We start from the raw sequence: 72,089 nt of genomic DNA on the forward strand, positions 1-72,089 counted from the left end.
TCCATACACGTATATGTCGTTGTTAATAGGTGATGCTAGTGAAGAGGTTAGTGCAAACAATGAATTTAGAAGAGAGTAGGAAATGTCGGATAAAGAGAGAGCAACTAGATACATATTTGTCAAGCTCCGCATGGATGGTACTCTTATAACAACGATAATAAATAATACATTGGTCAGGACGCTGAAACAGCCAAAGACAGGCTGCAAGACTTTGGCCAGAAGCAAGTCGTATTTGCTTCGCAAAAAAAAATTCCACAAAGAAATCAGGCCAGACTCGTGTGTTGTTTTCAGTACATGCATGGTTGTTATACCAGTTATTCATGATGCCGGCTATATTCGTTTGCGAAAATAAGATTAGAGAAAAGTCTGAAATATAAAGCCATTGAAAAATGATTTTAGGTCAACTTCAGTTATACTTTAATGTAAAGAAAGTACCGCATACAATTAATTGATATTGTTATCGCATCAAGGAGAACAAACGTAAAACGGAATCTTTTAAAGCCTTAATGTACCATTTCCTTCAAATTTTAATTTTTTATTACATGCTCAAAATGCTGAAATAATACTAGTAATAATAATTATTGTCGGGAAGGGTTTCTGTCCATTTTGCTGGTTATTTTGGCCGTTTAACATGAGGTTCTATAGGAAGACATAAAGTCATAATTCTTTGAATTATGACATTATGTCGAACTTTGCTCTATTTACCTACAAACACAATATATGTGGCTGATTCCATTTAGGTGCAAGTTGGGACATGTGTAAACATTACAAATATGCCAATAAATTAGGTTTGAAAAAAATTAACCAATATTATTTCATATTTTAAGATCGTACATTATGACTTTAAGGGACCGTTCACAAACACTTGTAACTGGGGGCCTGATGAAAAGAGGGGCCCTGATATTGTTATCCCTCTGAAGGAGGCCTTTAAAAAACCAGTTTAATTTTTCTCGCATTGTACACTATTTTCTATGGAGTTGACGTACAATGTTCATGGCCAAAAGGGGGACTTGAAAATAATTTTTATTTCCGAAAGGGGGCCCTGAAAGAAAATGTAAATTTTTCATTTTACATCAGGCCCCCTAACAAGTGTTTGTGAACGGTCCCTAATAACATTTTTATTTTAAATACTAAAAATAAATAAAACATTGTATTTCCATTTTTTATTTAGAACTCATATTAAACGTAAACAATTGTTTTTTAAAATTTTTACACGGGGAAGAGACAGTTTTGACACCCTATATACAAGCTGATTGAGCAATGAATACAAACAACCAAGTGAAAATAAATAATGATAACTTACCCACAAAATAAATGTGTTGATAGATCCTTCGTATCTTGTTTACAGATCAAACTGACAATGTACGTTTGATCAGGCATATATATGGCTGAAGCAATTTGCCAAAAGGCACGTGGTGTTTTGATCAAGCTTTCTTTTACAGAAACGCCTTTTCATTAAGGTGGACATAATTATAGAAAACTACGCCTCGTGACATCTGCGGGTGTTTGGCAGTTTTACGTTTACGCAGTAAAGTGCCAATAAAGTGTTCAAGTAAAAGAGGGCTGGGCAAATATATTCAAGTTTAACATTTAATTTAACCCTCGAACTACTGAGTCGTATTTTATAACTCGGACTACGAAGGGGGGTTGTTGCACCCCTGGTCGTTTTTGATGGCCGGTTCTACCCCCAGATAAGGTGCTGGGGTAAAACTGTTATCACTAAAATGAGCGTAAAGGATGGATCTATGATTAGCTTAGGTCGTTTGGGCGTAAACACGTGCTTGTTTTTTTATGACAGATAAAAAAATCTGGGGTCATACCCCCCCCTTCGTAGTTCCAGGGTTAAATGTCGAAAATGAAGGAAATGAAGAAAATAAAAATAGAAACAATCGACGAAACAAACCTATCCGACCGTGCCGTGCAATATCAATCTTCAAAGTTATTATAAACTTTGACCCCAGATAACATAGAGAAACGGAACTTCATGTTTGATATATTAGGTTCACCTTATGAATCTGACTACAATTAACAAAAGGTTGTTTATGCAAGTATACGGTTGCTATCCCGTTTAGAGTCAACACCCTTGTTTCTGGCGGACATTTTATAATTATTTAAAGCATATACGACCGTCTAGGTCTATCTATAATTTAAAGGAAAAGGTCGCATAAATTAACTATTGCATGCTATGCCAATAAGTTTTATTAACAAAATGTGAGATATTTAGAGCGGTTACCGCACCATAGCTGAACCATGTGAGATGTAGGGGGTATACCTTCTTGAGATTTTGAGATAAGACAAGTACCCAAAATAGGAATATTGACCCGAGTCTTATGAAGAGTGTCACCCCGGAGTGGGGAAATTATTTTTATTATATTCTTCACTTTTTTCTCTTTCACTTGACACTAAAGGGAGGTCATACCTTCATGGCATTGCCTCAGATCTCATGAGGAACGTCACCCTGGTGGGGAAATTGAGTCTACTGAGAGCACCAGATAATTATACTTCAATATATATGTTCATGAGCCTCATAAGTCAAATACTATGGGCCCCAGGGCCCCAAATGTTAAAACAAAGGGCCGGTCGTTTCTCATCAAATTAAGCAGCTTCAGGGCTCAGAGTTTGTACACAGATTGCACCTGAGAATTATATTGTTACTAACACCCACACACGTAGGACTAAACAGATCCACAGAGAATAGCGTAATTATAATATAGATGACATCAACGTTAAGGCTATTCCAGTTAAATTACATACCCATTGGCTGTTCTATTTAATTTACATACCCCCTCTGAAATGGCCCCAAAATAGGCTGTTCCGTTTAATTTACATACTCCCGGTTCTGATATTATTGTTATTGTTATTATGTTTGTAGGTCAACAGCACAAATATTAATTAATGCTGAAAATTGTAACATTAAATCCCACCAGATGCACATTAACCTACAGCTATAGCCAGTGGAGTTTCTTACATTTTGCCTCATTATTTCAGCTTAAAATCGACTGAACCCATTAAACATATAACATTTTGGCAAAACAAAATTGGCAAAGGTTTCTAGAAAACTTTTAAATGTCGGATTGAAATTTTACTGCAACATATTCGAACATTATGTTTTGAAAAAATATTTTACAGAAATATTTTACAATTCATGTAAAATATTCTGACAACATTTTAATTTAATATTTATCCTGACATTTTAAATATTTTGACAACACCCAAAAAATATGTTGTAAGTTTGTTGGGTTAGTTCAACACTTTTGGTAAAGAATAACAAGTTACAATTTGATGGTAATCGTACATTAATTTTGATCACTTTCGTGTTTATTGTAACTTTGCAATAAGATGTATATGGGTAACAGCTATCCATTCACCAAGTGAATTAATTGCATCGAATGGATAACAGCTATCCATTCACCAAGTGAATTCATGCATCAAATGGATAACAGCTATCCATTCACCAAGTGAATTAATTGCATCAAATGGATAACAGCTATCGATTCACCAAGTGAATTAATTGCATCAAATGGATAAAAGCTATCCATTCACCAAGTGAATTAATTGCATCAAATGGATAACAGCTATCCATTCACCAAGTGAATTCATGCATCAAATGGATAACAGCTATCCATTCACCAAGTGAATTCATAGCATCAAATGGATAACAGCTATCTATTCACCAAGTGAATTAATTGCATCAAATGGATAACAGCTATCTATTCACCAAATGAATTCATGCATCAAATGGATAACAGCTATCCATTCACCAAGTGAATTAATTGCATCAAATGGATAACAGCTATCCATTCACCAAGTGAATTAATTGCATCAAATGGATAACAGCTATCCATTCACCAAGTGAATTAATTGCATCAAAAGGATAACAGCTATCCATTCATCAAATGAATTAATTGCATCAAATGGATAACAGCTATCTATTCACCAAATGAATTCATAGCATCAAATGGATAACAGCTATCTATTCACCAAGTGAATTCATAGCATCAAATGGATAACAGCTATCTATTCACCAAATGAATTAATTGCATCAAATGGATAACAGCTATCTATTCACCGAATGAATTAATTGCATCAAATGGATAACAGCTATCTATTCACCAAGTGAATTAATTGCATCAAATGGATAACAGCTATCTATTCACCAAATGAATTCATGCATCAAATGGATAACAGCTATCCATTCACCAAGTGAATTAATTGCATCAAATGGATAACAGCTATCTATTCACCAAGTGAATTAATTGCATCAAATGGATAACAGCTATCTATTCACCAAGTGAATTAATTGCATCAAATGGATAACAGCTATCTATTCACCAAGTGAATTCATGCATCAAATGGATAACAGCTATCCATTCACCAAGTAAATTAATTGCATCAAATGGATAACAGCTATCTATTCACCAAGTGAATTCATGCATCAAATGGATAACAGCTATCTATTCACCAACTGAATTAATTGCATCAAATGGATAACAGCTATCCATTTGATGCTATGAATTCACTTGGTATTTTTGAAACTGCATAGGCTACTCCATAACAAAATGTTCATGAGTTAAATCCGAAGCCAACCAAAGTTGCCATAGGTTTGCGTGGCTAAAGCAAAACCCGTTAATTTAGTGCCACCGGTGAGCCCAGATCGATTGTTAAGAAATAACTGCGAGTGTAAATGGATAACAGCTATCTATTCACCAAATGAATTCATGCATCAAATGGATAACAGCTATCCATTCACCAAGTGAATTTATTGCATCAAATGGATAACAGCTATCTATTCACCAAGTGAATTAATTGCATCAAATGGATAACAGCTATCCATTCACCAAGTGAATTAATTGCATCAAATGGATAACAGCTATCCATTCACCAAGTGAATTAATTGCATCAAATGGATAACAGCTATCCATTCCCCAAGTGAATTCATAGCATCAAATGGATAACAGCTATCTATTCACCAAGTGAATTAATTGCATCAAATGGATAACAGCTATCTATTCACCAAATGAATTCATGCATCAAATGGATAACAGCTATCCATTCACCAAGTGAATTAATTGCATCAAATGGATAACAGCTATCTATTCACCAAGTGAATTAATTGCATCAAATGGATAACAGCTATCCATTCACCAAGTGAATTAATTGCATCAAATGGATAACAGCTATCCATTCATCAAATGAATTAATTGCATCAAATGGATAACAGCTATCTATTCACCAAGTGAATTAATTGCATCAAATGGATAACAGCTATCTATTCACCAAATGAATTCATGCATCAAATGGATAACAGCTATCCATTCACCAAGTGAATTAATTGCATCAAATGGATAACAGCTATCTATTCACCAAGTGAATTAATTGCATCAAATGGATAACAGCTATCTATTCACCAAATGAATTAATTGCATCAAATGGATAACAGCTATCTATTCACCAAGTGAATTCATTGCATCAAATGGATAACAGCTATCCATTCACCAAGTGAATTAATTGCATCAAATGGATAACAGCTATCTATTCACCAAATGAATTCATAGCATCAAATGGATAACAGCTATCTATTCACCAAATGAATTAATTGCATCAAATGGATAACAGCTATCTATTCACCAAATGAATTAATTGCATCAAATGGATAACAGCTATCTATTCACCAAATGAATTCATAGCATCACATGGATAACAGCTATCTATTCACCAAATGAATTCATAGCATCAAATGGATAACAGCTATCTATTCACCAAGTGAATTAATTGCATCAAATGGATAACAGCTATCTATTCACCAAATGAATTCATAGCATCAAATGGATAACAGCTATCTATTCACCAAATGAATTCATAGCATCAAATGGATAACAGCTATCCATTCACCAAGTGAATTAATTGCATCAAATGGATAACAGCTATCCATTCACCAAATGAATTAATTGCATCAAATGGATAACAGCTATCTATTCACCAAATGAATTCATAGCATCAAATGGATAACAGCTATCTATTCACCAAATGAATTCATAGCATCAAATGGATAACAGCTATCCATTCACCAAGTGAATTAATTGCATCAAATGGATAACAGCTATCTATTCACCAAGTGAATTCATAGCATCAAATGGATAACAGCTATCTATTCACCAAATGAATTCATAGCATCAAATGGATAACAGCTATCTATTCACCAAATGAATTCATAGCATCAAATGGATAACAGCTATCCATTCACCAAGTGAATTAATTGCATCAAATGGATAACAGCTATCTATTCACCAAATGAATTCATAGCATCAAATGGATAACAGCTATCTATTCACCAAGTGAATTAATTGCATCAAATGGATAACAGCTATCTATTCACCAAATGAATTCATGCATCAAATGGATAACAGCTATCCATTCACCAAGTGAATTAATTGCATCAAATGGATAACAGCTATCTATTCACCAAATGAATTAATTGCATCAAATGGATAACAGCTATCTATTCACCAAATGAATTCATAGCATCACATGGATAACAGCTATCTATTCACCAAATGAATTCATAGCATCAAATGGATAACAGCTATCTATTCACCAAGTGAATTAATTGCATCAAATGGATAACAGCTATCTATTCACCAAATGAATTCATAGCATCAAATGGATAACAGCTATCTATTCACCAAATGAATTCATAGCATCAAATGGATAACAGCTATCCATTCACCAAGTGAATTAATTGCATCAAATGGATAACAGCTATCCATTCACCAAATGAATTAATTGCATCAAATGGATAACAGCTATCTATTCACCAAATGAATTCATAGCATCAAATGGATAACAGCTATCTATTCACCAAATGAATTCATAGCATCAAATGGATAACAGCTATCCATTCACCAAGTGAATTAATTGCATCAAATGGATAACAGCTATCTATTCACCAAATGAATTCATAGCATCAAATGGATAACAGCTATCTATTCACCAAGTGAATTAATTGCATCAAATGGATAACAGCTATCTATTCACCAAATGAATTCATGCATCAAATGGATAACAGCTATCCATTCACCAAGTGAATTAATTGCATCAAATGGATAACAGCTATCTATTCACCAAGTGAATTCATAGCATCAAATGGATAACAGCTATCTATTCACCAAGTGAATTAATTGCATCAAATGGATAACAGCTATCTATTCACCAAGTGAATTCATAGCATCAAATGGATAACAGCTATCTATTCACCAAGTGAATTCATAGCATCAAATGGATAACAGCTATCTATTCACCAAATGAATTCATAGCATCAAATGGATAACAGCTATCTATTCACCAAATGAATTCATAGCATCAAATGGATAACAGCTATCTATTCACCAAGTGAATTCATAGCATCAAATGGATAACAGCTATCTATTCACCAAGTGAATTCATAGCATCAAATGGATAACAGCTATCTATTCACCAAATGAATTCATGCATCAAATGGATAACAGCTATCTATTCACCAAGTGAATTAATTGCATCAAATGGATAACAGCTATCCATTCACCAAGTGAATTAATTGCATCAAATGGATAACAGCTATCCATTCAGCAAATGAATTAATTGCATCAAATGGATAACAGCTATCTATTCACCAAGTGAATTCATGCATCAAATGGATAACAGCTATCTATTCACCAACTGAATTAATTGCATCAAATGGATAACAGCTATCTATTCACCAAATGAATTCATAGCATCAAATGGATAACAGCTATCTATTCACCAAATGAATTCATGCATCAAATGGATAACAGCTATCTATTCACCAAATGAATTCATGCATCAAATGGATAACAGCTATCCATTCACCAAGTGAATTCATGCATCAAATGGATAACAGCTATCCATTCACCAAATGAATTCATAGCATCAAATGGATAACAGCTATCCATTCACCAAGTGAATTAATTGCATCAAATGGATAACAGCTATCTATTCACCAAATGAATTCATAGCATCAAATGGATAACAGCTATCTATTCACCAAGTGAATTAATTGCATCAAATGGATAACAGCTATCTATTCACCAAATGAATTCATGCATCAAATGGATAACAGCTATCCATTCACCAAGTGAATTAATTGCATCAAATGGATAACAGCTATCTATTCACCAAATGAATTAATTGCATCAAATGGATAACAGCTATCTATTCACCAAATGAATTCATAGCATCACATGGATAACAGCTATCTATTCACCAAATGAATTCATAGCATCAAATGGATAACAGCTATCTATTCACCAAGTGAATTAATTGCATCAAATGGATAACAGCTATCTATTCACCAAATGAATTCATAGCATCAAATGGATAACAGCTATCTATTCACCAAATGAATTCATAGCATCAAATGGATAACAGCTATCCATTCACCAAGTGAATTAATTGCATCAAATGGATAACAGCTATCCATTCACCAAATGACTTAATTGCATCAAATGGATAACAGCTATCTATTCACCAAATGAATTCATAGCATCAAATGGATAACAGCTATCTATTCACCAAGTGAATTCATAGCATCAAATGGATAACAGCTATCTATTCACCAAGTGAATTCATAGCATCAAATGGATAACAGCTATCTATTCACCAAATGAATTCATAGCATCAAATGGATAACAGCTATCCATTCACCAAGTGAATTAATTGCATCAAATGGATAACAGCTATCTATTCACCAAATGAATTCATAGCATCAAATGGATAACAGCTATCTATTCACCAAGTGAATTAATTGCATCAAATGGATAACAGCTATCTATTCACCAAATGAATTCATGCATCAAATGGATAACAGCTATCCATTCACCAAGTGAATTAATTGCATCAAATGGATAACAGCTATCTATTCACCAAGTGAATTCATAGCATCAAATGGATAACAGCTATCTATTCACCAAGTGAATTAATTGCATCAAATGGATAACAGCTATCTATTCACCAAGTGAATTCATAGCATCAAATGGATAACAGCTATCTATTCACCAAGTGAATTAATTGCATCAAATGGATAACAGCTATCCATTCACCAAATGACTTAATTGCATCAAATGGATAACAGCTATCTATTCACCAAATGAATTCATAGCATCAAATGGATAACAGCTATCTATTCACCAAGTGAATTCATAGCATCAAATGGATAACAGCTATCTATTCACCAAGTGAATTCATAGCATCAAATGGATAACAGCTATCTATTCACCAAGTGAATTCATAGCATCAAATGGATAACAGCTATCTATTCACCAAATGAATTCATAGCATCAAATGGATAACAGCTATCTATTCACCAAGTGAATTCATAGCATCAAATGGATAACAGCTATCTATTCACCAAGTGAATTCATAGCATCAAATGGATAACAGCTATCTATTCACCAAATGAATTCATGCATCAAATGGATAACAGCTATCTATTCACCAAGTGAATTAATTGCATCAAATGGATAACAGCTATCCATTCACCAAGTGAATTAATTGCATCAAATGGATAACAGCTATCCATTCAGCAAATGAATTAATTGCATCAAATGGATAACAGCTATCTATTCACCAAGTGAATTCATGCATCAAATGGATAACAGCTATCTATTCACCAACTGAATTAATTGCATCAAATGGATAACAGCTATCTATTCACCAAATGAATTCATAGCATCAAATGGATAACAGCTATCTATTCACCAAATGAATTCATGCATCAAATGGATAACAGCTATCTATTCACCAAATGAATTCATGCATCAAATGGATAACAGCTATCCATTCACCAAGTGAATTCATGCATCAAATGGATAACAGCTATCCATTCACCAAATGAATTCATAGCATCAAATGGATAACAGCTATCCATTCACCAAGTGAATTAATTGCATCAAATGGATAACAGCTATCTATTCACCAAGTGAATTAATTGCATCAAATGGATAACAGCTATCCATTCACCAAATGAATTCATAGCATCAAATGGATAACAGCTATCTATTCACCAAATGAATTCATAGCATCAAATGGATAACAGCTATCTATTCACCAAGTGAATTCATGCATCAAATGGATAACAGCTATCCATTCACCAAGTGAATTAATTGCATCAAATGGATAACACCTATCTATTCACCAAGTGAATTAATTGCATCAAATGGATAACAGCTATCCATTCACCAAATGAATTCATAGCATCAAATGGATAACAGCTATCTATTCACCAAATGAATTCATAGCATCAAATGGATAACAGCTATCTATTCACCAAGTGAATTCATGCATCAAATGGATAACAGCTATCCATTCACCAAGTGAATTAATTGCATCAAATGGATAACAGCTATCTATTCACCAAGTGAATTAATTGCATCAAATGGATAACAGCTATCTATTCACCAAATGAATTCATAGCATCAAATGGATAACAGCTATCCATTCACCAAGTGAATTCATAGCATCAAATGGATAACAGCTATCCATTCACCAAGTGAATTCATGCATCAAATGGATAACAGCTATCCATTCACCAAATGAATTCATAGCATCAAATGGATAACAGCTATCTATTCACCAAATGAATTAATTGCATCAAATGGATAACAGCTATCTATTCACCGAATGAATTAATTGCATCAAATGGATAACAGCTATCTATTCACCAAATGAATTAATTGCATCAAATGGATAACAGCTATCCATTCACCAAATGAATTCATAGCATCAAATGGATAACAGCTATCTATTCACCAAATGAATTCATAGCATCAAATGGATAACAGCTATCTATTCACCAAGTGAATTCATGCATCAAATGGATAACAGCTATCCATTCACCAAGTGAATTAATTGCATCAAATGGATAACAGCTATCTATTCACCAAGTGAATTAATTGCATCAAATGGATAACAGCTATCTATTCACCAAGTGAATTAATTGCATCAAATGGATAACAGCTATCTATTCACCAAATGAATTAATTGCATCAAATGGATAACAGCTATCTATTCACCAAGTGAATTAATTGCATCAAATGGATAACAGCTATCCATTCACCAAATGAATTAATTGCATCAAATGGATAACAGCTATCTATTCACCAAGTGAATTAATTGCATCAAATGGATAACAGCTATCCATTCACCAAGTGAATTCATAGCATCAAATGGATAACAGCTATCTATTCACCAAATGAATTCATAGCATCAAATGGATAACAGCTATCTATTCACCAAGTGAATTCATGCATCAAATGGATAACAGCTATCCATTCACCAAGTGAATTAATTGCATCAAATGGATAACACCTATCTATTCACCAAGTGAATTAATTGCATCAAATGGATAACAGCTATCCATTCACCAAATGAATTCATAGCATCAAATGGATAACAGCTATCTATTCACCAAATGAATTCATAGCATCAAATGGATAACAGCTATCTATTCACCAAGTGAATTCATGCATCAAATGGATAACAGCTATCCATTCACCAAGTGAATTAATTGCATCAAATGGATAACAGCTATCTATTCACCAAGTGAATTAATTGCATCAAATGGATAACAGCTATCTATTCACCAAATGAATTCATAGCATCAAATGGATAACAGCTATCCATTCACCAAGTGAATTCATAGCATCAAATGGATAACAGCTATCCATTCACCAAGTGAATTCATGCATCAAATGGATAACAGCTATCCATTCACCAAATGAATTCATAGCATCAAATGGATAACAGCTATCTATTCACCAAATGAATTAATTGCATCAAATGGATAACAGCTATCTATTCACCGAATGAATTAATTGCATCAAATGGATAACAGCTATCTATTCACCAAATGAATTAATTGCATCAAATGGATAACAGCTATCCATTCACCAAATGAATTCATAGCATCAAATGGATAACAGCTATCTATTCACCAAATGAATTCATAGCATCAAATGGATAACAGCTATCTATTCACCAAGTGAATTCATGCATCAAATGGATAACAGCTATCCATTCACCAAGTGAATTAATTGCATCAAATGGATAACAGCTATCTATTCACCAAGTGAATTAATTGCATCAAATGGATAACAGCTATCTATTCACCAAGTGAATTAATTGCATCAAATGGATAACAGCTATCTATTCACCAAATGAATTAATTGCATCAAATGGATAACAGCTATCTATTCACCAAGTGAATTAATTGCATCAAATGGATAACAGCTATCCATTCACCAAGTGAATTCATAGCATCAAATGGATAACAGCTATCCATTCACCAAGTGAATTCATAGCATCAAATGGATAACAGCTATCCATTCACCAAGTGAATTCATGCATCAAATGGATAACAGCTATCCATTCACCAAATGAATTCATAGCATCAAATGGATAACAGCTATCCATTCACCAAGTGAATTCATGCATCAAATGGATAACAGCTATCCATTCACCAAATGAATTCATAGCATCAAATTGATAACAGCTATCCATTCACCAAGTGAATTCATAGCATCAAATGGATAACAGCTATCTATTCACCAAATGAATTCATACATCAAATGGATAACAGCTATCCATTCACCAAATGAATTAATTGCATCAAATGGATAACAGCTATCTATTCACCAAGTGAATTCATGCATCAAATGGATAACAGCTATCCATTCACCAAGTGAATTAATTGCATCAAATGGATAACAGCTATCTATTCACCAAATGAATTCATAGCATCAAATGGATAACAGCTATCCATTCACCAAATGAATTAATTGCATCAAATGGATAACAGCTATCTATTCACCAAGTGAATTAATTGCATCAAATGGATAACAGCTATCCATTCACCAAGTGAATTCATAGCATCAAATGGATAACAGCTATCCATTCACCAAGTGAATTCATAGCATCAAATGGATAACAGCTATCCATTCACCAAGTGAATTCATGCATCAAATGGATAACAGCTATCCATTCACCAAATGAATTCATAGCATCAAATTGATAACAGCTATCTATTCACCAAGTGAATTAATTGCATCAAATGGATAACAGCTATCCATTCACCAAATGAATTCATGCATCAAATGGATAACAGCTATCCATTCACCAAATGAATTAATTGCATCAAATGGATAACAGCTATCCATTCACCAAGTGAATTAATTGCATCAAATGGATAACAGCTATCTATTCACCAAGTGAATTAATTGCATCAAATGGATAACAGCTATCTATTCACCAAGTGAATTAATTGCATCAAATGGATAACAGCTATCCATTCACCAAATGAATTCATGCATCAAATGGATAACAGCTATCCATTCACCAAATGAATTCATAGCATCAAATGGATAACAGCTATCTATTCACCAAGTGAATTAATTGCATCAAATGGATAACAGCTATCCATTCACCAAGTGAATTAATTGCATCAAATGGATAACAGCTATCTATTCAGCAAATGAATTCATAGCATCAAATGGATAACAGCTATCCATTCACCAAATGAATTCATAGCATCAAATGGATAACAGCTATCCATTCACCAAATGAATTCATGCATCAAATGGATAACAGCTATCTATTCACCAAATGAATTCATGCATCAAATGGATAACAGCTATCTATTCACCAAATGAATTCATGCATCAAATGGATAACAGCTATCCATTCACCAAATGAATTCATGCATCAAATTGATAACAGCTATCCATTCACCAAGTGAATTAATTGCATCAAATGGATAACAGCTATCCATTCACCAAATGAATTCATAGCATCAAATGGATAACAGCTATCTATTCACCAAATGAATTCATGCATCAAATGGATAACAGCTATCTATTCACCAAATGAATTCATACATCAAATGGATAACAGCTATCCATTCACCAAATGAATTCATGCATCAAATGGATAACAGCTATCCATTCACCAAGTGAATTAATTGCATCAAATGGATAACAGCTATCTATTCACCAAATGAATTCATAGCATCAAATGGATAACAGCTATCTATTCACCAAATGAATTCATAGCATCAAATGGATAACAGCTATCCATTCACCAAATGAATTAATTGCATCAAATGGATAACAGCTATCTATTCACCAAATGAATTCATAGCATCAAATGGATAACAGCTATCCATTCACCAAATGAATTCATAGCATCAAATGGATAACAGCTATCCATTCACCAAATGAATTAATTGCATCAAATGGATAACAGCTATCTATTCACCAAATGAATTCATAGCATCAAATGGATAACAGCTATCCATTCACCAAATGAATTCATAGCATCAAATGGATAACAGCTATCCATTCACCAAATGAATTAATTGCATCAAATGGATAACAGCTATCTATTCACCAAATGAATTCATAGCATCAAATGGATAACAGCTATCTATTCACCAAGTGAATTCATAGCATCAAATGGATAACAGCTATCTATTCACCAAATGAATTCATACATCAAATGGATAACAGCTATCCATTCACCAAATGAATTCATAGCATCAAATGGATAACAGCTATCTATTCACCAAATGAATTCATGCATCAAATGGATAACAGCTATCTATTCACCAAATGAATTCATGCATCAAATGGATAACAGCTATCCATTCACCAAATGAATTCATACATCAAATGGATAACAGCTATCCATTCACCAAGTGAATTCATGCATCAAATGGATAACAGCTATCTATTCACCAAATGAATTAATTGCATCAAATGGATAACAGCTATCCATTCACCAAGTGAATTAATTGCATCGAATGGATAACAGCTATCCATTCACCAAATGAATTCATAGCATCAAATGGATAACAGCTATCCATTCATCAAATGAATTAATTGCATCAAATGGATAACAGCTATCTATTCACCAAGTGAATTAATTGCATCAAATGGATAACAGCTATCCATTCACCAAATGACTTAATTGCATCAAATGGATAACAGCTATCTATTCACCAAATGAATTCATACATCAAATGGATAACAGCTATCCATTCACCAAATGAATTCATAGCATCAAATGGATAACAGCTATCTATTCACCAAGTGAATTCATAGCATCAAATGGATAACAGCTATCTATTCACCAAATGAATTCATAGCATCAAATGGATAACAGCTATCTATTCACCAAGTGAATTCATAGCATCAAATGGATAACAGCTATCTATTCACCAAGTGAATTCATAGCATCAAATGGATAACAGCTATCCATTCACCAAATGAATTAATTGCATCAAATGGATAACAGCTATCTATTCACCAAGTGAATTAATTGCATCAAATGGATAACAGCTATCTATTCACCAAGTGAATTAATTGCATCAAATGGATAACAGCTATCTATTCACCAAATGAATTCATAGCATGAAATGGATAACAGCTATCTATTCACCAAGTGAATTAATTGCATCAAATGGATAACAGCTATCCATTCACCAAGTGAATTAATTGCATCAAAAGGATAACAGCTATCTATTCACCAAGTGAATTAATTGCATCAAATGGATAACAGCTATCTATTCACCAAATGAATTCATAGCATCAAATGGATAACAGCTATCTATTCACCAAGTGAATTAATTGCATCAAATGGATAACAGCTATCTATTCACCAAATGAATTCATAGCATCAAATGGATAACAGCTATCTATTCACCAAGTGAATTAATTGCATCAAATGGATAACAGCTATCTATTCACCAAATGAATTCATGCATCAAATGGATAACAGCTATCCATTCACCAAATGAATTCAGAGCATCAAATGGATAACAGCTATCTATTCACCAAATGAATTCATGCATCAAATGGATAACAGCTATCTATTCACCAAGTGAATTCATGCATCAAATGGATAACAGCTATCTATTCACCAAATGAATTCATGCATCAAATTGATAACAGCTATCTATTCACCAAATGAATTCATGCATCAAATGGATAACAGCTATCCATTCACCAAGTGAATTAATTGCATCAAATTGATAACAGCTATCTATTCACCAAATGAATTCATGCATCAAATGGATAACAGCTATCTATTCACCAAGTGAATTCATGCATCAAATGGATAACAGCTATCCATTCACCAAGTGAATTAATTGCATCAAATGGATAACAGCTATCTATTCACCAAGTGAATTAATTGCATCAAATGGATAACAGCTATCTATTCACCAAGTGAATTAATTGCATCAAATGGATAACAGCTATCCATTCACCAAGTGAATTAATTGCATCAAATGAATAACAGCTATCTATTCACCGAATGAATTAATTGCATCAAATGGATAACAGCTATCTATTCACCAAGTGAATTAATTGCATCAAATGGATAACAGCTATCTATTCACCAAATGAATTCATGCATCAAATGGATAACAGCTATCCATTCACCAAGTGAATTAATTGCATCAAATGGATAACAGCTATCTATTCACCAAATGAATTAATTGCATCAAATGGATAACAGCTATCTATTCACCAAGTGAATTAATTGCATCAAATGGATAACAGCTATCCATTCACCAAATGAATTCATAGCATCAAATGGATAACAGCTATCTATTCACCAAGTGAATTCATAGCATCAAATGGATAACAGCTATCTATTCACCAAATGAATTCATAGCATCAAATGGATAACAGCTATCTATTCACGAAGTGAATTCATAGCATCAAATGGATAACAGCTATCTATTCACCAAGTGAATTCATAGCATCAAGTGGATAACAGCTATCCATTCACCAAATGAATTAATTGCATCAAATGGATAACAGCTATCTATTCACCAAATGAATTCAGAGCATCAAATGGATAACAGCTATCTATTCACCAAATGAATTCATGCATCAAATGGATAACAGCTATCTATTCACCAAGTGAATTCATGCATCAAATGGATAACAGCTATCTATTCACCAAATGAATTCATGCATCAAATTGATAACAGCTATCTATTCACCAAATGAATTCATGCATCAAATGGATAACAGCTATCCATTCACCAAGTGAATTAATTGCATCAAATTGATAACAGCTATCTATTCACCAAGTGAATTCATGCATCAAATGGATAACAGCTATCTATTCACCAAGTGAATTCATGCATCAAATGGATAACAGCTATCCATTCACCAAGTGAATTAATTGCATCAAATGGATAACAGCTATCTATTCACCAAGTGAATTAATTGCATCAAATGGATAACAGCTATCCATTCACCAAGTGAATTAATTGCATCAAATGGATAACAGCTATCCATTCACCAAGTGAATTAATTGCATCAAATGAATAACAGCTATCTATTCACCGAATGAATTAATTGCATCAAATGGATAACAGCTATCTATTCACCAAGTGAATTAATTGCATCAAATGGATAACAGCTATCTATTCACCAAATGAATTCATGCATCAAATGGATAACAGCTATCCATTCACCAAGTGAATTAATTGCATCAAATGGATAACAGCTATCTATTCACCAAATGAATTAATTGCATCAAATGGATAACAGCTATCTATTCACCAAGTGAATTAATTGCATCAAATGGATAACAGCTATCCATTCACCAAGTGAATTCATAGCATCGAATGGATAACAGCTATCCATTCACCAAGTGAATTCATAGCATCAAATGGATAACAGCTATCTATTCACCAAGTGAATTAATTGCATCAAATGGATAACAGCTATCTATTCACCAAGTGAATTAATTGCATCAAATGGATAACAGCTATCTATTCACCAAGTGAATTCATGCATCAAATGGATAACAGCTATCCATTCACCAAGTGAATTAATTGCATCAAATGGATAACAGCTATCTATTCACCAAGTGAATTAATTGCATCAAATGGATAACAGCTATCCATTCACCAAGTGAATTAATTGCATCAAATGGATAACAGCTATCTATTCACCAAGTGAATTAATTGCATCAAATGGATAACAGCTATCCATTCACCAAGTGAATTAATTGCATCAAATGGATAACAGCTATCCATTCACCAAGTGAATTAATTGCATCAAATGAATAACAGCTATCTATTCACCGAATGAATTAATTGCATCAAATGGATAACAGCTATCTATTCACCAAGTGAATTAATTGCATCAAATGGATAACAGCTATCTATTCACCAAATGAATTCATGCATCAAATGGATAACAGCTATCCATTCACCAAGTGAATTAATTGCATCAAATGGATAACAGCTATCTATTCACCAAATGAATTAATTGCATCAAATGGATAACAGCTATCTATTCACCAAGTGAATTAATTGCATCAAATGGATAACAGCTATCCATTCACCAAATGAATTCATAGCATCAAATGGATAACAGCTATCTATTCACCAAGTGAATTCATAGCATCAAATGGATAACAGCTATCTATTCACCAAATGAATTCATAGCATCAAATGGATAACAGCTATCTATTCACGAAGTGAATTCATAGCATCAAATGGATAACAGCTATCTATTCACCAAGTGAATTCATAGCATCAAGTGGATAACAGCTATCCATTCACCAAATGAATTAATTGCATCAAATGGATAACAGCTATCTATTCACCAAATGAATTCAGAGCATCAAATGGATAACAGCTATCTATTCACCAAATTAATTCATGCATCAAATGGATAACAGCTATCTATTCACCAAGTGAATTCATGCATCAAATGGATAACAGCTATCTATTCACCAAATGAATTCATGCATCAAATTGATAACAGCTATCTATTCACCAAATGAATTCATGCATCAAATGGATAACAGCTATCCATTCACCAAGTGAATTAATTGCATCAAATTGATAACAGCTATCTATTCACCAAGTGAATTCATGCATCAAATGGATAACAGCTATCTATTCACCAAGTGAATTCATGCATCAAATGGATAACAGCTATCCATTCACCAAGTGAATTAATTGCATCAAATGGATAACAGCTATCTATTCACCAAGTGAATTAATTGCATCAAATGGATAACAGCTATCCATTCACCAAGTGAATTAATTGCATCAAATGGATAACAGCTATCCATTCACCAAGTGAATTAATTGCATCAAATGAATAACAGCTATCTATTCACCGAATGAATTAATTGCATCAAATGGATAACAGCTATCTATTCACCAAGTGAATTAATTGCATCAAATGGATAACAGCTATCTATTCACCAAATGAATTCATGCATCAAATGGATAACAGCTATCCATTCACCAAGTGAATTAATTGCATCAAATGGATAACAGCTATCTATTCACCAAATGAATTAATTGCATCAAATGGATAACAGCTATCTATTCACCAAGTGAATTAATTGCATCAAATGGATAACAGCTATCCATTCACCAAGTGAATTCATAGCATCGAATGGATAACAGCTATCCATTCACCAAGTGAATTCATAGCATCAAATGGATAACAGCTATCTATTCACCAAGTGAATTAATTGCATCAAATGGATAACAGCTATCTATTCACCAAGTGAATTAATTGCATCAAATGGATAACAGCTATCTATTCACCAAGTGAATTCATGCATCAAATGGATAACAGCTATCCATTCACCAAGTGAATTAATTGCATCAAATGGATAACAGCTATCTATTCACCAAGTGAATTAATTGCATCAAATGGATAACAGCTATCTATTCACCAAGTGAATTAATTGCATCAAATGGATAACAGCTATCTATTCACCAAGTGAATTCATGCATCAAATGGATAACAGCTATCCATTCACCAAGTGAATTAATTGCATCAAATGGATAACAGCTATCTATTCACCAAGTGAATTCATGCATCAAATGGATAACAGCTATCTATTCACCAACTGAATTAATTGCATCAAATGGATAACAGCTATCCATTTGATGCTATGAATTCACTTGGTATTTTTGAAACTGCATAGGCTACTCATGATCCCGTTGCCATGAAAAACCAGTGGTTCATCACGTTTTGACCGTGACAGAGTCGTAGTATACTATGATATCATGGTGATAGTACTTATAATACACTCGGTGTGCATTGAGGTTAATTTACATGTTGGTATTTTCGTATTTGCATAATGTTAGGAGAAAATAACCCGTTCATTTGATGAAGGTATCCAAGGCTGTATTTAACAGATTGGTACTGGCGTCTGCTGCGGATTGATACTTGCATGGGATCTGTGTTTAGGGCTTAGGGGGCTCTCATTTTCTTCGGAAAGGGGGTGGGTCCCAATTATACGGAGGGGGGGGCAGGAGGTTTTAAAGAAAAACAAATTGATGACCAAAATATAGAGAGTCACAAATGACCACAGATAGTGTGTTTAATTTATTCAAAAAGACTGATTTCAATAAAATTTTAGCGTAGGGGTAAGTAGGTGTATCGGTGAGGGGGGGGGTCGCAATTTCATTGACGCTCACTTTTTGTAAATTTGGATCCCCCCCATCCAAAGAAAATTCTAGCCATAGGTGGTATAATATTTAGGCCTACTTTCGTTTGTTTGTTTAAATTGTCACAGAATTAAGCCTATGCGGTTTCCAAATTCCAAAATGATCTGGCCTGTCATTGTGTGTCAGGTAATGGATGGGGGCATTTTAAAGGTACGCGGCCCTACATGGGTTTCAGGGGGTTGGTTTTTGAGTTTAAAGGGTACATGTTGGAGTTTCGTAGATGTCATGGGGTTTAAGGGCATGTGTTGTGGTTTACAGCTACAGGTACAGGTTGGGGATTTAGGGCAGGGCCTTCATATTGGGGTTTAAGGGTAGGCCTACAGGTTGGGTTTGGGTTTTAAAGGCAAGCCTGACTTTAGGTTAGAGTTTTAAAGGTACATATGTTGGGGTTAGGCCTACGTATAGGTCTACAGTTTGGGGACAAGGGCCTACATGTTGGGGTTTAGGGAAGGGTAGGCCTACAGGTTGGGTTTGGGCTTAAAGGGCAGGTCTGACTTGTGGGAGTTTTTAAGGTACACGTACATGTTGGGGTTTAAGGGTAAATGTTGGGCTTTAAGGGTATGCCTACGTTTGGGGGTTAAGGATACGTGTCGGGGTTTAAGGGTACATGCGGTTGGGCTTTAAGGGTACATGTTTGTATGTTGGGTTTCAGGGACTGGTTGGGGTTCAAGGCAGTTCAGGTTGGGTTTAAGGATATGCCTTGGCCTACGTGTTGGGGTTTAAAGGTGCAGTTTGGGGAATAATGGTACCTACGTGTTGGGGTTTAAGGGTAGGCCTACAGGTTGGGTTTGGGTTTAAAGGGTAGGTCTGACTTGTTGGACATATAGGTACATATAGTTTGGGGACCAGGGCCTACATGTTGGGGGTTAAGGAAGGGTACAGGTAGGTTGGGTTTGGGTTTAAAGGTTAGGGCTAACTTGTTGGGAATTTTAAAGGTACATGTTTGGGTTTAAGGGTAAGTGTTGGGGTTTAAGGTTAGTCCTGCGTTTTGGAGGTTAAGGGTACGTGTTAGGGTTTAAGGGTACAAGTAGTTAGGCTTTAAGGGTACGTGTTTGTTGGGTTTAAGGGTACTGTTTGGGGTTTAAGGTAATTCAGGTTGGGTTTTTAGGGTACGGATTCTAGGTTTAATGGCATGTTGGGGATGGGCTGGGTTTTCATTTGTATCCATCAATTTTGTTTGTGGTAGTCATAGTACTTCCATTGGCCTCCAAACACCCATTATTGATCTGATATATTGCTTCCTTCTTGAATGCCTGTCTTTAACAAGTTTGGATGGTCACTTTCTCTCTGAATTTCAATTAACAATACATTCCACATTTATTTATGAAATGTTTGTAATTTAAACCAAAATTCATGACTTTTCAAGGCAGTACAGGACATGCATTATGAAAGTACAAGCCTTACGAAACTACAATGCTGAAAGTGGTTTTTGAATAACATAATTTGTGACACGATCTGCTCCATGGGGGCCAAAGGAGGCATTTTTGAAAATTGAGTTACTCTAATTATTACATTGTAGTATCATTAGGCTATCATATACTGAAAACACCAAAGGTCTAGCATACTTGGTTCTAAAGTTATGAGGTTTTGTGATGTGTATTTTCTTAATTTTATTGTTTTTTACTCCATATTTTTGCTTTTATCTCAATTTCAAATTTGCCGACTTTGGCCCCCATGGACCAGATCGTGTCACATTTTGATTTAGCAAACACATAACACATTTTATGATTTAGAATTAATTATTTGTGAAGATTTCATGATAGTGACCCAATAGTGATGTCAAAAATAGACATATCACATCCAGTCTCCTCCTGAACTTTTCCATGATTTTTGTGCCTTTTTCAACAAAAAAATATGTCATGAATTTTGCCGACATATTGCAACACTGGTGAATATATTTATAACCCTGATGATAGTCATGATACCTGGTAAGAGACAGTAAAACATGCAATAATTACACTGGGTAATGTTTAATTTCTCTCTTGAACTGTTTATTATTATAGCATCATAATAGAACACTTAAAATTGAAATACTAAAAGTTACGTAATTTCTCGTTTACATACAATAATAGCAATCATGTACTTGTGCAATTATTAGAACCACTCAACCATCTGTTTTTATGCATGTCACAATATACATACACATGCAATTTACTAACAATATTTTTCTTTGTTCCCATCAATCAAATTTGGTTTGGTACACAAACTCAGTCAAGTAATAGATAACTTTATTTTTCTATAAATGATATTTAATGTAACTGGTATGTTTTCAATTGACTATGATTTATATTTTCATTTAATTTATTATATTTAAAGGACTGTGCATTCTCAGAAATGCATAATGGGCTAGTATTCCAGTTGAAATCCACAGGGGAGTATGTTTTTCAAATGTAACTGGTCAGGGTTTATCATTTTGAAACCCATACTCCTCTCTGTATTATGGCTTTACCTATATCTTCCACAGCTGGAGTGAGTATTTCAAATGAAGTTACCCAATGGTTTATTCTATTCAAAACTCATACTCCCTCTTTGAAAGACTTTAGCTAAATCTTCCACAGGGGTGGTGTGGATTTTAAATGGAATGGCCCAAAAGTTACTAATCCAAGATAAAAGTATACATTTTTGGAAAGGAAATTATCTAAATATAAATACAAATTTGGGGTGAAAAGAACAATTTTGAAGAAAATAAGAAAAAACCTCATGATTTTGCCTAAAATTGTTTGGAACACACTATAGGAAGGAAAATCCAAAATTTGGATTTTGTGTTTTTTGTGTAACCTAGAATCGAGAATAGGCCTAATTTTGAATTATTGACCAAATAAGACGAAAATTCAAAAATAAGACTAATATCCAAATCATGAAAAACTGTTCCATGAATGGAGTGTCTAATTACAAAAAAAAACCCATGAAATCCAAATTTGGGTACAGTGTGTTCCAAATAATTTAAGGCAAAACAATGTGCTTTTTGAAGTTTCTTCAAAAAATACTTTTGCATAACAAAAATATATACTTGCATTAAATTTTGTTTAATTTAAAGTTACAGCACTTTTAATTAATGCATTTCTGAGAATACACAGTCCCTTAATATGACACTTTGAATAAAACTTACTTTTAATCATATATGGCAGATTTATCCAAGATTCTCACTCTGACTTGATGCTCATTCATTTGAAACAAAAAATGTTGGGGGAGGGGGCTCAAATTAAATTTTAACAGGGGTGTGCTGATGGCAATCTGAAACCCCTGCCCATCTTAAGGGATTTTTTTACCTAAAAACTGCTGATTTGACAATTTTTTTTAAATCAGGTCATATTGTAACATTTGCTGAGGAGAACAACCTCATGTTTTTCAAAACTTAACACACAATGTTCACAATACTCTCCATACAATGCGTGCGGGACCGACACCAGTCACATTTGAAGGAGTGGCTCACATTGGCGGCTTATGTGCTGGTATTATACAGTGATTTTCTTTTTATTGCATCATTTGCTCAGGCCAAATTTAAAAGAGGACATATCTGACAGTGAAAACTAACATTTTGTGGAAAAGAAGTTAAATTCTATCTCTAATGGAAATGTTATAATGTTGCAATGTGGGTAGCTGTAAGGGCTATCTAGAAACACATTACATTTAACTTTTTGCTAATTTCAATCTGCATAATTTTCAATTATGACTAATTTTTTGGACAAGTCAAAATCAGCTCTAATTAATTATGCAGATTGAAATGTGCAAAACTTTTAAAGAAGTTCCTTACTGTTACCTAGCAAATTAAATTAATATACAGGGTGTTCCAGAAAAAGATTACAAGGTGAATGAATTTTGACATAAGCTGACAAATAAGCATCCAAATCCAAAACATAAAAAACAGCATGTAGCCCTCTTATTCTGCATCTTACACACTTGAATCGGTTGACTGATTGCAAAGATATGAGCGATTACATAACATACATCTCAATTCATTTCATTAAGTTTGAAAGAAAGATCATTCAACACAATGCACACTAATGCTTATCAATTGACTTTGTGTTTTGTTTGGTGAAATTCTTTTTATTCTTCTTACACAATCTGTGTTTTGCTAAATATGTAATAAACTTTTGTTAAAATGTGAAAATACTGTGTGATATTAAAGCTTGAATCTAAAATGGTGCTTGGTACTTGTAAATATATTTTTTCGTTAATAAAATTAATATAATTATTGCATAAAGAATTATTGTATAAAGAATTCCAGCTGACAAAAAAAGTTTTCTCACACAATAATTAATGTTTTGGAATTTTCCAAGAAATGGCTATGTAAAATGTAAATCTTTTGAAAGTTTAACATATTGCGTAAAGAATTAAATCTGTTAATTGTATAGCTATCCAATTTCTGCAACCCATGTTAAGTTTCTGACAATTCAGGCACTGTGTATCAAAGTAAAGGCAGATCAAATGTTATATTCACTCACGTTTTTCACCTTCAGTGCAAGCATGATTAACATAATACCATCGTATAAAATAGATCAGAGGACTGAATTGAATGAGATACACAAACTTTACGAAGGGGTGAGCAAGTGTGACAAAAGTGCCTGTTAATCAAACTTGGAATGAGTTGTTGATGTGTGCATTGTGTGATCAATCACTCATTTCTTTGCATCCAGCCAACCGAATTAAAATAAAATTTGTGTATAATGTGCACAATGAGCTACCCACTGCTTTTAAAATATTGTGATGATATTGTCTATTTCTGGAGATGTTTTCTGGGACACCCTGTACTGTGAGAATATAATTATAATAATTTGCATCCCTTTCAGTGTTTGACTTTGCTAATTCCAGCCTAATTGGAGTTAGCTGAAAGTTATGAAAGTTCCATGTCTGAATTTCATTGCTGTGTTCATGAAAATTGATCAAGAAACCTTTACATTCAAACCAATTTTTTACCCAAATTATTTTTGGCAACAACAAAAACATTCTTCAGTAAAAATTTTTATTTTAAAAAAACTAGATATCGCTGGCGAATTACGTAATTAATCGGATTAACTACCATAGCAATAGGTGCAAACAATTTTGAATATACCGCGCTGCACTACAAGCAGGTTGCACTCATCACCTGTCGTCAATCATATAGTAGATTGAATACAATACCGCTCTTTTCAAAGAGACTAATCTTACAGGTGCAAGTGATTAGCATTTCTTTGACATCTATGGTTCAATGCAGAGGTACCGCATGAACGTAGTAGTGCAGCGCGATATAATCAAAAATTGTTTGTACCTATTGCTATGGTAGTTAATCCGATTATTACGTAACTTCGCCAGCGTATAGATATCTAGGACCATTTACTTTTTAAAATTTTGATCAACTTCACCAAAAAAAATGAAAATTGAGCGAAAAATCAGGCTTTTTTTCATGTTTTTTTTTCGCAAAATTGAGCATTTTTCAACCAGTTTTGGTAAAAATTTCTCAAAGTTGGTCAAAATTTTTAAAATGAATAAAAAATAGGTTTTTAAAAATTAATTTTGTAAAGAATTTTTTTGGTACAATGCCCATGAAAATTTGGGTAAAATTGTTTTTTAATTTTCTCCATAACTGAGCACTTTTGCCCAAATTTGACCTCGCATATGAATTCATCAAGTCTTTGTCATTTTAAAAGACCAAAAATTTAGCAGTTATGAGGCCCATAATTCCCTGAGGGTTAAGACCAACCTTAAGAATTAATTTTTTTACTGTTATGTGACTATATAGTAATACCAGTTATATTCACCAGATAGCCAGCTCACATAAAAATCATCACTTCAAATCACAGATGTTCCAATATCTGTGTTCAAATACAATGTTAACATGTCCTCCTAGCAATCATGCTAGAGAATGATTTGACCACTCGCCTAGCATCATACTAGAGAGTGAGTAACCACTCCCCTTTAAAATCTAGACGACAAAGCCTGTCACAAGTATCCATGATTGGCTCTGTTACATGTATGTCATTCACCATAATATTATACACTTGTCAATCAAGAAACCTCTCTATATGTTACGGTGATGACATTCAGTTATACAGATATTTTAATGTATCTTATCCAAACTCCATGAAAACAGCCTCATCTAGCATCACTGAATAAAACACTGGATGACCATAAAATCTCTGGAAGCTAAATGATGAGGAGATAGAGTTTTCTATTGGCGCATCAAATTATCATACACATAGCTTATCTCCTGGTATGCTAACAGTTGGCGATGATTCCATCAATCCAGCTCTGCAATCCAGTATGCAACCTCTGTGTTATATTTGATACACAGATGACAGTGGCTGCACATATCATATACATTGTATCCCTGTAATCTATTATAAATTAGCAACTACATAAAATATCAATTGGTTTCAAGGACCATGGCATCTACTATCTGGTGGTTTGTGCCTTGATCTTGTCCCAAATGGACTATGGCAATGGATTGTTATTAAGTTCCAATAATGACATCCAAAGACTTCAGGGCAGTTCTTATTTGCTGCATTCTTGATTCTCTATACTCTTTTGTTCTTTGTGTTGTTGCCTGTTAAAAGGCTGCTTCAATCTGCAAACTATTGAAGGAATCCTTACTCCTTAGACAGTGCTAGTGCCTGCAGAAAAGTTATTAATGAGAATAACATGAATATTAATAATAATTAACACAACATTTTCAGACCTTCCTTTTATTTAAGAAATAAAGGGTAATGCATTATCCTTACACCCAAATAATGTGTCCTCACCCATTATTTAAACGTTTTTACTGCCAAGGACACATTATTTGCGTGTAAAGGATAATGCTGCACCCTTTATTTCTATTCTATTACCAGAAAATAGTGCGATTTAAAGAGAAAATATCATTTTTTGGCACAAATATTTTCAGTTGTTTACTTCAAGGTGGAGCGTGTATCGCGGAAATATTGCACAGCGTACAATGCTGTGCGTAGAGTGTGTTACGGCGCTTGACCCATTATTGCAGAATAATGGGCTCTCATGTGACGTGTTTTAACAAATCACAGTGCGCGATTTTTAATAATGGGTCGTAAGAGTAATAGAATTATAAATAAGTCACAGAATTTTTAAAAATTATATACGGTAGATATTTAAGGTGGCAAACTTAACTATGGTGTTGTGCACAGAATTGCTTTAAAATTATCGTACAGGATGTGATTTTTCAAAACAGCTTTTTGACTTATGCAAATTCACAAAATCCCATTTAAACACTTTTCTTTGCTGATTTAAGTTAAATGAACATAATGGATTTGACATAGCTAGCTATTGTATCTGTAAGGTGTAGTATTTGAGTTAGCTATCTGAAAATACAAATAAAGACAAAATGCCACCTAAAATGGTCAATATGTTCTATATACGTCTTTCATAAGGCGAGTTAGAAGGTAGCATGAACTAGCAGCATTTGCATTCGAATATTGAGACAAGTAAAGCTGACACACATGAGGAATGGTATTGGTTTTATTAAGGAAATCCCAATGATTGATATAAGTAGTGTCATTTCCACCCCATTTGCATGATGTTTTTTGGGAGGGTTAAAATGGCAAAACTATTGCTTAGATATATTAAAAAACAAATCAAGAAATATCAAGAAATAATTGCAAATTTTCATTTATAAAACTTGCAAATCTAAGCTAAACTTATTTAACATTCGGCCGACAATTCTGCCCAAAACATATAGTGTAAACCTTAACTCACCTCTAGGAAGATCAATTGCAAAACATCAGATGCCCTGACACCCAAACTCGCAGCCAATGGCTTCACATGTTCATTTACTTCATGAAGTTTGCACCATTCTTTAAAATATAAAGCACAAAAAACATAAATGTTACATGTGGGTAAAATATAGAAGATTAAAATTGTGCTTTACAAGATACCCATGAATACCGCAACTTTGTCACAGGTGGGATAGGATAGTAAAGATGATTTGATTTAAACAATACAACATTCCTTTGTATACCACAACTTTGTCACGGGTGGGAAGGGACACCTAAATCATAATTTTAATTGTGCTATACAACATTCCCTTGTATACCACAACTTTGTCACAGGAGGGACAGGACACTACAAATAATTTACATTATAGCACAATAGTTAGTGTCCTGTTCCACCCATGATAAAGTTGTAGTATACATGGGAGTGTTGTATAGCTCAATGGAAATCATCTTTGTGCTCTGTTCCACCCATGATAAAGTTGCATTATACATGGGAGTGTTGTATAGCTCAATGGAAATCATCTACAGTACTCTGTTCCACCCATGATAAAGTTGTAGTATACATGGGAGTGTTGTATAGCTCAATGGAAATCATCTTTGTGCTCTGTTCCACCCATGATAAAGTTGTAGTATACATGGGAGTGTTGTATAGCTCAATGGAAATCATCTTTGTGCTCTGTTCCACCCATGATAAAGTTGTAGTATACATGGGAGTGTTGTATAGCTCAATGGAAATCATCTTTGTACTCTGTTCCACCCATGATAAAGTTGTAGTATACATGGGAGTGTTGTATAGCTCAATGGAAATCATCTTTGTACTCTGTTCCACCCATGATAAAGTTGTAGTATACATGGGAGTGTTGTATAGCTCAATGGAAATCATCTTTGTGCTCTGTTCCACCCATGATAAAGTTGTAGCATACATGGGAGTGTTGTATAGCTCAATGGAAATCATCTATAGTACTCTGTTCCACCCATGATAAAGTAGTAGCATACATGGGAGTGGTGTATAGCTCAATGGAAATCATCTATAGTACTCTGTTCCACCCATGATAAAGTTGTAGTATACATGGGGAGTGTTGTATAGCTCAATGGAAATCATCTTTGTGCTCTGTTCCACCCATGATAAAGTTGTAGTATACATGGGAGTGTTGTATAGCTCAATGGAAATCATCTTTGTACTCTGTTCCACCCATGATAAAGTTGTAGTATACATGGGAGTGTTGTATAGCTCAATGGAAATCATCTTTGTACTCTGTTCCACCCATGATAAAGTTGTAGTATACATGGGAGTGTTGTATAGCTCAATGGAAATCATCTTTGTGCTCTGTTCCACCCATGATAAAGTTGTAGCATACATGGGAGTGTTGTATAGCTCAATGGAAATCATCTATAGTACTCTGTTCCACCCATGATAAAGTTGTAGTATACATGGGAGTGTTGTATAGCTCAATGGAAATCATCTTTGTGCTCTGTTCCACCCATGATAAAGTTGTAGTATACATGGGAGTGTTGTATAGCTCAATGGAAATCATCTTTGTGCTCTGTTCCACCCATGATAAAGTTGTAGTATACATGGGAGTGTTGTATAGCTCAATGGAAATCATCTTTGTACTCTGTTCCACCCATGATAAAGTTGTAGTATACATGGGAGTGTTGTATAGCTCAATGGAAATCATCTTTGTACTCTGTTCCACCCATGATAAAGTTGTAGTATACATGGGAGTGTTGTATAGCTCAATGGAAATCATCTTTGTGCTCTGTTCCACCCATGATAAAGTTGTAGCATACATGGGAGTGTTGTATAGCTCAATGGAAATCATCTATAGTACTCTGTTCCACCCATGATAAAGTTGTAGTATACATGGGAGTGTTGTATAGCTCAATGGAAATCATCTATAGTACTCTGTTCCACCCATGATAAAGTTGTAGTATACATGGGAGTGTTGTATAGCTCAATAGAAATCATCTTTGTGCTCTGTTCCACCCATGATAAAGTTGTAGTATACATGGGAGTGTTGTATAGCTCAATGGAAATCATCTATAGTACTCTGTTCCACCCATGATAAAGTTGTAGTATACATGGGAGTGTTGTATAGCTCAATGGAAATCATCTTTGTGCTCTGTTCCACCCATGATAAAGTTGTAGTATACATGGGAGGGTTGTATGATAAAGTTGTAGTATACATGGGAGTGTTGTATAGCACAATGGAAATCACCTATAGTGTTCAGTTCCACCTGTGACAAAGTTGTAGTATACATGGGAGTGTTGTATAGCACAGTGGAAATCATCAATAGTACTGTTCCACCTGTGATAAAGTTGTAGTATACATGGGAGTGTTGTGTAACACAATGGAAATCATCTATAGTGTTCAGTTCCACCTGTGACAGAGTTGTAGTATACATGGGAGTGTTGTATAGCACAATGGAAATCATCTAGAGTACTCTGTTCCACCCATGATAAAGTTGTAGTATACATGGGAGTGTTGTATAGCTCAATGGAAATCATCTTTGTGCTCTGTTCCACCCATGATAAAGTTGTAGTATACATGGGAGTGTTGTATAGCTCAATGGAAATCATCTTTGTACTCTGTTCCACCCATGATAAAGTTGTAGTATACATGGGAGTGTTGTATAGCTCAATGGAAATCATCTTTGTACTCTGTTCCACCCATGATAAAGTTGTAGTATACATGGGAGTGTTGTATAGCTCAATGGAAATCATCTTTGTGCTCTGTTCCACCCATGATAAAGTTGTAGCATACATGGGAGTGTTGTATAGCTCAATGGAAATCATCTATAGTACTCTGTTCCACCCATGATAAAGTTGTAGTATACATGGGAGTGTTGTATAGCTCAATGGAAATCATCTATAGTACTCTGTTCCACCCATGATAAAGTTGTAGTATACATGGGAGTGTTGTATAGCTCAATAGAAATCATCTTTGTGCTCTGTTCCACCCATGATAAAGTTGTAGTATACATGGGAGTGTTGTATAGCTCAATGGAAATCATCTATAGTACTCTGTTCCACCCATGATAAAGTTGTAGTATACATGGGAGTGTTGTATAGCTCAATGGAAATCATCTTTGTGCTCTGTTCCACCCATGATAAAGTTGTAGTATACATGGGAGGGTTGTATGATAAAGTTGTAGTATACATGGGAGTGTTGTATAGCACAATGGAAATCACCTATAGTGTTCAGTTCCACCTGTGACAAAGTTGTAGTATACATGGGAGTGTTGTATAGCACAGTGGAAATCATCAATAGTACTGTTCCACCTGTGATAAAGTTGTAGTATACATGGGAGTGTTGTGTAACACAATGGAAATCATCTATAGTGTTCAGTTCCACCTGTGACAGAGTTGTAGTATACATGGGAGTGTTGTATAGCACAATGGAAATCATCTAGAGTACTCTGTTCCACCCATGATAAAGTTGTAGTATACATGGGAGTGTTGTATAGCTCAATGGAAATCATCTACAGTACTCTGTTCCACCCATGATAAAGTTGTAGTATACATGGGAGTGTTGTATAGCTCAATGGAAATCATCTACAGTACTCTGTTCCATCCATGATAAAGTTGTAGTATACATGGGAGTGTTGTGTAACACAATGGAAATCATCTATAGTGTTCAGTTCCACCTGTGACAGAGTTGTAGTATACATGGGAGTGTTGTATAGCACAATGGAAATCATCTAGAGTACTCTGTTCCACCCATGATAAAGTTGTAGTATACATGGGAGTGTTGTATAGCTCAATGGAAATCATCTACAGTACTCTGTTCCACCCATGATAAAGTTGTACTATACATGGGAGTGTTGTATAGCACAATGGAAATCATCTATATTGCTCTGTTCCACCTGTGACAAAGTTGTAGTATACATTAGAGTGTTATGTAACACAATGGAAATCATCTATAGTGTTCAGTTCCACCTGTGACAAAGTTGTAGTATACATGAGAGTGTTGTATAGCACAATGGAAATCATCTATATTGCTCCGTTCCACCTGTGACAAAGTTGTAGTATACATGGGAGTGTTGTATAGCACAATGGAAATCACCTATAGTGTTCAGTTCCACCTGTGTCAAAGTTGTAGTATACATGGGAGTGTTGTATAGCACAGTGGAAATCATCAATAGTACTGTTCCACCTGTGATAAAGTTGTAGTATACATGGGAGTGTTGTATAGCACAATGGAAATCATCTATAGTGTTCAGTTCCACCTGTGATAAAGTTGTAGTATACATGGGAGTGTTGTGTAACACAATGGAAATCATCTATAGTGTTCAGTTCCACCTGTGACAGAGTTGTAGTATACATGGGAGTGTTGTATAGCACAATGGAAATCATCTAGAGTACTCTGTTCCACCCATGATAAAGTTGTAGTATACATGGGAGTGTTGTATAGCTCAATGGAAATCATCTTTGTGCTCTGTTCCACCCATGATAAAGTTGTAGTATACATGGGAGTGTTGTATAGCTCAATGGAAATCATCTTTGTACTCTGTTCCACCCATGATAAAGTTGTAGTATACATGGGAGTGTTGTATAGCTCAATGGAAATCATCTTTGTACTCTGTTCCACCCATGATAAAGTTGTAGTATACATGGGAGTGTTGTATAGCTCAATAGAAATCATCTTTGTGCTCTGTTCCACCCATGATAAAGTTGTAGTATACATGGGAGTGTTGTATAGCTCAATGGAAATCATCTATAGTACTCTGTTCCACCCATGATAAAGTTGTAGTATACATGGGAGTGTTGTATAGCTCAATGGAAATCATCTTTGTGCTCTGTTCCACCCATGATAAAGTTGTAGTATACATGGGAGGGTTGTATGATAAAGTTGTAGTATACATGGGAGTGTTGTATAGCACAATGGAAATCACCTATAGTGTTCAGTTCCACCTGTGACAAAGTTGTAGTATACATGGGAGTGTTGTATAGCACAGTGGAAATCATCAATAGTACTGTTCCACCTGTGATAAAGTTGTAGTATACATGGGAGTGTTGTGTAACACAATGGAAATCATCTATAGTGTTCAGTTCCACCTGTGACAGAGTTGTAGTATACATGGGAGTGTTGTATAGCACAATGGAAATCATCTAGAGTACTCTGTTCCACCCATGATAAAGTTGTAGTATACATGGGAGTGTTGTATAGCTCAATGGAAATCATCTACAGTACTCTGTTCCACCCATGATAAAGTTGTAGTATACATGGGAGTGTTGTATAGCTCAATGGAAATCATCTACAGTACTCTGTTCCATCCATGATAAAGTTGTAGTATACATGGGAGTGTTGTGTAACACAATGGAAATCATCTATAGTGTTCAGTTCCACCTGTGACAGAGTTGTAGTATACATGGGAGTGTTGTATAGCACAATGGAAATCATCTAGAGTACTCTGTTCCACCCATGATAAAGTTGTAGTATACATGGGAGTGTTGTATAGCTCAATGGAAATCATCTACAGTACTCTGTTCCACCCATGATAAAGTTGTACTATACATGGGAGTGTTGTATAGCACAATGGAAATCATCTATATTGCTCTGTTCCACCTGTGACAAAGTTGTAGTATACATTAGAGTGTTATGTAACACAATGGAAATCATCTATAGTGTTCAGTTCCACCTGTGACAAAGTTGTAGTATACATGAGAGTGTTGTATAGCACAATGGAAATCATCTATATTGCTCCGTTCCACCTGTGACAAAGTTGTAGTATACATGGGAGTGTTGTATAGCACAATGGAAATCACCTATAGTGTTCAGTTCCACCTGTGTCAAAGTTGTAGTATACATGGGAGTGTTGTATAGCACAGTGGAAATCATCAATAGTACTGTTCCACCTGTGATAAAGTTGTAGTATACATGGGAGTGTTGTATAGCACAATGGAAATCATCTATAGTGTTCAGTTCCACCTGTGATAAAGTTGTAGAGTGTGGTATACACATGTAGCACAATGGGGAACTTCAATGTCCTGTTTCACTTGATAAAGTTGTGGCATACACTAGAGTGTTGTGCACAATGGAAATCATGTTTAGTTCCATGTACCACTTGTGATAAAGTTGTGGTAAGCTACACCCATCGTATGTGTGAGTTACGGCTTTTGACAATTGGATGGAAATCATCTGTAGTGCCCTGTCCCACCTGTGTAACAAACATGTTGTATACATGGGAGTGTAGTATACCTGAAAGAACTGTATTTTTTTTTGGTATTTTAACACATAAACCAAACATAACTAAATAACTGATGTGATTTTGTGGCCCCGACTTGAGTCTGAGATAGTAACTCAGGGCCCCGACTTAGTAACTCGGGGTCCAAGATAGTAACTCTGTGTCCGAGATAGTAATTCCACGACTTAGTAACTCGGGGTCGTAAGATAGTAACTCGGGGCCTCGACTTAGTAACTCGGGGTCCGAGAGAGTAACTTGGGGCCTCGACCTGGTGTCTGAGATAGTAACACGGACCCCGAGATATGGGGCCCCAACTTAGTAACTCAGGGTCCGGGATAGTAACTCAGGGTCCGAGATAGTAAGTTGGGGCCCCGACTTAGTAACTCGGAGTCCGAGATAGTATCTACTACACTACTATTGGTGGTCCGAGATAGTAGCTCAGGGTCCCGAGATACTAATTCAGGGTCTGATATAGTAACTTTCGGGCCCCGACTTAGTAACACGGGCCCTTAGATAGTAACTCGGGTTCCGACTTAATAACTTGGGGTCAGAGATATAATAATCCGGGTCCGAGATAGTAACTCCGGGCCTCAAGTTAGTAACTCGGGGTCTGAGATAGTAACACGGACAACAAGATAGTAACTCGGGGTCCGAGTTAGTAACTTGGGGCCCCAACTTAGTAATTCGGGTACCGAGATAGTAACTTCGGGCCTCGACTTAGTAACTTCGGCGTCTGATATAGTAACACTGACCCGAGATAGTAACTTGGGGTCCGAGATAGTAACTCGGCCCCGACTTATTAACTTCGGGTTCGAGATAGTAACTTCGGGGCCTGACTTATTAACTTCGGGGTCCGAGATAGTAACTTGGGGCCTCGACTTAATAACTCGGGGTCTGAAACAGTAACACAGACCCCAAGATAGTAACTCTGGGTCTGAGATAGTAATTCAGGGCCCTGACTTAGTAACTCGGGGTCCGAGATAGTAACTTGGGGTCCGAGATAGTAATTCGGGGCCCCGACTTAGTAACTCGGAGTCTGAGATAGTAACTCAGGGCCCCGACTTAGTAACTCGGGGTCCAAGATAGTAACTCTGTGTCCGAGATAGCAATTCGGGGCCTCGACTTAGTAACTCGGGGTCTGAGATAGTAACTCGGGGCCTCGACTTAGTAACTCGGGGTCCGAGATAGTAACTCGGGGCCTCGACTTAGTAACTCGGGGTCCGAGATAGTAACTTCGGGGCATTGACTTATTAACTTCGGGTCTGAGATAGTAACACGGACCCCGAGATTGTAACTTCGGGGTCCGAGATAGTAACTCGGGCCCCGACTTAGTAATTGGGGGTTAGAGATAGTAACTCGGGGCCTCAACTTAGTAACTTGGGGTCTGAGATAGTAACACGGACCCCGAGATAGTAACCCGGGGTCCGAGATAGTAACTCGGGTCTGAGATATTAACACGGACCCCGAGATTGTAACTCGGGGTCCAAGATATTAACTCGGGGCCCCGACGTAGTAACTGGGGGTCAGAGATAATAACTCGGGGCCTCGACTTAGTAACTCAGGGTCCGAGATAGTAACTCGGGTCCGAGATAGTAACTCGGGGCCCTGACTTATTAACTCGGGGTCCGAGATAGTAACTTGGGGCCTCGACTTAATAACTCGGCGTCTGAAACAGTAACACAGACCCCAAGATAGTAACTCGGGGTCTGAGATAGTAATTCAGGGCCCTGACTTAGTAACTCGGGGTCCGAGATAGTAACTTGGGTCCGAGATAGTAATTCGGGCCCCGACTTAGTAACTTCGGAGTCTGAGATAGTAACTCAGGGCCCCGACTTAGTAACTCGGGGTCCAAGATAGTAACTCTGTGTCCGAGATAGCAATTCGGGCCTCGACTTAGTAACTCGGGGTCTGAGATAGTAACTCGGGGCCTCGACTTAGTAACTCGGGGTCCGAGATAGTAACTCGGGGCCTCGACTAAGTAACTCGGGGTCCGAGATAGTAACTTCGGGGCATTGACTTATTAACTTCGGGTCTGAGATAGTAACACGGACAACGAGATAGTAACTCGGGTTACGAGATACAACCATCGGGGCCCCGACTTAGTAACTGGGGTTGTAGAGATAGTAACTCGGGGCCTCAACTTAGTAACTTGGGGTCTGAGATAGTAACACGGACCCCGAGATAGTAACCCGGGTCCGAGATAGTAACTTCGGGTCTGAGATATTAACACGGACCCGAGATTGTAACTTCGGGGTCCAAGATATTAACTTCGGGGCCCCGGCGTAGTAACTGGGGTCAGAGATAATAACTTCGGGCCTCGACTTAGTAACTCAGGGTCCGAGATAGTAACTCGGGGTCCGAGATAGTAATTCGGGGCCTCGACTTAGTAACTTGGGGTCTGAGATAGTAACTCGGGCCCCGACTTGGTAACTCAGGGTCTGAGATAGTAACTCGGGGCCTCGACTTAGTAACTCGGGGTCCGAGATAGTAACTCGGGGCATTGACTTATTAACTCGGGTCTGAGATAGTAACACGGACCCGAGATTGTAACTTCGGGGTCCGAGATAGTAACTTCGGGCCCCGACTTAGTAATTGGGGTTAGAGATAGTAACTTTCGAGGCCTCAACTTAGTAACTTGGGTCTGAGATAGTAACACGGACCCCGAGATAGTAACCCGGGGTCCGAGATAGTAACTCGGGCCTCGACTTAGTAACTTGGGTCTGAGATATTAACACGGGCCCCGAGATTGTAACTCGGGGGCCAAGATATTAACTCGGGGGCCCGACGTAGTAACTGGGGGTCAGAGATAATAACTCGGGCCTCGACTTAGTAACTCGGGGTCCGAGATAGTAACTCGGGGTCCGAGATAGTAATTTGGGGCCTCGACTTAGTAACTTGGGGTCTGAGATAGTAACTCGGGCCCCGACTTGGTAACTCAGGGTCTGAGATAGTAACTCGGGGCCTCGACTTAGTAACTCGGGTCCGAGATAGTAACTCAGGGCCTTGACTTGTTAACTCGGGTCTGAGATAGTAACTCGGGGCCCTGACTTAGTAATTGGGGGTTAGAGATAGTAACTCGGGGCCTCAACTTAGTAACTTGGGGTCTGAGATAGTAACATGGACCCCGAGATAGTAACTCCGGGTCCGAGATAGCAACTCGGGGCCCATACTTATTAATCACACAGTCCCTAGTATTGTGTTGTCGTGGATACATGTAGTTGATAAATTACTCAATCAAATCATTTGGTTAAGGGGGTACTACACCCCTGTGGTAAATTTGTGACTATTTTTGCATTTTTCTTAAAATATAATAACACACTGGAATCAAAAGTTATGTATATTATTGGGGCAAAGAATCCATGTACTACACTGAAATTTCAGTGACTCAAGACAAGCGGTTCAGTATATATGATAGGAAATGAGGTACACATCCTAGCGGTACCTTATTTCTTATCATAAATAACGAACCGCTTGTCTTGGGTCACTGAAATTCCAGTGTAGTAATTGATTCCTTGCCCCTATAATATACATAACTTTTGTTACTACTAATGAATTAGTTTTTGAGAAAATGCAAAAAACACATAATTTATCGAGGGTGTAGTACCCTTAACGGGTACTACACCCCCCTGCCCAATTGTGTGCCTATTTGCATTTTTCTCAAAAATTATAGAGCATTGGTGACAAGTAAGATATGTATATTATAGGGGCAAGGACTACAACTGCTACACTGGAAATTTTACTTCAGCAGACAACAGTTGTGGAGTTACAGTCAAAAATGAGGGGAAAACAATATTTGATCAATAAATCAATAACTACTTGCCTTGAGTTGCTGAATTTTCAGTGCAGTAGTTATAGTCCTTGCCTCTATAATATACATATTAGAGTCACGCGATAGCCGTAACCAAGCAAATAAAAAAAAAAAAAAACTGTTAAAGAAGACTAATAAGATGCTCCCGCGAAACTATATTTACACCTAACATTAAAACACTTGACTTCTATTGTTCTATGATATTTTTCGCTGGGTACAAAGTGTATCTAAAACCAGGTTTAATGTTATTTAGAGTCCCAATGTAATATCTTGACAACTATTAATTCAAAAAGGGACACCAATCCTACAGTCAACCATTGTTTAATAATAAACAAACACTTTTGCTTCATTTCACCCGGTATTTCATAGCGAAAATTAGTGGAAAATAATGCTGATCCAGAATTTTTGGACAAGGCTACAGCACTAACGGGCAATTACCTACACACTACTTTTTCAGATTTACTTCCAATTATACCCTAGCATCTTCTGAGATACCCTACATAAAAATTCTGAGCCCCATTCGCCAAAAAAAAATCAAGTTTTCACAATTCTTTTGTTCTTTCCGGACGATGCACCCATTCATATAATAAATAATGTACTTCGACAGAGCAATTTATATCAGAGTCCCGTAGCTCACTGGTTTCGGCGTTCGACTCCGGATCCGGGGATCCGAGAAATTTGGTTCATCTAAACTAGATTGCCCCGCAGGGCTACAAAGAACCACAAACCGTGAAATATGGATATCCAACCAGTTTAAAAGACAAATTAGCCACCGATAGAGGCCAGGGCCTGAACAAGTAGAGAAATTAAAACCACAAACCGCGAAAGAACGCCAAAAAACGCCGCTCACTAGGGATATCCAACTAGATTGGCCCGCAGGGCTACAAAGAACCACAAATCTCGAAATTTGGATATCCAACAAATTAAAACCACAAACTGCGAAAGACAACCAACAACCGCCGCTCAATAGAGACATCCAGCTATATTGCCCCACTGGGCTTCAAAAACCACACACTGTGAAGTATAGTTATCCAACAAGCTTAAACTATAAATTAACCCCCGATAGAGGGTAGGGCATAAAAATGTGGGAAATCAAAACCACAAACCACGAAAGACCGCCAACAACCGCCCGCTAATAGGAAATCCAACTAGATCTATAAATCTAAATAACTATCAACTCACGAAATTTGGATATCCAACTAGATTGCCCTTAGAGGGCTACAAAGAACCACACACCGCGAAGTATAGTTATCCAACAAGCTTAAACTATAAATTAACCCCCAATTGAGGGTAGGGCATGAAGAATTACCCCCTTTTTTCTGAAAATTTCCACACCAATTATACCCCTAATTTCATATGCTGGTGGGCACAGGTATGTCACTTTCATATTCGAGTGCCTCCCCCCGGGTGCTATCTACATACATACTTTTCCTTATTTTCTTGTTCCCTCCCTTTCCTGATTGAACATAGGTGTGTTGGTGTGTTATGAGTTGTTCTATTCTGTCTTCACTAAAAACATCAAATTCTTTTATAGATGGTACAGTCTGGACACTGAACCATTGCAGCTAAGGTTCAAAGGGAATAGAGGCTGGTAAACACCTCTAGGCTCTTTATTATTTTCAGAGCTAGCTGTGATTTATTATTTACAGGAGTGTGAGAGTTCAGCTTTTTTTTTTTTGATTTTCAGCTTTTTTTGTACCAGTACACTTGCTCTGTATAAAAGTATAGGACCTTCCCAAATTGCAGCTTTTTGCTAGGTGTTTTGAGCTTTTTGCTATCTGCTTTTTGCGTTTTTCTTTTATATATGTGGTGACTCGCATGCCCCTGATTTATAAAAAGCCTTAGAATTAAAATTCTTCTGTTGCAGAGTTCGGAGAATGCCACTGAACTATTGCATCTAGGGAAGAATAATCAAGGATTTGGATTTGAAGACCAGGTTTAAAAGGGAAGATAAACTTGGACAATAGAACCCCAAATGCTTCCCTAGATATGCAGATGCCCAAACTAAAAAGAAAATGGATTTTGTATGAAATATGCAAAGCAGAGCTCCTTTAATCTTAGTGTGCAAACTGTGCATTATTACCTACATGTATAGTATGACCACTAGTCACTATTGCCCAGGCAGGGAAGAATTACTGACCCAACTTTTCCCTGTTTTATGATAAAGTCCATGGTTTCCCTAAAACAATTATTTTTGGGATGGGAATGGGTATAAGCCAAGGGACCACTACATAATGCTAATGTTAGGTACAGGGTTCGGTTTTTGCCGGCAAAGTGGCAAAAACCTGGCAAAAACTGTTTTTGCCAGTTTTTGCCTGGTTTAAACCGGCAAAAATGGCAAAAACTGGCAAAAACTCACATATAGCCACTCAAATATTAAAAAGTGACACAGAAAGCTCATAAACAGTAACACACAACTTTTAATGAATCATTCAACATATTTTTTGTCTCATCAATTCCTTAAAATGAAAAAGGCATGAATTTGATACATGCCACACTTCGATAAAATGCTAATTAGAGCAATGAAAACGCATGCCTTTAATTTCTTAATATATTGCTTATGATTACAAAATCTGGCCTTGTTACACTCTGGAACTTATTTTTGTAACTTTGTTTTGAGATGAAAAAACTGAACTATAAATCACTTTTTTAGTATTTGCCATTTTTGCCGGCAAAAACTGGCAAAAACTGTTTTTGCCAAGTGGTTAAAACCGCGGTTAAAACCCTGGTTAGGTACCCATTATAATTCTTCCCTAAATGACACTTGATGAATTCACCCACCCTGTAGAGCAGTCACTGCCAGCCAGTGACCATCTATTTCATTCCAAAAATACCAAAACATAATAATACATGTTCCAGTTATACATTTTCCCCCAAATTAGTTAATTTTATTTTTAATCTTCCTTGAATCCTGTTGACTTTCTTCTGTTTTTCCCCTCTCTTTTTTTTCTTTTTCAAAATGCAAAATTCTTCCCCAAAGGTGTAAAATTATTCCCTCCCCTTTGGGGGCGATTAACGTAAGAATAAACGCCCCTGTTGGGCAGTATCAAGATCAAGATGATGTGCAAATTCCAAGTTAGACTTAATCATGTTCTTGCTGTCAGTGTCATTGACATATTTGTAGAGACGACTAGAGTCCCCGCTAGTACATACATCGAATGTATGGACTAAGGGAGCCAATTGTCAAAAGCCATAACTCACACATACGATACACCCATCGAATGTGTGTCATCGATCCAGTCATCGGCCTTGTAGGAACCCATGGATTCGATCCATGCCATGGTAGGCATGTTCACAAAATTTTCAAGTAGGATATTTCACATGGAAATTATTTTGTTGAAAAAGGTGATTATTTAACTTAAAAAATGAGGGGTCAACCATGTCTGTAGGTCAAAAATTAGCGAAGTTATGTTCAAATGTCTGTTTTTAAAAAAAAACATGTAATGCATCATTTTTCACCACGGCGATCCATTTTACACAAAGGCGATTTTATTTTATGAAATCTAACATGCACATACGATGGGTGTGCCCGCTAGAGTCCCGGACTAGAGTTAAAACTATTTAAAATACTATGTATAGTGGCCATTCCAATTGAATGAACGCAGCTTTCAATAGCGTGGCGATTTTTTGTGTACACTGCGTGATGTACGCCAGCGTGTGTGACTGTGCGTGAGTAACGCGGAAGTAAATCAACCATGCCAACGCACTCATGATTGGTTAGCATTGTATCCAAGGTCGTATGCGTTAAGCGTTGTAATTTGAAATACGCGATATACGATCGCGGTTGGATCGAGTACAGCTGCTGAAAGCTGCGTTCATTCAATTGGAATTAGTACTCGGAGAACGTGGTTATGTATATTTTTTCTGTATACATCGCTATTTATAGAAAGGATAAATCAACTTGAGAAAATATTGTGACTTGCTCAAGTTGTTATACTCACGTACATACTCACACTGTACACAGTTGTACTGTAGTAGGCCTACATGTATGTACAGTGCAGAAACTATCACAGCTTTTGGTAAGCTTACACATTTCCGATCACTACCATAATTCATTGACCTCATGAAATAACTGGTAAGAAACTGGACGAAATGTACACTTACTGTTGTTTAAAATGCTTGAATTCCAAAATTACTGGTTAGAAACTGGAACAAATGTACACTTTAACATAATACTGTGGTTATAAATTCAACCGCCGTGTGTTAACGTGTGTTATTAATTTCACTGTGGTGACGGGTCATCGCTGATTTCCAACCGCCGGACCGACTTCATGAATAATTAATCTGATGACGGGTTTTCGAGTATTATCCACAGATTGAAGTACCAGGTACTATACAGACTTGCAGTGTGGTGCTCGGTGGTGTATCAATATTGCAATCATGTGTAAAATCAATGGGGGTCTAAATTTATTTATTTTGTTTAATCACCTATCATATCTCGAACTATATGAATCAATCAAGCAAGCCAAGCAAGCAAGTTTTAATTAAAGGAGTGTTTCGTGATCCTAGCATCCTCTTTTTATGAAATTTTTCAGTACATATCCACGAAAAAGCCTATTCCCAAAATTTCAGTTGATTCCGATTTTGCGTTTGCGAGTTATGCATGATTATGTGTATTACACTGCTCCATAGACAATGCGTTGTAATTTCGTTCTGGTGCACCAGAACGAAATTCAAATTTCACGATATTTTGCAAAACGAATTAATCTGCAAGAAATATTTTGTGCATAAACATTATGTAGCCAGAGGTTTCCAGTGATATAAAAATCTCAACTTTTTTTGAGAAAAGTGGGGGGGATGAGGGTGTGGATCACGAAATGCCCCTTTAATCGATCAATCAAATATAAAATCACATGCGTCAAACAAGAAAACATATTGGGAATGCAAGACGATACTCAGTCACTCACTCACTAAATAACTAGATAACTAAATAACATAACTAAATAACTAGATAACTGAATAACTAGATAACCAAATACTAAACTAGATAAATAACATAACTAAATGATTAGATAACTAAATAACATAACTAGATAACTAAACAACATAAGATAACGGGATAACTAGATAACTAAACTAAATAAGATAACTAAATACGATAGCTAGATAACTAAATAAGATAACTAGATAATTAAGAGAACTAAATAAGATAATTAGATAACTAAATAAGATAACTAAATAAGATAACTAAATAAGGTAACTAAATAAGATAACTAAACTAGATAACTAAACTAGATAACTAAACAAGATAACTAAACAAGATAACTAAAATAGATAACTAAATGAGATAACTAAACAAGATGACTAAACAAGATAACTAAACTAGCTAACTAAACTAGATAACTAAACTAGATAACTAGATAACTTAACTAGATAACTAAACTAGATAACTTAACTAGATAACTTAACTAGATTAACTAGATAACTTAACTAGATAACTGGATAACTTAATTAACTAGATAACTTAACTAGATAACTGGATAACTTAATTAACTAGATAACTTAACTACATTAGATAACTAGGTTAGATAACTAGATAAATAAATAGATTAGATAACTAGATTATTTTTTTAGATAACTAGATTACATAACTAGATTACATAACTAGAGTACATAACTAGATTACATAACTTAACTAGATAACTTAACTAGATAACTTAACTAGTTAACTAGATAACTTAACTAGATAACTAGATAACTTAACTAGATTAGATAACTAGATTAGATAACTAGATTAGATAGCTAGATTAGATAACTAGATAAGATAACTAGATTAGATAACTAGATTAGATAACTAGATTAGATAACTAGATTAGATAACTTAACTAGATTAGATAACTAGATTAAATTAGGCCTAGATTAGATTACTAGATAACTAGATAACTAGATAAATAAATAAATAAATAAATAAATAAATAAATAAATTAATTAATTAATTAATTAATTAATTAATTAATTATTAATTAATTAATTAATTAATAATATTAATAAATAAATAAATAAATAAATAAATAAATAAATAAATAAAAAAATAAGCAAGCAAGCAGCAGTTACAGTGGCGGCGGCGCTACGCCCCCCCCAATATCCCCCCTCCACTTTTTAGGCCCCCTCCCCAATTACGTACTAAAAATGTCTACTTTTTGCGGCAATTTTACGCAAAATTTGTCGAATTTGCCCCTCCCCGAAATTCATTTGCCCCTCCCCGAAATTCCTGGTGCCGCCACTGAACAATTAGGCCTATCAATTAATTTATTAAATGGCAACGACTTACACCACTCTAAAGTAACCATAAACAAATAAACAACTAAAAACATTATTAACAAATAAACAAACAAACAAATAAACAAAAAATAAACAAATTAACAAACAAACTTATAAATAAATACATAAACAGGCAAATAATCAACAAAATAACAAACAAATAAACAACTAACTTCTAATCAAACAAATAAACAACATGATTGACAAAAAATAAACAAATAAATAAACAAATTAACAAACTTATAAAGAATAAATAAGATACTTAACATAAAATAACAGACAAATAAACAAATTTCTAAAGAAACAAATAAACAATATAATTAACAAAAAATAAACAAATAAACAAACTTCGAAACCAATTAATAAACAAATAAACATACACTTATAAACAAACAAACAAAATACAAACAAATGAACAAAGTCATTAACAAATCATAAACAAACAAGCAAACAAATAAATAAACAATATGATTAACAAAACTTATGAACAAATAGATAAACAAACAAACTTATAAACAAACAAACAAAATACAGACAAACAAACAAAGTCATTAACCAAAGATAAAAAACAAGCAAACAAACAAATAAATTGATAAACTTAAAACAAATAAACAGAATGATTAACACAAAATTAGTAAATAAACAAACAACAAATTTTTTAAGATAAACAAATAATTAACACAAAATAATTAAATAAACAAACTTATAAACAAATAAACTTATAAACAAACAAACAAATAGAAACAAATAAACAAAACATTAACAAAACATAAATAAGCAAACAAATAAATTAACAGGCTTATAAACAAATAAATAAACAATGATTAACAAAAAATAAACAAATTAACAAACTCATAAACAAGTTAATAAAGAAACGTTTAAACAAACAAGTAAACAAAACAATTAACAAAAAACCAAACAAATAAACAAATAATTATTAAATAAGCAATAACAAACAAATAAACCAATTGCCCATGTAGTATTCCGTGCAGTGTACGTACTGTATCTCGGTATTTTAATACTGAGCCTGTGCACAGAATACCTGGAACGCTAGGATATACGTCATTTAATTAATTATTCATTAGGTCGGTCCGGCGGTTGGAAATCAGCGATTACCGTGGTGACGAGCTAGATCTAAAACCATCATTTTCATGATCTGTACGAGTCGATTATTACGTAAATGTATGACGTAGAGTTCATTAATATTCATATGCACTACTACGACTTCTTCATGAGAGGGGTCTGTCATACGACACCGGTGAGCCCAGATCGATTGTTAAGAAATAACTGCGAGTGTAAATGATGCGAGGACTGTTGCAACACACTGACTGAGCCAGAAACAAATGAGGAGGAGTAAGATGGAGAGAGTAACTATAATGGTGTGTTCCAGTCACGCTGGTAAGTTTCAGCTGAATCAGCTGGTTTACTTAAATTTCATGTCTCAGTTTTGTAATATTGGAAACAATTATGTAGAGCCTGCAATTTTGTAGGTCAAGAAATGCAAGCCAAAATAAAACGAATTTAAGCTTGCTGCGCGTGGCTCACAACTTCAGATATAGCCAAAAATATGTTGTTGATGACAGCCATTTCTGAATCCAAGATGGTCGCCAAAAGAAATGGCGTATAACTTTGTATGCGTTTATTGTAATCCTTGACATCATAAACATGGATAATGTCACCATTTTCAGTTTGATGTGGAGTTCAGAAGCCAAAATATGTAGAAAATAACCAAAATCTCAATGTTTCATTATCTCCCACAAATAACATAGGATACTACACTACAAAAGACTTTCAGAAACTCAAGTACCACATGAACATGTATAGACATTAAACATTTCATTTTTAGAGAGGCCAACTGTTATCATATTCAGAGACACATTGTAATTTACACAGTAAACACAACAATCAATATGTATGCAGTTTAGTTTATTAGGTACTTGTGTACATTCACGTGTTTATCTATAAATGGATGGATCTTGATTAAGCCAGTTTCTATTGTCCTTTTCGAAGGCTTTTGACTAACACACGCGTCGCGTCACGTCACGTCACGTCACGTCGCGTCACGTCGCGTCACGTCGCGTCACGTCACGTCACGTTGATATCTTCATGAGCGAACGAACTTGCACCCGCTGGGCCTGTTGAAATCAAAACAAATCTTTGCCGGGGTCCACTCTTGCAGTAATGTTCATGTCAAATCCGACCCCATTTAATGGGTTCTCTGGGTTCAAAAATCCCACTCAATCAGGCCCAGGAAACTCCACAAATTACCCTCACGGAGGCTCCCAATACCGTCTAAAAAGAACCCCAAGTGCCCCATCTACTGCAAGAGTGGACCCCCGGCAAAGATTTGTTTTGATTTCAACAGGCCCAGCGGGTGCAAGTTCGTTCGCTGTCGATATCAGCATGTGTGTATCATATGCAATAGAGCAGGCCATGGAAAACACGTGTGCAACAACGTGACCAAGTAAAACAAACACAGCTGTATGGAATTTTCCATTGAAAACTCTGAGGTCGTATTCTTGAAGACGGGTCAACCTTAGGCCTGGGAGGCTCTTTGGCCATGTCAAGTGGGGTGGGCTGGGTCATGTTATTGCGCGGTTGTGTTGTTCATTTTTCGTGGCGTCTGCGGGTTTTTCTGCGGGGCCGGGGTGTGTCCTGGGACGGGTGTTAGCCCCTTTGCGAGAATACGGCCCGGGGTATTTTCCACAGTTTAAAAACAGCCACGCGTATCCCATGCATTCATATCGGGTCTTTTCAATGGAAGTTCCTAGTGCATGTTCATGGTATGTGCTAAGCGAAACATTGATTGGGGTGCAAACAAGGGTCATGTTGAGTTCTGGCTTGTTTTGGGTGATTGGATCGGGTTGTCAAAAAGGCAGTAAATACAGGTGGTTGTCAAGCATTCTCAATTGGCAAAAGAAATACAAACTAAGTGGCGAAGGGAAAAAAGTTTCCGGGAAAGTTTTTATCAAATCAAAATAAAATAGGAAAATAGGAGTTGAAAACAGAGAATTGAGGGACCCAACGGTACCCAGTTCGTTGGGCGGGGTGTTATGTGGCCCACCTCGGGTGCATTCACCCAATGCCCCCAGCTTGATAGAGGTCAAGGTCAAATTGGATCTCAACCGTATGACTTGTTTGTAACTTCTAAGAAGATATCAACGTGACGTGACGTGACGCGACGTGACGCGACGTGACGTGACGTGACGCGACGCGACGCGTGTGTTAGTCAAAAGCCTTTTCGAATTGCCCAAAAATTTAAAATAATATGGTCGGGTTTTTTGTTTGTTTTATTGTTTGTTTGGTTTTTTTAAACAAGCCTTAGTTATTGTTTATCACTGTGAACTTGCGGGGTTTTTTTAAACGTTAAACTATTTTTAAAACATTATATATGGCAAAATATTTATTTTATTAAAAAATACTGAGCGACCGACCCTGACTTTGGAGCTTTAAGGGCACTACAAACTTAGGCCTAATTAATGCATTCTCACCCCTAATTGTTTATTTGAGATGCCAATATAGCCATAGCGATCTCCGTGTAAAAACTACATATAATTCTGTTCAGCTAATCTGAACAATCGTTTCCAAAAATCTTCTATAATACGTTGTCGTGATGAGCTAACCAATCTGAAAACGAGAGAGAGAGGGGGGGAAAAGAAAGAGGAGAGAGAGGGGAAGGGGAGAGAGAGGACGAGAGAGAGGAGGGAGAGAGAGAGAGAGAGAGAGAGGTGGAGGGATAGAGAGAAAGAGAGGGGGGAAGAGAGAGAGAGAGAGACATTTTGATTAGTAAATAAAAACAATTATACGGTAAGCATATGACGATTGCCTTTTTGGATTTGTTCATTATGGCACGGGATTAATATAATTCAATAAATATTCAATCTACGGTTTTACGATCTAGTACAAAATACTTATGGTCCGAGAAGCCATGAGACAATCAGCATGCATATTAGTGTGACAAAAATCAAGGTTTTACTTTTTTTAACGGGGCATTTTGTTAGTTTGGTTCAAAATGTCATCATTTTAAAATAAATTTAAAAATAAAATTGGACTCATTGGAACGTCCCAACCCTTCCCCTAGTCCGCCAAATTCAAATGTGATTGCGTGCGAGTTTACCCGGACTCAAAAAGAGGAAACACTGACCCAAACTTATTTTCGTATGCTCTGAAGAAAACGCCGGGCCTCGCAATTCAAACTATATATCAACGCGACGTTACCCATCGTCAGTCTGCCGGTTGTGAAGGCCTTAATCCCCTGTTGTTAAGCACACTTTAATTGATCTTCTCCGGTGACTGCACTGACGCACGCTGAGCAGTGCGGTAAATAACACATTTTGGGGACTAAATTAAGATAAAAAGCAATCAAATTATGATAAAAGAAAATTCCTTGACATTTTGATTTATCAACAACATAAACTTGAACCCCGACTTTAAATCATCGCAATCGGCCACACAACGTCCGAAATGCATGCGAATACGTTTTGTCCACAAACCTGTTCAATTCGGCACAGAAACAATGGCGAAAAAAATGACTTTTTCTTGAAAAGTGCCCCTCCAGATTTCGGATTTAGGTTAAGATATGTATTCTAGAAATTCGCAGAAAATCGTATAACGAGGCGATGTTGCTCACGAAGCAAAGGCACGGTTTTCTGTTGCTATGGAAAATCTCAGCCCAGTAAAATCATCGATCTCAGTGGGCCACGTAATGAACGACATGCATGCTAATACGTTCTATACACAAACATGGGCAAAGAAACAGTGAAACAACGCTCAAAGGTCACTTTCTCTTTAATTATACTCCTCCATATTTCAGATTTAGGTTGAGACGTATTTTATAGATATTCACAGAAAATTGTCTGAAGATCGGTATTTTTGAGCGAAAGAGAAGTACTTATTACTAACGCTATAGATTTTCGAGACCACGTTCAATTCGGGCATAAAAATAGTGGTGTAAACAGCGCTCAAAAGTCATTTTCTCTTTAATTATACTCCTCCAGATTTCAGATTTAGTTTAAGACGTATTTTGTTGATATTCACAGAACATTGCCTGAAGATCGGTATTTCTGCGCGAAAGAGAAGCACTTTTCACTAACGCTATGGATTGTCTAACCCCTTTCAATTCGGGCATAGAAATAGTGGTGAAAACAGCGCTAAAAATCACTTTATCTTTAATTATACTCCTCCAGATTATAGATTTAGGTTGAGACGTATTTTGTAGATATTCACAGAAGATTACGTGATAAATCGGTATTTCTGAGCGAAATAGATGCACTTTTTACCGGGCTTTTTACCCTCGCTATCACGTAGTGTCATCAACACCCCCCCCCACCCAGTATTAATTGCACAGCACTGATATGCTTACAGACTTTTCTTGCCTATGTCATTTACCTGAAGCATGTCTGCATAACAATGCACTACATCCGAAATCTATGTGTTAAAAAGCCACCAAGCGTTCAGATGGGCAACAAAAAAAACCACAAAATACAACTTTGGATGGAGTCTGAGGAGAGAGAAGAAAAGATGGAAGCAAGCCAACCTACTTATTGAGAAGATGGATATAGTAGGCACCGGGCTGTTGGCGAATCTTTCAGTGCGCATTGTCAGCCTGGAAAATTCATCAGCATTCCCGAGACTCCTACACCATGGACCGCCTTCCTTTTACGAGGGAGAAGCCCGCTAGTGCGTTCACATGATGGAAGAGACTGAATTGAAGGCAATGACTTTCCCTCTAGTGGAAAGGGTGTCCAAGATGCAAGTGACGAAATATACCTTTGTAAACAGAGCACATCCAGATCTTGCAAAATATGCTTATTTCTTGACTAGCGATCTATGTTCAGCCAGTCTATTATCAATATGAAAATAAAGGAAACTTGTACAAAGTAATGGGAGCGTCATTTGTTAAAATGAGGGGATGTATCATGTTGCAAAGGATTCTGGGAAAGGTAAGATATCTTTTCTGGGTTTTGAGTTGCAAAATTGGGCCAATACCACGTTTTGTTACTGCTTCTTGATAAACATAGGGAATAGTGCCCTTATTTGCTGCATACTAAATATGGTCTTACGGGTGTACTACACCCCTAGCCAATTTTGTGCCTATTTTTGCATTTTTCTCAAAAATTATAGCACATTGGTGACAAGTAAGATATGTATATTATAGGGGCAAGGACTACAACTACTGTACTGAAAATTCAGCAACTCAAAGCATGTAGTTATTGATTTATTGATCAAATATTGGTTTTCCCTCATTTTTGACTGTAACTCCACAACTGTTGTCTGTGCTGAAATAAAATTTCCAGTGCAGTAGTTGTAGTCCTTGCCCCTATAATATATATATCTTACTTGTCACCAATGCGCTATAATTTTTGAGAAAAATGCAAAAATAGGCACAACATTGGCCAGGAGTGTAGTACCCCCTTAACCCATTTGAATAGTTATACAGGATTGTGAGAGACGGGAGCTTTGCGCAAGCGAGCGAAGTAAGTTTCTAAAGCAGCCTGTCAGCTTTTAATTTTCTTGATTTTCTTTACAATTCGGCCACCATTTGGGGTAAATTTTGCAGGATATTTTACCTATATTACACCAAATAATTTGATAAAAAACGGGAGAAATTCGTTTAAATGTAAGCAAGAGACGACAAAAAACAAAAGCGATTTTGATCATGTTTACATCTCGTAACCGTCATTCTTGGTGTTTGCCATTCAAAATAAAAACGACCTACATAATAGGAAATGTCCATCGCAACCGGCAGACTGTCTTTGACCACATTTATTTACAGGCCAAGTTAAATACGACACGCGTGGACTTTAACAGAACCAGAGTCCATTGTGCCCGCTTTCAAAAAAAATAGACCGGCAGTGGTAGACAACTGTGACGGCATTCGAAATATTATTCTTGGGTAATACCCTTTTACTTTTCCTGACCAAAGCACGTAGAATCCCTTTAATTTCATGTATGCATTACGTCATGATAATGGACCGCCCTGATTGGCTGCTTCTACCGACGCGACGTCGGGATGGTAAAAAAAAACATTCCGACACGGCGACTTCAGCTGATTATACATTTCTTAAATGCATGTTCCAAATTTCATTATTTTTAGTCAAATTAATCGTTTTCGGAATTAAATCGTTCCAAATTACTGTAGATTTTGTTGTATATAACACGTAGAGGTGATTTGGGACACGTGAAATTAATTTTAGAATGTGTTTTGGACGATGTTCTGTGCAAGTGAATCGGGTGATGCGGCTTTTTTTTGGGGGGGGTTGGGGGTTTTAAACAATCGTAGGTTCTAAACAATATAGCATTCCTTTCTGCTCATGTTGGTACGTAATGTTCTATGCAAAGTGGAGAGAGAGAAAGGACTGATTTAGTTCGTCTATCGCATATTATTTTGTAATAAAATTTATTTGGTTTCCATCATTGAGGTTTGATTACGTGGCGACGGCGTAGTGCAGATTGATGTATAGCTACGTCATCGAGGTCAAAGGGTACATGTGTGGTACGGTCGTATTACTAAAGTAACATGTACACATGTACATGCGCCAGTTCGGGTTTTCCCGAATATTGTATTTCGGATCTTAGATTTAATTAATTATTTGAGAGGTGGCGTGTTCTGCTGAGCTACGGTACACCAAGTTTGATATTTCTGTTTCTAAAATAACACATCTATGATTTGTTTTATTCGACTTTGGCTATATTTGAAACATTGTTTCTATGATAACCCAGCAAACACAAAAACGTTTTAAATAAGTTATATTTTGGCTTTTGGTTTAGGTAAAAACGTTTTAATAACATTGAAATGTCGGGTTATATAAAAGTATTGATAACGTTTTAAAACGTTTTGTATGAAAATACACTATAACAATATTTTTAAATGTTTTCAAAAAATGTTATTGTAAACTATTTTTGCAAACATTTTTGCCAAAGATTGTGTCAATACTTAAATAACATTATGATAAAATATTTGAACCCAGCAAACACAGAAATGTTCTTAAAATTTTTTTTTTTTTCAAAACCTTTAAATAACATTTAAATATCGATATATATAAAGGTCATGAAAACGTATTTAAAACGTTATTGAAAATATTTTGGGCAAACATTTTTCAAAATATTTTTTCAACCCCAAAATATTTTCTGTTTAGAATGTTTTGTATCAAGTTTTCAAGAATGTTTTTAGAATGTTATTAAAACGTTTTTATGCCCTTCATATAACCCGACATTTAAACGTTTTCTGTAAAACATTTTTGTTTGCTGAGCAGTAGATTATCAAAAATGTTTTTAAGGTTATGAAAACGTTTTATACTCTTAATATACCCTTTATATAACCCGACATTTAAACGTTTTCTGACAACATTTTATAACCTTTTACGAATGATGTCGAAAACGTTTTGTGTTTGCTGGGAAGGCATCTTATCATTTCCTATTTACAAGACAGTTTATCTTTGAAATTATTATTGCTGGGATACGCCATCTTATTACTCTTTGCAACATTGTTTCCAATAAGCTATCTAAGCAAATCTGTTCACTTTAATACGCTCGGAAATAAAAAAAAGTCAAACAAGTATGGCAAAAAAAAATGTATCAATAACTGAAATTATTACATGATTCTCAGCTAATTATCTCAATATCTCACATTTCTTAGATGCATCTTGATATTTTGGCAATCGAATGGTCACTACAAGCTTAAGCTTCCGTAGTACCCGGATGAGCAAATCGCTGAATATGCCTTTAATAAACTGATCCCGAGTTTCTTGTTAAAATATAATCGTTAGTGCTTCTAGTGTCAAAATCATATGTGGGAAGCCTGGTTTATGAAATAATTTGTCAAAAGCTTTCGGGAGGTGATAACATTGACCCCGATTTTGTGCAGGCCCTATAGATACTGGCTCTAGCCAATGCATATGCACAGATCAAGTGACTGTGCCATATAATTTGTAGAAGATTTAAAAAAATCGATTTTATTGTCCGACTCCGAGGGGGTACTCCACCCCCCCCCCCTCATCCGACCAAAAGAGTCAAATTATTAGAACTACATGAAGATTCAATTGGAACTTTTTATTTCAAAGAAAACTATCTTCTTTGAATTATTATTATCGCAAAAAACCAAATAGGTAGTTATTTTGACTTACCAGAGCTTCCCCGTTAGATACCTCCTACGAGCATTTCTCGCATCCAATACAGTCATCTATAGGACAGGCATGAATTCCGCACCACTCACTTAATAAGAAATACAGAATACAAGAAATATAATAAAGAAATTAACACAGAAAGAAAGAAATATAGAGAAAAAATACAAAACGAAAGAAATACAGAAGTTACAATAAATTGTGTTTGAAAGAAAGAAAGAAAGAAACTAGAGTCAACAGACGCTGAATACAAGCCGCAATTTGACCCCTATAACTTGACCCCTTGGTTACGGATGGGGTCAACTGCTCTTGCACTGTGCTTAGGATGTCATAAGAAATATTCCTGGTGAATTTCAGCTTAATCGGAACTTATACATGGATTTTGATTTTTTGAAAATTTTTGATTGACCTTTTGACCCCTTTAATGACCTTTGACCTCAATGTAAAAAAAACCCTATGTACACCGACAAAATGCATTGTTCCAATTTTAATTTAAAAATTCTAACATGTTCAGTTCTTGAGATAAAAATTCTTGAAGTTATTCAGCTAAAAACAGGAAGTGACCCCTTAATGACCTTTGACCCCAAAATAAAAATACCATGCATACATCAGGGAACACTAATTCATGTATGTTGGTTATATTATTCTGGTCTGTTTACATTTTGAGATAAAAATTTTTTGAACATTTTTGGTTTTTGACCGGAAGTAACCCCTTAATGACCTTTGACCCCAAACCTGTAGGCATCCTAAAGACCCTGGCTAGTAGCAATGCATGTGTGCTAATGGCGACTCTCTGCTATATATTTTGTAAAGACAGTGATTTTTTGAATATTTTTAGCTTTCAGACCGGAAATGACCCCTTAATGACCTTTGACCTCAATTCTTTTTAGGAAGTTTTAAGCACTGCCACATGTTGATTCATATGCATGAGTCACATGATCATTGCATGAAATTTGTGGAAGGAGTAGCATTTTTTTTGTTTTTATATTTTTGACCGTATTATAGCTAGGTCAAAGGTCACAGCGAGGTCAAAGTCAAATGGAAGGTTTGGCCTAGCCCAATGGTCATTTGGGTCAACTTTGGTTGAAATCTGTCAATCCCTTGCGGAGCTACATGCAGTTGATTGCGGTTGCCAGAAGAAAGAAGAAAGAAGAAAGAAGAAACAAGCCGCAATTTGACCCCTATAACTTGACCCCTGGGTTACGGATGGGGTCAACTGCTCTTGCACTGTGCTTAGGATGTCATAAGAAATATTCCTGGTGAATTTCAGCTTAATCGGAACTTATACATGGATTTTGATTTTTGAAAATTTTGATTGACCTTTTGACCCCTTTAATGACCTTTGACCTCAATGTAAAAAAAACCTTATGTACACCGACAAAATGCATTGTTACCTAGCCGGGACACCGGCTAGGTCTTGTGATGCTATCGGATCTTTCTTCTTCTTCTTCTTCTTTCTTCTGGCAACAAATTTCAAAATGCTTCTTCTCCTACATGTTACATCCTACAATGACGTCACTTGCACATATGCACCGGCTATATCCAGTGTCTATAGGATATTCACAAATTTGGGGTCAAAGGTCATTAAGGGGTCATTTAAGGTATAAAGCAAATATCTTCAAAATGCTTCTTCTGCCACAAATTACATAGTACGATGATGTCACTTACACATATGCATCGGCTATTACAGGTACACAAAACTTATTCTCCGATTTTGGGTCAAAGGTCATTAAGGGGTCATTTCCGGTCTGTAAGCTAAAAATATTTAAAAATCACTGTTTTTACAAATTACATAGCAGAGTATTGTCATTAGCACACATGCATTGCTACCAACCAGGGTCTTTTGGGTGTCTACAGTTTTGGGGTCAAAGGTCATTAAGGGTCGCTTCCGGTCAAAAACCAAAAATCATCAAATATGTTCATGTTTTATATCTTAAAAGGAACCAGACCAGAGTGATATAAACTTCATATATGCATTAGTGTTACCCGATGTATGCACGGTATTTTTATTTTTTTGTTCAAAGGTCATTTAGACGTCATTTCCGGTATTAAGCTAAATAACTTCAACAATTTTTATCTCCATAACTAAGCATAGTAGATTCTTTTAATTTAAACTGTAACAATGCATTTTCTCAGTGTATATGAGGTTTTTTTTATATTGGGGTCAAAGGTCATTAAGGAGGTCAAAACGTCAAATTTGCACCCAAAAAATTAAATTACGGAAAAGTAGCTGTATCTCAGCCTATGGACGACGGATAAAGCCCCTACATGCTACAGTGATGCACCATTAATGGTGTGAGATGTCCATAATAGCCGGTCAAAGGTCAAACTTTAAGTTAAGACTGACATTTCCGGCCCCGGCTAGGTCCAGATCTGTAACCAGATCTAGTTCCAATTTTAATTAAAAAATTCTAACATGTTCAGTTCTTGAGATAAAAATTCTTGAAGTTATTCAGCTAAAACAGGAAGTGACCCCTTAATGACCTTTGACCCCAAAATAAAAAATACCATGCATACATCAGGGAACACTAATTCATGTATGTTGGTTATATTATTCTGGTCTGTTTACATTTTGAGATAAAATTTTTTGAACATTTTGGTTTTTGACCGGAAGTAACCCCTTAATGACCTTTGACCCCAAACCTGTAGGCATCCTAAAGACCCTGGCTAGTAGCAATGCATGTGTGCTAATGGCGACTCTCTGCTATATATTTTGTAAAGACAGTGATTTTTTAATATTTTTAGCTTTCAGACCGGAAATGACCCCCTTAATGACCTTTGACCTCAATTCTTTTTAGGAAGTTTTAAGCACTGCCACATGTTGATTCATATGCATGAGTCACATGATCATTGCATGAAATTTGTGGAAGGAGTAGCATTTTTGTGAAATCACACTTTTGACCATTATAGCTAGGTCAAAGGTCACAGCAAGGTCAAAGTCAAATGGAAGGTTTGGCCTAGTCCAGTGGTCATTTGGCTCAAGTATGGTTGAAATCTGTCGAAGCATAAGAGAGCTAGGGCGAAACGTGGCAATTCACGCAAAATGTCACGAGGTTGCCAGAAGAAAGAAGAAGAAGAAGAAGAACTAGATCTGGTTACAGATCTGGACCTAGCCGGGCCGGAAATGCCAGTCTTAAAGTTTATGGACATCTCACACCATTAATGGTGCATCACTTTAGCATGTAGGGGCTTTATCCGTCTTCCATAGGCTGAGATACAGCTACTTTTCCGTAATTTTAAACATTTTTTTTGCACATTTGATGTTTTGACCTCCTTAATGACCTTTGACCCCAATATAAAAAAACCTTATATACACCAAGAAAATGCATTGTTACAGTTTAAATAAAAAAAATCTACTATGCTTAGTTATGGAGATAGAAATTCTTGAAGTTATTTTGCTTAAAACCGGAAATGACGTCTAAATGACCTTTGACCAAAAAATAAAAATACAGTGCATACATCGGGTAACACTAATGCATATATGAAGTTTATGTTACTCTGGTCTGGTTACGTTTTGAGATGAACATATTTGATGATTTTTGGTTTTTGACCGGAAGCGACCCCTTAATGACCTTTGACCCCGAAACTGTAGACACCCCAAAGACCCTGGTTTGTAGCAATGCATGTGTGCTAATGACAACACTCTGCTATGTAATTTGTAAAAACAGTGATTTTTTGAATATTTTTAACTTTCAGACCGGAAATGATCCCCTTAATGACCTTTGACCCAAATTCTGTGAATAATTTATAAGCACTGGATATAGTCGATGCATATGTGCAAGTGACATCATTATAGGATGTAACATGTAGGAGAAGAAGCATTTTGAAGATATTTGGTTTTATACCGGAAATGACCCCTTAATGACCTTTGACCCCAAATTTGTGAATATCCTATAGACACTGGATATAGCCGATGCATATGTGCAAGTGACGTCATTGTAGGATGTAACATGTAGGAGAAGAAGCATTTTGAAATTTGTTGCCAGAAAGAAAGAAAGAAAGAAAGAAGAACTAGATCTGGTTACAGATCTGGACCTAGCCGGGGCCGGAAATGCCAGTCTTAAAGTTTATGGACATCTCACACCATTAATGGTGCATCACTTTAGCATGTAGGGGCTTTATCCGTCTTCCATAGGCTGAGATACAGCTACTTTTCCGTAATTTTAAACATTTTTTTTGCTTACATTTGATGTTTTGACCTCCTTAATGACCTTTGACCCCAATATAAAAAAAAACCTTATATACACCAAGAAAATGCATTGTTACAGTTTAAATTAAAAAAATCTACTATGCTTAGTTATGGAGATAGAAATTCTTGAAGTTATTTTGCTTAAAACCGGAAATGACGTCTAAATGACCTTTGACCAAAAAAATAAAAATACAGTGCATACATCGGGTAACACTAATGCATATATGAAGTTTATGTTACTCTGGTCTGGTTACGTTTTGAGATTTTAAAAATGAACATATTTGATGATTTTGGTTTTTGACCGGAAGCGACCCTTAATGACCTTTGACCCCGAAACTGTAGACACCCCAAAGACCCTGGTTTGTAGCAATGCATGTGTGCTAATGACAACACTCTGCTATGTAATTTGTAAAAACAGTGATTTTTGAATATTTTTAACTTTCAGACCGGAAATGACCCCCTTAATGACCTTTGACCCAAATTCTGTGAATAATTTATAAGCACTGGATATAGTCGATGCATATGTGCAAGTGACATCATTATAGGATGTAACATGTAGGACGACACGAAGCACTTTGAAGATATTTGGTTTTATACCGGAAATGACCCCTTAATGACCTTTGACCCCAAATTTGTGAATATCCTATAGACACTGGATATAGCCGATGCATATGTGCAAGTGACGTCATTGTAGGATGTAACATGTAGGAGAAGAAGCATTTTGAAATTTGTTGCCAGAAAGAAAGAAAGAACTAGATCTGGTTACAGATCTGGACCTAGCCAGGGCCGGAAATGCCAGTCTTAACTTAAAGTTTGACCTTTGACCGGCTATTATGGACATCTCACACCAATGGTGCATCACTGTAGCATGTAGGGGCTTTATCTGTGTTCCATATAGGCTGAGATACAGCTACTTTTCCGTAATTTTTAAAAAAAATGCAAATATAACGTTTTGACCTCCTTAATGACCTTTGACCCAAATATAAAAAAACCCTCATATACACCAAGAAAATGCATTGTTACAGTTTAAATATAAAAAATCTACTATGCTTAGTTATGGAGATAAAAATTCTTAAAGTTATTTAGCTTAAAACCGGAAATGACGTCTAAATGACCTTTGACCAAAAAAATAAAAATACTGTACATACATCGGGTAACACTAATGCATATATGAAGTTTATGTCACTCTGGTCTGGTTACGTTTTGAGATAAAAAAAAATGAAAATATTTGATGATTTTTGGTTTTTGACCGGAAGCGACCCGTTAATGACCTTTGACCCCAAAACTGTAGACACCCCAAAGACCCTGATTAGTAACAATGCATGTGTGCTAATGACAACACTCTGCTATGTAATTTGTAACAACAGTGATTTTTGAATATTTTAGCTTTCAGACCGGAAATGACCCCTTAATGACCTTTGACCCAAAATCGGAGAATAAGTTTTGTGTACCTGTAATAGCCGATGCATATGTGTAAGTGACATTATCGTACTATGTAATTTGTGGCAGAAGAAGCATTTTGAAGATATTTGGTTTTATACCGGAAATGAACCCTTAATGACCTTTGACCCCAAATTTGTGAATATCCTATAGACACTGGATATAGCCGATGCATATGTGCAAGTGACGTCATTGTAGGATGTAACATGTAGGAGAAGAAGCATTTTGAAATTTGTTGCCAGAAGAAAGAAGACGAAGAAAGATCCGATAGCATCACAAGACCTAGCCGGTGTCCCGGCTAGGTAAAGAAAGAAGAAAGATCCGATAGCATCACAAGACCTAGCCGGTGTCCCGGCTAGGTAAAGAAAGAAGAACGCGGTAAAAAGAATGCACATCGCCGATGGCGGATGTGCAACTAGATCTGGTTACAGATCTGGACCTAGCCGGAGCCGGAAATGCCAGTCGTAAAGTTGATGGACATCTCATACCAATAATGGTGCATCACTGTAGCATGTAGGGGCTTTATCCGTCTTCCATAGGCTGAGATATAGCTACTTTTTCGTAATTTTAAACATTTTTTGCAAATTTGACGTTTTGACCTCCTTAAAGACCTTTGACCCCAATACAAAAAAAACCTCACATACACCACGAAAATGCATTGTTACAGTTTAAATTAAAAAAATCTGCTATGCTTAATTATGGAGATAAAAATTCTTGAAGTTATTTAGCTTAAAACCGGAAATGACGTCTAAATGACCTTTGACCAAAAAAATAAAAATACCATGCACACATCGGGTAACACTAATGCATATATGAAGTTTATGCAACTCTGGTCTGGTTACGTTTTGAGATAAAAAAAAAAGAACATATTTGATGATTTTTTGTTTTTTTTTTGAAGAAACCCCTTAATGACCTTTGACCCCAAAACTGTTGATACCCCAAAGACCCTGGTTGGTAACAATGCATGTGTGCTAATGACAGCACTCTGCTATGTAATTTGTAAAAACAGTGATTTTTGAATATTTTAGCTTTCAGACCGGAAATGACCCCTTAATGACCTTTGACCCAAATTCTGTGAATAGTTTATTGGCACTGGATATAGCCGATGCATATGTGTAAGTGACGTCATTGTAGGATGTAACATGTAGGAGAAGAAGCATTTTGAAGATATTTGGTTTTATACCGGAAATGACCCCTTAATGACCTTTGCCCCCAAATTTGTGAATATCCTATAGACACTGGATATAGCCGATGCATATGTGCAAGTGACGTCATTGTAGGATGTAACATGTAGGAGAAGAAGCATTTTGAAATGTGTTGCCAGAAGAAAGAAGAAGAAGAAGAAGAAAGATCCGATAGCATCACAAGACCTAGCCGGTGTCCCGGCTAGGTAACTAGATCTGGTTACAGATCTGGACCTAGCCGGAGCCGGAAATGGCAGTCTTAAAGTTTATGGATATCTCACACCATTAACGGTGCATCACTGTAGCATGTATGGGCTTTATCCGTCTAGATCTTCCATAGGCTGAGATACAGCTACTTTTCCGTAATTTTAAACATTTTTGTGCAAATTTGACGTTTTGACCTCCTTAATGACCTTATGACCTTTGACCCCAATATAAAAAAAACCTTATATACACCGCGAAAATGCATTGTTACAGTTTAAATAAAAAAAATCTACAATGCTTAGTTATGGTGATAAAAATTCTTGAAGTTATTTAGCTTAAAACCGGAAATGACGTGTAAATGACCTTTGACCAAAAAAATAAAAATACCGTGCACACATCGGGTAACACTAATGCATATATGAAGTTTACGTCACTCCGGTCTGGTTACGTTTTGAGATATAAAAAATGAACATATTTGATGATTTTTGGTTTTGACCGGAAGCGACCCTTGATGACCTTTGACCCCAAAACTGTAGACACCCCAAAGACCCTGGTTGGTAGCAATGCATGTGTGCTAATGACAACACTCTGCTATGTAATTGGTAAAAACAGTGATTTTTTGAATATTTTTGCTTTCAAACCGGAAATGACCCTCTTAATGACCCTTGACCCAAATTCTGTGAATAATTTATGGGCACTGGATATAGCCGATGCATATGTGTAAGTGACATCATCGTACTATGTAATTTGTGGCAGAAGAAGCATTTTGAAGATATTTGGTTTTATACCGGAAATGACCCCTTAATGACCTTTGACCCCAAATTTGTGAATATCCTATAGACACTGGATATAGCCGATGCATATGTGCAAGTGACGTTATTGTAGGATGTAACATGTAGGAGAAGAAGCATTTTGAAATTTGTTGCCAGAAAGAAGAAAGATCCGATAGCATCACAAGACCTAGCCGGTGTCCCGGCTAGGTAAAGATCCGATAGCATCACAAGACCTAGCCGGTGTCCCGGCTAGGTAACTAGAGTCAACAGACGCTGATTACAAGCCGCAATTTGACCCCTATAACTTGACCCCTGGGTTACGGTGGGGTCAACTGCTCTTGCATTGTGCTTAGGATGTCATAAGAAATATTCCTGGTGAATTTCAGCTTAATCGGAACTTATACATGGATTTTGATTTTTAGAAAATTTTTGATTGACCTTTTGACCCCTTAATGACCTTTGACCTCAATGTAAAAAAAACCTTATATGTACACCGACAAAATGCATTGTTCCAATTTTAATTAAAAATTCTAACATGTTCAGTTCTTGAGATAAAAATTCTTGAAGTTATTCAGCTAAAACAGGAAGTGACCCCTTAATGACCTTTGACCCCCAAAATAAAAATACCATGCATACATAAGGAACACTAATTCATGTATGTTGGTTATATTATTCTGGTCTGTTTACATTTTGAGATAAAAAATTTTTGAACATTTTTGGTTTTTGACCGGAAGTAACCCCTTAATGACCTTTGACCCCAAACCTGTAGGCATCCTAAAGACCCTGGCTAGTAGCAATGCATGTGTGCTAATGGCGACTCTCTGCTATATATTTTGTAAAGACAGTGATTTTTTGAATATTTTTAGCTTTCAGACCGGAAATGACCCCTTAATGACCTTTGACCTCAATTCTTTTTAGGAAGTTTTAAGCACTGCCACATGTTGATTCATATGCATGAGTCACATGATCATTGCATGTAATTTGTGGAAGGAGTAGCATTTTTTGTTAAATCACATTTTTGACCATTATAGCTAGGTCAAAGGTCACAGCGAGGTCAAAGTAAAATGGAAGGTTTGGCCTAGCCCAATGGTCATTTGGGTCAACTTTGGTTGAAATCTGTCAATCCCTTGCGGAGCTACATGCAGTTGATTGCGGTTGCCAGAAGAAAGAAGAAAGAAGAAACTAGAGTCAACAGACGCTGAATACAAGCCGCAATTTGACCCCTATAACTTGACCCCTGGGTTACGGATGGGGTCAACTGCTCTTGCACTGTGCTTAGGATGTCATAAGAAATATTCCTGGTGAATTTCAGCTTAATCGGAACTTATACATGGATTTTGATTTTTGAAAATTTTGATTGACCTTTTGACCCCTTTAATGACCTTTGACCTCAATGTAAAAAAAACCTTATGTACACCGACAAAATGCATTGTTCCAATTATAATTAAAAAATTCTAACATGTTCAGTACTTGAGATAAAAATTCTTGAAGTTATTCAGCTAAAAACAGGAAGTGACCCCTTAATGACCTTTGACCCCCAAAATAAAAATACCATGCATACATCAGGGAACACTAATTCATGTATGTTGGTTATATTATTCTGGTCTGTTTACATTTTGAGATAAAATTTTTTGAACATTTTTGGTTTTTGACCGGAAGTAACCCCTTAATGACCTTTGACCCCAAACCTGTAGGCATCCTAAAGACCCTGGCTAGTAGCAATGCATGTGTGCTAATGGCGACTCTCTGCTATATATTTTGTAAAGACAGTGATTTTTTGAATATTTTTAGCTTTCAGACCGGAAATGACCCCCTTAATGACCTTTGACCTCAATTCTTTTAGGAAGTTTTAAGCACTGCCACATGTTGATTCATATGCATGAGTCACATGATCATTGCATGAAATTTGTGGAAGGAGTAGCATTTTTTTGTGAAATCACATTTTTGACCATTATAGCTAGGTCAAAGGTCACAGCGAGGTCAAAGTCAAATGGAAGGTTTGGCCTAGCCCAGTGGTCATTTGGGTCAACTTTGGTTGAAATCTGTCAATCCTTTGCGGAGCTAGATGCAGTTGATTGGTTGCCAGAAGAAAGAAAGAACTAGAGTCAACAGACTCTGAGTACAAGCCGCCGCAGTTGACCTTTGACCCCTAAACTTTGACCTTTGGGGTCATAAATATTATTATATTTTTAACATGTTTAGAATGTCGTAAGAATAATTCCTGTTGAATTTGAGCTCGATTGGACCAATTTCGAAATTTGACCTTTGACCCTATAACTTGACCCTTGGGTCACGGATGGGGTCAACTGCTCTTGCATTGTGCTTAGGATGTCATAAGAAAGATTCCTGGTGAATTTCAGCTTAATCGGAACTTATACATGGATTTTGATTTTTAAAATTTTGATTGACCTTTTGACCCCTTTATTGACCTTTGACCTCAATGAAAAAAAACACATATGTACACCGACAAAATGCATTGTTCCAATTTTAATTAAAAAATTCTAACATGTTTAGTTCTTGAGATAAAAATTCTTAAAGTTATTCAGCTAAAACAGGAAGTGACCCTTAATGACCTTTGACCCCAAAATAAAAATACCATGCATACATCAGGGAACACTGATTCATGTATGATGGTTATATTACTCTGGTCTGTTTACATTTTGAGATAAAATTTTTTTGAACATTTTTGGTTTTTGACCGGAAGTAACCCCTTAATGACCTTTGACCCAAAACCTGTAGGCATCCTAAAGACCCTGGCTAGTAGCAATGCATGTGTGCTAATGGCGACTCTCTGCTATATACTTTGTAAAGACAGTGATTTTTTGAATATTTTTAGCTTTCAGACCGGAAATGACCTCCTTAATGACCTTTGACCTCAATTCTTTTAGGAAGTTTTAAGCACTGCCACATGTTGATTCATATGCATGAGTCACATGATCATTGCATGAAATTTGTGGAAGGAGTAGCATTTTTGTGAAATCACATTTTTGACCATTATAGCTAGGTCAAAGGTCACAGCAAGGTCAAAGTCAAATGGAAGGTTTGGCCTAGCCCAGTGGTCTTTTGGGTCAAGTTTGGTTGAAATCTGTCAATCCCTTGCGGAGCTAGATGCAGTTGCATGATTGGTTGCCAGAAGAAAGAAGAAGAAGAAAGAAAGAAAGAAAGAAAAGAATTGGAAGAAGACAGAACAAGCCGACGTTCGTCGTCGGCTTGTAAGAAAGAAAGAAGAATTGAGAAGAGACAGAACAAGCCGACATTCGTCGTCGGCTTGTAACTAGTGGCAAATGGTGGTCATAGACCACAAACCTAGCTGGGGCATGTTGGTGTTTTGGAGGTATCTGACCCCTGCAAAATGTTCCAGAAATGTTCCCCTGGTCATGAGGTTTGTTGTCACCGAGTTTGAGTCCCATACGACTTGCAGATGCCCAGAAAGTTAAATTTTACGATTTGACCCAGATGACCTTTGATCTGACCCCTGTAAAGCATTCCAAAGTGTTCCCCTGGTCAGTAAAATTTGTTATCACAGAGTTTGAGCCCCATGTACCCCTTACAGATGTCCAGAAAATGCATTTCTAAAATTTGACCTCTGCATGACCTTTGACCTGACCCCTTCAAACTGTTCCCATGTTCATGAGATTTGTTGTCACTGAGTCTGAGCCCCATACCCCCATACAGATATCCAGAAAATGAAAGTTTATGATTTGACCCCAGTTAACCTTTGACATGACCCCTGCAAAGTGTTCCAAAATATTCCCCTGGTCATTAAGTTTGTTGTCACAGAGTTAGAACACGGTACCCCTTACAGATGTCCAGAAAATGCATTTCTAAAATTTGACCTCTGCATGACCTTTGACCTGACCCCTGTAAAATGTTCCCCAGGTAATGAGATTTGTTGTCACTGAGTGTGAGCCCCACACCCCTTACAGATATCGAGATACGGCAAAATAGATTTTACCCCCTTAATGACCTTTGACCCCAATTCTGTGTGCAAGGTATGGGCACTGGGTAAAGCCGATGCACATGTGTAAGTGATGTCATTGTGCTATGTAATATGTGGCAGAAGAAGCATTTTGAAGGTATTTGATTATATACCGGTAATGCCCCCTTAATGACCTTTGACCCCAATTCTGTTTGCACCCTATGGGCATTGGATATAGCCGATACATATGTGCATGTTACGTAATTGTAGGGTGTAATATGTAGGAGGAGAAGCATTTTGAAATTAATTGCCAGAAAGAAAGAAAGAAAGAAAGAAGAAAGATCCGATAGTAAAACAGTACCTAGCTCGGGGGGTTGGAAACCCCCCAGCTAGGTAAGAAGAATTGAGAAGAGACAGAACAAGCCGACATCCGTCGTCGGCTTGTAAGAATTGAGAAGAGACAGAACAAGCCGACATCCGTCGTCGGCTTGTAAGAAAGAAAGAAAGAAAGAACTAGAGCAACTGTGCCCTTTGCAAGGGCACGAGGTAAGTTAGGCGTATGACTGTGATGACATCACGCAGCAATACTGTGCAACGTTAAATTTGACCCGACCTTTGTCTTCGGTTGACCTTTTTGGTTACATATTCAGAGCAACGTTAAATTTGACCTGACCTTTCAAATTTGACCTGACCTTTGACCTCACATGACCTTTGCGGTTTCATACTCCCCAAGTGTCTCCCTAAGTGTCAGAGATCATTTTCCCCGAATTGCAGCCCAATCAGAGCAACTTTAAATTTGACCTGACCTTTGACCTCGAATGACCTTTGCGGTTTAATACTTCCCAGGGATCATTTCCCCCGACTTACAGCCCAATTGGAGCAACTTCAAATATGACCTGACCTTTGACCTCACTTGACCTTTGTGGTTTTATACTCCCCAAGTGTCAGGGATCATTTTCCCCGAGTTACAGCCCAATCGGAGCAACTTGTAATTTGACCTGACCTATGACCTCACATGACCTTTGTGGTTTTATACTCCCAAAGTGTCAGGGATCATTTCCCCCGGTTTACAGCCTAATTGGAGCAACTTCAAAATTGACCTGACCTTTGACCTCACTTGACCTTTGTGGTTTTATACTCCCAAAGTGTCAGGGATCATTTTCCCCGACTTACAGCCTAATTGGAGCAACTTCAAATTTGACCTGACCTTTGACCTCACTTGACCTTTGTGGTTTTATACTCCCAAAGTGTCAGGGGTCATTTTCCCCGACTTACAGCCCAATCGGAGCAACTTTAAATTTGACCTGACCTTTGACCTCACATGACCTTTGTGGTTTTATACTCCCAAAGTGTCAGGGATCATTTTCCCCGGTTTACAGCCTAATTGGAGCAACTTCAAAATTGACCTGACCTTTGACCTCACTTGACCTTTGTGGTTTTATACTCCCCAAGTGTCAGGGATCATTTTCCCCGACTTACAGCCCAATCGGAGCAACTTTAAATTTGACCTGACCTTTGACCTCACATGACCTTTGTGGTTTTATACTCCCAAAGTGTCAGGGATCATTTTCCCCGACTTACAGCCTAATTGGAGCAACTTCAAAATTGACCTGACCTTTGACCTCACTTGACCTTTGTGGTTTTATACTCCGTGTCAGGGATCATTTTCCCCGACTTACAGCCCAATCGGAGCAACTTTAAATTTGACCTGACCTTTGACCTCACATGACCTTTGTGGTTTTATACTCCCAAAGGGTCAGGGATCATTTTCCCCGACTTACAGCCTAATTGGAGCAACTTCGAATTTGACCTGACCTTTGACCTCACTTGACCTTTGCGGTTTTATACTCCCTAAGTGTCAGGGATCATTTTCCCCGAGTTACAGCCCAATCGGAGCAACTTGTAATTTGACCTGACCTTTGACCTCACATGACCTTTGCGGTTTCATACTCCCCAAGTGTCAGGGATAATTTTCCCCGAGTTACAGCCCAATCGGAGCAACTTGAAATTTGACCTGACCTTTGACCTCACATGACCTTTGTGGTTTAATGCGGTCATATTTCAACATTTTACTTACCCCCCACCCCCACCCCCTTATTCACCATTATTGCGTCATCTGTAGAAACTATATAGTGGGATTATTGATTTTCATAAATGCATCATGGGAAGGCGTGATGCAGTTTTAGCCAAGATATCACCCCCCCCCACACACACACACACACCCTATAGCCATCAGTGGAAATGATGTAGCTGTTTATATCTAGCATACAGGCATCACATCACAAGTTCCACTCAAGATATGTAACAAAATTGGCATCTGAACATACCTCAGTTTGTTTCGTGTGAATCGCCCACTTGCGGTTTCATACACCCCAACTGGGCTGTTCCAGTTGAAATTCATACAACCTCTCCGGAAGACATTATCTTAATCTCCCACACAGGGCGTGTGAATTTCGAATGGGCCTACCTCAATGGGTGACTCCGTTTGTAATATTCACTCCCTGTGTGGACGATTCCAGTCATGTCTTGCATGAAGGGTGTATGGATTGCAGTTGGAATAGCCAAAATTTACACGTTTTGATGTATGGATTGCAGCTGCAATAGCCAGGCGGCGACTGGTATGATAGAGCCGGCAACTTGTGAAACCGCCCGGCCGTATGACATTTTCCACACGGTTGACGATGGAAATTTACTGAATTTAGAGAATGCACGGCACTCACCACCTGGCAATAGACGAATCCAGACGAAATTTTACACGTTTTGAAGCACAGACAGCAGAACCATTGCCTGTGGTTATCTCTTGTTTATCAAAACACTAGACTAGATGTCTCCATGTTTTGCCCCTAATTATAATGGGGGTGCGGCACATATGAGGCAAAAATGACCATTTTTGACCCCTGTGACCCCCTGGATGACCTCCGATATTAAAACATTTTAAGACTTTTGTAGCCACTTACCCAATACGGCTTGGCTATGCGTTTGGCCCACATCCGATCACGGATGTAGCACTAGTAGTCAATTGTGAGAAAGAAAGAAAGAAAGAAAGAAAGAAAGAAACAAACAGCAAGAAAAAAATAAGTTAGGCTGCACGCCTAACTTAAAGAAAGAACAAATAGAAAGAAAGAAATCCTGTGCGTATAGACTTATAATCTTTGTTTGAAATACAAAATTATTGGGTTAATAAAAACAGCCAATACACCGTGACTTTTGTGTCGCTTAAACATGTCAAACAAGTTCAAATGTTCTTAAAACCTGATATCCGGCGACTTTCCATTAAATAAATAACCAGGCATGCAATATTGGTACGATATTACAACCGACAGTTATATCATATGTCCACTTGGAAAACAATCGAATCAAATATGCAAGCCTATATTATAAATAAGATAATTCTGCTCAAACAACCCTCCACAACATGATTTACTAACAATTAGTAACCGAAATGGTAAGATCTTTATGCCTTTTTATTTGAAACCAACCCTCTTTCATACCATGCAATTTTTTACACCTCTCTCACTGCAATAAATATACTTTACATTTTCTAATCTTTCTTTGCTTACTATGCTAATGTTAGATTATTGTGTTAAAGAAAAAGATTGTATCCAAACGGTTACATTTCAGCCTCAGGAGTGGCACTTCAGTAAAAATACACAAATCACGAACGTTTCCGACTATTAAGCCGCATTTACGCAAACATGGTTAACGCGTCCACGCTTAGGTTGTATTTGCGTTCGCGCAACAAGTGAGCGTGTTGGCGTTGCATACTGCGTAAACCAGAGCGTCACATCACACAACACACGAAGTCGGTGTCTAATTGATCGCCACCTTGTGCAATAATTTGTCGCTCGGATGACATAGTGGCGTATCACAAAAATGGCCATTTTGAGATAATCACGTTTAAAGTTTTTGCAACTTTTACCCATTTGTCATACCTGAATCAAAATGTCCCCATTTGTTGAATGGATACGAAAAAATAAATATTTAAGTAATACATTTTATGTATAAAATACATTGATGTCATTCACCAATTAATTGTAATTAGGCCTAGTCATTAAACCTATGCCTATACGTCATTATAGTATAGGCCTACTAAACGTCTAATCAATTTAGACTTTACATAGGTCTATAAATAAGCCCATAGCCATTAACACTAATACGGCCTAAATAAATACAAACTTATCAGAACGGTCGACAAGAATGTCAAAAAGTATAGGACTTTGTTATGAAAAACTTATTATAGGTTTACAACTACATGGTAGAGGCCAGACTAGATCGGTAGGCCTATATCAGACATTACAAGAAGCCTTCAACGGAAATTAATAGTTATCTAGACCTAAGTATCTCGTGGATTGGCTTTCTCTCATATCCCCTCTTTTTTGCATTCTTTCCGTGCACCTTTATCCCGTTTTTTAACCAGTTGGTTCGATAACCATTTAGCATGTTTAGTTTAATACCTAATAAGTCTAAAACCATTGGTCTAATAAATTATAACCCATTTCGTCTACAAACCACTTGGTCTACAAACCATTTGGTCCAACAAGCATTTAGTCTGCTAACAGTTTGGTCTAGGCCTAGGCCCTACGGTTAGTCTATAAGCCTATATGCAATTTGCTAATGCAGTAGATTTATCGTGTTTTTATTTTGCTAATGTATAATATAACTGACGGCCAAATAGTATCTATGACTATAGGCCTACGTATTTACCTGCTGGCACACTACACGCTTATAGCCTACATGTGATAGGCCTATCGCGTGTGTTTGATACTAATTAGGCCTATACCATAATCTATGATTAAACGTGAACACAGGGCCGTCGCTATATGACCAATAAGATTGGGGGTGTACAGCATGTTTTGCCGACGGAAATGTGTGTGGGGGGGGGGGGGGGTTAGCGGTCCAATTTGTTTCCGACATTTTTTTAATTAGTAACTACTATAACCATGATAACATTAACAATAGGCCTACGTTAACAACACAATTTCGTAACACATTATACACATTAATCTTTTACATGACTCTGCCGACAAACACATAGCTTTGACTACATTTGCCGACAATCGCATGGTTTTGACAGCACAGTCCATTTTAACCAACAAAAATTGTGTATTGGGAGGGGGTATCACACCCCATACCCCCTTCTAGCGTCGCCCCTGCGTGAACGTAGCCTATTAGGCCCTATCATATTGATTTGATTGAAATGTTATCGCTCCATGAAATTGAGTCACTGACAATCGATGGCGGTTAAAACAACCTTGCATGCTCAAATATTATTTCTAAGCGAAAGTTGACGGAACTTAGTTTAACCTATAGCTTTAAGGGGTACTACACCCCTGGCCAATTTTGTGCCTATTTTTGCATTTTTCTCAAAAATTATAGCGCATTAGTGGTAAGTAAGATATGTATATTATAGAGGCCAGGACTACAACTACTGTACTGAAAATTCAGCAACTCAAGGCAAGTAGTTATTGATTTATTGATCAAATATTGGTTTTCCCTCATTTTTGACTGTAACTCCACAACTGTTGTCTGTGCTGAAATAAAATTTCAAGTGCAGTAGTTGTAGTCCTTGCCCCTATAATATACATATGTTACTTGTCACCAATGCGCTATTATTTTTGAGAAAAATGCAAAAATAGGCACAAAATTGGGCAGGGGTGTAGTACCCCCTTAATAGATTTATTTGTAGGCCTACAAGGACAGATTTGTAGTAGGATTGAAGTAAAAAACGATTAGATTTTTATGATTGACAAATCCAGTTTCTACTCTACTTCTTCTAGACTTTAACCATCTTGGCAGTTCATGCTTTACGAGGGAAAAAGTGGTCAATCGGGATACGGGCTACCGGGGTACCGTACTACACGCTACCCTGATAGGCCTACGATCCACTTAAAAGAACCAAACATCATGGAAGGTTTTGTGATCAGCCTAATTAGAGGGGCCCTACCCTCCCAGACAGAACAACGAAATAACTAAGCCCTTGTCTTTTTTTCAGACATAAATTATTGTAGGCCTATACGCTAAAACAGCCCTAAGTTTATTTGTATTTGCACCAATTTTGCGATCATTAATTATACGAAATAAAAAAAAAAGCAACTCTTCCTTTTTTTTTTTTAAAGACCCGGACTAGAGCCGAGGACGAGAGACATGTTTTTTGGTTTTTTTTTTAATATTAGACCTAGTGGGCTATAGCAGGCAGCGTATAGGTGCATAATATAATATTATTTAGACTAATACTAAATACGACACCTTCGAAATATCTTTTAAGCTATTATGCTAAAATTCCCAATTTATAATCCACAAATCTAAGCTAATCTATGACAAACGTAAACAGTCCGCCGTCAATGAATGGCAAAATATATGCAATCAATGCTGCGAACCGTGTGTCAGCGGAAGGATAATAAATAAAATGTGAGTCAGCGCGGTAAACGGTGTATGCGCACTATACGCAAAATTTGTCGCTCATGTGTCAGCGCGTAATGCCGTCGCGATAGCCGCGTGCGATCACGCTTCGCAATTGTATTTTGATTTACGACTTCGGAATTAAACTTGCCCAAAGTTAGAATAAGTGCAACTTTCAAGGGGTTATAAAAAAATTTGCCCAAAGTAGATTTTAGTCGATTTTTGTTATACAATACTACAATATACTCTGCATCCATTGATACAAAAATCGTCGATTGAGGAATTAATTCTACCTAAACTGCCTTCACTCCCTGACTACAGGTGTAGGGCTGGGCAGTAAGGGGCAT

General features: G+C 36.5%; 2 long non-coding RNA genes across 2 annotated transcripts in view; both read right to left on the reverse strand.

Moving 5' to 3' along the window:
• Positions 1 to 26,573: 26,573 nt before the first annotated feature.
• Positions 26,574 to 42,455, reverse strand: LOC140144912 (uncharacterized). Its single transcript, XR_011857959.1, has 3 exons — positions 42,356 to 42,455; positions 28,238 to 28,335; positions 26,574 to 27,144 (listed from the first exon to the last, which is right to left on the reverse strand). It is a non-coding gene; the product is annotated as an uncharacterized lncRNA (long non-coding RNA).
• A 4,677-nt stretch (positions 42,456 to 47,132) lies between these two features.
• LOC140144910 (uncharacterized) overlaps positions 47,133 to 72,089 on the reverse strand; it is a 31,212-nt gene continuing 6,255 nt past the window's right edge. Inside the window, exons 3-4 of the long non-coding RNA XR_011857957.1 lie at positions 53,638 to 53,725; positions 47,133 to 48,139 (exon numbers count right to left, since the gene is read on the reverse strand). This is a non-coding gene — a long non-coding RNA (uncharacterized lncRNA). The remainder of the gene's footprint in view (positions 48,140 to 53,637; positions 53,726 to 72,089) is intronic.

The sequence above is a fragment of the Amphiura filiformis genome, unplaced genomic scaffold (genome assembly GCF_039555335.1).
Source record: "Amphiura filiformis unplaced genomic scaffold, Afil_fr2py scaffold_97, whole genome shotgun sequence".
Taxonomy (NCBI): Eukaryota; Metazoa; Echinodermata; class Ophiuroidea; order Amphilepidida; family Amphiuridae; genus Amphiura; species Amphiura filiformis.